Source organism: Triticum urartu, chromosome 3 (assembly GCF_003073215.2).
Source record: "Triticum urartu cultivar G1812 chromosome 3, Tu2.1, whole genome shotgun sequence".
In the NCBI taxonomy this organism is placed as follows: domain Eukaryota; kingdom Viridiplantae; phylum Streptophyta; class Magnoliopsida; order Poales; family Poaceae; genus Triticum; species Triticum urartu.
The window spans coordinates 619482758-619554846 of record NC_053024.1 but is presented as its reverse complement, the minus strand read 5'-3'; positions in this window follow the sequence as shown (position 1 = coordinate 619554846).

Sequence of the window (72089 nt, the reverse complement as noted above, 5' to 3'; positions counted from 1 at the left end):
CCGGTGTACCAACTATACCATGCTCCATTAAAAGAAACTATGTTAAAACTGCTTTATGTGATCTTGGAGCCGGTGTTAGTGTTATGCCTCTCTCTTTATATCGTAGAATTGATTTGAATAAGTTGACACCTACTGAAATATCTTTGCAAATGGCTGATAAATCAATTGCTATACCTGTCGGTATTTGTGAGGATGTGCCTGTTGTAGTTGCAAACGTTACTATTTTAACGGACTTTGTTATTCTTGATATTCCCGAGGACGATAGTATGTCTATTATTCTTGGAAGACCCTTTTTGAATACTGCAGGGGCTGTTATTGATTGCACTAAAGGCAATGTCACTTTTCATGTTAATGGTAATGAGCATATGGTACACTTTCCGAGGAAACAACCTCAAGTTCATAGTATGAACTCTATTGGAAAAATCTCATCGATTATATTTGGAGGTTTTGAATTTCCTCTTCCTACTGTCAAGAAGAAATATGATATTCTTATTATTGGGGATGTGCATATCCCTGTTGAGGTAACATAGTGTTATTCGAAATTTCTCCGGTTCCCTGTTATTCGGAATGAGTTCGTTAACAAGACTTGATCAACCTTGTTAGTGGATTCCTTTTGATGAGCATGAGATGGGTGAAACTAGAAGGCACAACCTTCTGTACCCTCCTTTTACTTTCTGTTATTTATATTAAATAAAATAAAAATAGTATTTTTCTGTCTGTTATCTAAATATCCATGCAATATAAAAATACCTCGAAAATAAAAGTTCTCCAAATGCCCTGAAATTTAAATATGATTTTTTCTGGAATATTTGGCACTAAGAACATAGCAGGGGGGTCATCCACCTGGCCACGAGGGTGGAGGGCGCGCCCCTGCCTCGTGGGCCCACGGTGGCCCTCCTCCACTTATCCTTTCACCCACACACTCCTTCTTCCTCCCCTAAACACGAATATTCAGCTCAAACCCGAGTCCAAGCTCATGTTGCTGCCATTTTTGATCTCCTTGCTCAAAGCACCTCTCACAAAACTACTTGGGGAGATTGTTCCTTGGTATGTGACTCCTCCATTGGTCCAATCAGTTTTTGTTCTAGTGCTTTATTCATTGCAAATTTTTGCTGCTTAGGTGACCCTGTTCTTGAGCTTGCATGTAAAATTTATATGGTCAAAAGTAGTTTTGATGCATGATATAGGCTCTAGGCACTTGTAGGAGCAGTTGCTATCAATATTACTGAGTTTGGTTTACTTTTATTTTGAAGTTACTAAAAATTGCAGAAATTTTTCAGAGGAAGAAATATGCTTAGGAAAATGTTCCAAGGTGGTTCTTCAAGGAAGCAAGGACCCAGGCTTGCAATGCGTGATGCTGATGAAGAGCCACCAAGAGACGCTCCAGTGCGTCCTTGTGAGTGGCCTTCTGAAAACTTTATGGATCGAGCGGGAATTAAGGAAGAATTTAACGCATATTTGCGTAACGCTGATCTTGTGAGCTTCGAGGAAGAAAAGTGTAGCCAATATCACTATCTCACTAGTTCCTTTGTGAGGAGGTTTGAAATTTCATCTTCACGTAATTCTCCAACTGTCCAGTTTGATCTTTATGAAAATTCTTACACTATGGACTTAGAGGATTTTACCACTGCTTGCAAACTTCCACAATGGGGTAGTATCAGGGATCCTTGCAAATTTGAATTTAGAGATTTTCTTGCTAGTATAACTGTGGGAGAATCTAGAGATATAACACAAGCTACCATAGGGAGCATTCACTTTCCTGCTATACATTATTTTGCTCTCTTCATAGGTAGATGCATTAATGGTAAAGATGAGGCATGTCACATGTGTGTCCCTGACCTCAGTATTCTTAGGAGTGCTGTGTTAGGAGACAAATCTTATAATTTGGGAGCCATTGTTGCACGTAGGTTGCATCTTAATAGATTTAATGGAGATTTCTTTGGTGGAATTTATGCAACCCGCATAACTAATTTTCTTGGTATAGCCATACGTGAAGATGATATTGAACTACCGCCTGCTTACCTAGAATTTAATGCTATGGTTCACCACCAGTTTGTCGAGAGGAATGAATCACCTCTCTAGTATCGTTTAATCTTTGACAGACGTCGTGCTGTCCATATTACTCTTCCTGCTCCTGCCTTCTTTGATTATCAGGCAACAGGAAGATATGTTATTACCAGAGAGGAGGCAGATGAGTATGAGAGGAGGGCGAAGGCCGCTCGTCGCCACGCTGCAGCTCAGGAGGCGATAGCCGCTGCATCTCAGTACGACCCCAACTTTTACTATGGATATCCGCCAGGCCAGCCGTGGCCATAGACCAACTTAGGCCAAAAGCCTAAGCTTGGGGGAGTACGTATTTCTCACCGACATTACATTTATGTTCACACACTCATTGCCAGATGTCGGTGCTCATACTTTTTCATTATATCATCCATGCTAGTTTATTTCCCTTTTTATGCCTTCTTCTTGTGTGTTTGATAAACCTTAAGAAAAACCAAAAAATTAGTTGTAGCTTTTAATTAGTTTACTTTCCATGCTTGTAGTAGTAATTAAAAAGAGAACCCAAAAAGATTTCCTGTTCTTCTTTTACTTGTTGGGAGCTCTCCTGTGTAAATAGTTTTATTTCTTTTCTTTTCTTTGGGGGTCGATAGGAGAAGACCATAATTAAATTATTGAAGTGGCTCTTATATGCATTATTGTGGATTTGACAAAAGAGCCCATATTGCCTTGTCTTCTCCTGTTTATTGAATGCTTCCAGATTCCAGCTTAGTCTAATGCACGCGCACTATTATTATTATCCACAACATTCGGTCGTGCAAGTGAAAGGCAATAATGATGATATATGATGAACTTATTGAGATGAGAAAAGCTGGTATGAACTCGACCTCTCTTGTTTTTGTAAATATGATTAGTTCATCATTCCTGATTCAGCCTATTATGAATAAACATGTTTACAATGACAACTAGAGATCATAGTTCTTGTGCCATGCTTGATTAGCTAGGAGCTTATAATGGTTTACCTTGCGTGCCAACATGCTATTAAAATGGTTGTGATGTGGTATGATAGGGTGGTATCCTCCTCTGAATGATTTAAGTGACTTGACTTGGCGCATGTTCACGCACGTAGTTGAAACAAAATCAACATAGCCTTCACGATATTTATGTTCATGGTGGATTATATCCTACTCATGCTTGCATTCGGTGTTGATTAATTTTAATGCATGTTCATGACTGTCGGTGTCAAAACCGGCGGATCTCGGGTAGGGTGTCCCGAACTGTGCGTCTAGATGGATGGTAATAGGAGATGGGGGACACGATGTTTACCCAGGTTCGGGCCCTCTTGATGGAGGTAATACCCTACGTCCTACTTGATTGTTCTTGATGATATGAGTAGTACAAGAGTTGATCTACCACAAGATCATAGAGGCTAAACCCTAGAAGCTAGCCTATGGTATGATTGTTGTTCTTGGTCCTACGGACTAAACCCTCCGGTTTATATAGACACTGGAGGGGGCTAGGGTTACACAGAGTCGGTTACAAGGAAGGAGATCTACATATCCGTATTGCCAAGCTTGTCTTCCATGCCAAGGAGAGTCCCATCCGAACACGGGACGATGTCTCCAATCTTGTATCTTCATAGTCCAACAGTCCGGCCAAAGGATATAGTCCGGCTGTCCGGATACCCCCTAATCCAGGACTCCCTCAGTAGCCCCCGAACCAGGCTTCAATGACGATGAGTCCGGCGCGCAGATTGTCTTCGGCATTGCAAGGCGGGTTCTTCTTCAAACTCCGAGTACCTGTTAAATAGTGTCCGGCTTCTCATAAATGTCGCGCTTCTTGGCTTCTGCGTCCAATAATGGCCATCTTCCACGTGTCAAGCGAATGTGAGGAGCCAGGATGTTTTTACATTTTCCACCCCATCTATGTGAATGAACTGTCTATTAAAGAGATGAGGACTGAGGGAGTCCTGGATTAGGGGGTGTTCGGATAGCCGAACTATACCTTCAGCCGGACTCCTGGACTATGAAGATACAAGATTGAAGACTCCGTCCCGTGTGTTCGGAAGGGACTTTCCTTGGCTTGGAAGGCAAGCTTGGTGATACGGATGTTCAGATCTCCTACCATTGTAACCGACTCTATGTAACCCTAACCCTCTCCGGTGTCTATATAAACCGGAGGGTTTTAGTCCGTAGGACAACATACACATCAACAATCATACCATAGGCTAGCTTCTAGGGTTTAGCCTCTCTGATCTCGTGGTAGATCTACTCTTGCACTACCCATATCATCAATATTAATCAAGAAGGATGTAGGGTTTTACCTCCATCGAGAGGGCCCGAACCTGGGTAAAACTTCGTGTCCCTCGCCTCCTGTTACCATCCGGCCTAGACGCACAGTTCGGGACCCCCTACCCGAGATCCGCCGGTTTTGACACCGACATTGGTGCTTTCATTGAGAGTTCCTCTGTGCCGTCGCCGTCAGGCCCGATGGCTCCTACGATCATCAATGGCGATGTAGTCCAGGGTGAGACCTTCCTCCCCGGACAGATCTTCGTCTTTGGCGGCTTCGCACTGCGGGCCAATTCACTTGGCCATCTAGAGCAGATCGAAAGCTACGCCCCTGGCCGTCAGGTCAGATTCGGAAATTTAAACTACACGGCTGACATCCGCGGGGACTTGATCTTCGACGGACTCGAACCACCGCCGAGCGCGCCGCACTGTCACGACGAGCATGATCTAGCTCTGCCGCCGAACAGTGCCCTGGAGGCCGCACCCGCATCGGCTCCGACCCTTAGTTCGGAGCCAACCGCGCCGATCGAGGATGGGCGGTTGGACGCCACCTCGGGGGTTGTGATCCCAATGGCGGTTGAGCCGAACACCAGCCCCGTACTCTGCGAGACTCGTGACTCCATGGAGCTGGATTCTTCTCCGGACTCCGAACCCTCCGCGCCCCTGCCGATCGAATCCGATTGGGCGCCGATCATGGAGTTCATGGCCGCGGACGTCTTTCAGCACTCGCCTTTCGGCGATATCCTGAAGTCACTGAAGTCTCTCTCTTTATCAGGAGAGCCCTGGACGAACTACGGTCAGCAAGGTTGGGGTACGGACGATGAAGAAATTCAAAACCCACCCACCACCCACTTTGTAGTCACTGTCGACGACTTAACCGACATGCTCGACTTCGACTCCGAAGACATCGACGGTATGGACGCCGATGAAGGAGATGATGAAGAACCAGCGCCTACCAGGCCCTGGAAAGCCACCTCGTCATATGACATATACATGGTGGACACCCCAAAAGAGGGAGAGGGCGATGGAACAGCGGAGGATGACCCCTCCAAGAAACAACCCAAGCGCCGGCGTCAGCGGTGCCGCTCAAAATCCCGCCAACACAAAAACGGTGATTCCAGCACGGGAGATAATAATACTCCGGAGAGTGTCGAAGAAAACCCCCTCCAGCAAGGCTTAGCACAGGAGGATCGAGAAACCAGCCCTCATGAGAGAGCGGCAGACAGAGAGGTCGAGGACGATAATTATATGCCTCCCTCCGAAGACGAGGCAAGCCTCGACGACGACGAATTCGTCGTGCCAGAGGATCCCGTTGAGCAAAAGCGTTTCCAACACAGGCTTATGGCCACGGCAAGAAGCCTCAAGAAAAAACAGCAACAGCTCCGAGCTGATCAAGATTTGCTGGTTGACAGATGGACCGAAGTCCTTGCGGCCGAAGAGCATAAACTCGAACGCCCCTCCAAGAGTTACCCAAAGCATAGGTTGCTACCCCAATCAGAGGAGGAAGCACTTGATGCGGCCGAACGACCACCTCATGGCCGCGACAGAGAGGCCTCCCGGCCCTCCACTCAAGCCGCACCCCGTACCAAGGCACAGGAATATGCGCCGGACTTGCGAGACATGTTGGAGGACAAGGCAAGGCAAACACGATCGATCTACGGATCGCGTGGGCACCCCACGGCTCGAGACGGTAACCGTCACGCCGGCCACAAATTCGGCAGGGCCGAACATAGTAGACAAAACTCATTGGAGCTACATCATGATATCGCCCAGTACAGAGGCACTGCACACCCACTGTGATTTACAGACGAAATAATGGATCATCAAATCCCCGAGGGTTTCAAACCCGTAAACATCGAATCATATGATGGCACAATAGACCCTGCGATATGGATCGAGGATTATCTCCTTCATATCCATATGGCCCGCGGCGACGATTTTCACGCCATCAAATACCTCCCACTCAAGCTTAAAGGACCAGCTCGGCATTGGCTCAACATCTTTCCAACAGGATCAATCAGTTGTTGGGAGGACCTGGAAGCCGCATTCCTCGACAATTTCCAGGGCACTTATGTGCGACCCCCAGACGCCGATGACCTAAGTGACGTAATTCAGCAACCAGAGGAATCGGCAGGCAATTCTGGACACGGTTCCTAACAAACAAAAATCAAATAGTTGACTGTCTGGACGCTGGCCCGTCACCTTGGACAGGAAAAGTCGAAATCTATGGCAGCACTCACGATACTCATGACCCGCTTTTGCACGGGAGAAGACAGCTAGCTTGCTCGTAGCAACAATATGACCAAGAACACTGGTAGTTCGGACACCAGGGACATTAGTGGCAGGTCACGCCGCAACAAGCAGAAGCACCGCATTAACGGCAACAATGCTGAGAATACGGCAGTTAATGCCGGATTCAGAGGCTCTAAATCCGGTCAGCGGAAAAAGCCATTCAAAAGGAATCCTAGGGGCCCATCCAGCTTGGACCGAATACTCGACCGCTTGTGCCAAATACATGGCAACCCCGAAAAGCCGGCCAATCACACCAACCGGGATTGTTGGGTGTTCAAGCAGGCAGGCAAGTTAAGCGCCGACAATGAAGACAAGGGGCTGCATAGCGACGACGACGAGGAGCCCCGGCCACCGAACAACAATGGACAGAAGGGTTTCCCCCCACAAGTGCGGACGGTGAACATGATATACGTCACCCACATCCCAAAAAGGGAGCGGAAGCGTGCGTTAAGGGACGTATACGCGGTAGAGCCAGTCGCCCCAAAGTTCAACCCATGGTCCTCCTGCCCGATCACCTTCGATCGAAGAGACCATCCCACTAGCATCCGTCATGGCGGATTTGCTGCATTGGTTCTAGACCCAATTATTGACGGATTTCATCTCACTAGAGTCCTCATGGACGGCGGCAACAGCCTGAACCTGCTTTACCAGGATACAGTGCGAAAAATGGGCATCGATCCCTCGAGGATTAAGCCCACCAAAACGACCTTTAAAGGCGTAATACCAGGTGTAGAGGCCAACTGTACAGGCTCAGTCACACTTGAAGTGGTCTTCGGATCCCCGGATAATTTCCGAAGCGAGGAATTGGTCTTCGACATAGTCCCATTCCGCAGTGGCTATCATGCACTGCTCGGACAGACTGCATTCACCAAATTCAATGCGGTACCGCACTACGCATACCTTAAGCTCAAGATGCCAGGCCCTCGTGGAGTAATTACGGTCAATGGAAACACCGAACGCTCCCTTCGAACGGAGGAGCACACAGCGGCCCTTGCAGCGGAAGTACAAAGCAGCCTCTCCAGGCAGTTCTCCAGTCCGGCCATTAAACGTCCGAACACCGTCAAGCGCGCCCGGAGTAACCTACAACAAGACCGCCTGGCACGTTCCGAGCAGGCGTAGCAACGCGGCCCCAACCCCAACCCTAGCAAAACGGCAACGCCAGTACTTCGCGTACATAATTACGCTCTAGAAATACTATGGGCATAGGGGGGGGGGCACCATCATGGCACGCCCAAAACACGGCTTAAACCGCACCAGGGGCTGCCGATTTTTTACTTTTCTCTTACTTCTAGGACTCTACTCTTCTGAAGGCCTGTTCGGCAGTTCAATTGCTGCACAAACGATGCAAGAACCAGGGAAGCAGACAAGCCATGCCGCATTACGGAAATCCCAGGTGGTCTCTATCACGAGCAGTATACCTGTTTCGCATACTATTCCACAGCTTGCCCCTGGAGCAGACATGTTAAATAGTCCAACTTTTCGTTTATCGCATTACTTGTATCGTTCTGCTTTGATCGCAGCTATTTCTAATAAACAATGCATAGCTTTTGTCTATTTTTGCACTATCTTTTTATAAATAAATGTTCCTTAACGACATGTTGCACCCGTACAACTTGGTACGGCCAAAATACGCCAGGGGCTTTTAGCACCCCTCAATATGGTGTGAGAAGTCCGAACACTTTCACAAGTGCGGCACCCCGAACTTATAACATTATATGCATCGGCTCCGAATCATGTCTTGGGTCAATAGTTGGGTTTGCCCGGCTCCTATGTTTTGGTGCCTTACGTTCCGCTATATCGGCTAAGGTAGCACTAGGAGAACCACTGCGATTGTGCCCCAGTTGAGCTAGGCCGAGCACCTCAGTGGAGAAAGCTAAAACTGACTGTCATGATGAAGCGAGAGTTGGTCGCTGTTCGAGAGGTTTTTTCGAGTCCCTAAAGACTTATGCCGCTTAGGGCGACGAGTCGGCTCTGTCCGGCCAAGGCGTGGATAGCGCCCCGAACTCGGTCTTCCGAATACTAGGGGCTTCGCCGAAATTTAAAATTATAGAATTCTATGGCTAAGTGAGAGTGTTCATGCATTATAGTCCGATTGCCTCGTTCGTCGGGCTGAGCGCCTCCCTCGAAGGACCCAAACATGGGGACAAGAGCGCCCAGATTTATCCCTGAACACCCCAGCACTAGTGGCAAGGGGGCAGAAGCCGACGACTCGCCATCTCTCAGTATTGATAAACAGCCACACATAAGGTAATATTTTAAATTCAAGCAGCATTGCTCAGCGCATATGAACAAGTTTTCAGCGCACAGGACAAAAACGAGCGAGTTTTACTCAAAAATTACATCCCTTGTACATTCATCCGCCACAAGGCGGGCACCCTTCAGAACATCCTTATAGTAATTTTCGGGCTTGCGATGCTCTTTCCCCACTGGTGGCCCGTCCTTCACAAGCTTCTCCGCATCCAGCCTGCCCCAGTGCACCTTAGCACGGGCAAAGGCCCTACGGGCACCTTCAATACATACGGAGCGCTTGATGACTTCGAGCCTTGGACAGGCCTCCACCAGCCGCCGCACCAGCCCGAAATAGCTCCCAGGCAGAGCCTCTCCAGGCCACAATCGAACTAGGAGGCCATTCATGGCCTGTTCGGCCGCCTTGTGGAGCTCGACCAGTTGCTTCAGCTAGTCGCTCAGGGGCACGGGGTGTCCGGCCTCAGCATACTGACACCAGAACACCTTCTCCGTCGAGCTGCCCTCCTCGGCTCGATAGAATGCGGCGGCATCGGATACACTCCGGGGAATATCTGCAAATGCCCCTGGAGAGCTCCGGATTCGGGTAAGTATCAAGTAACTCATGTTTATGTGTTTACTTTGCATAAAGAATGCCTTACCCGCCGCTATTTTCTTCACCTCATCCAACTCCTGGAGGGTCTTCTGGGATTCGGCCTTGGCAGACTTGGCATTTTCAATAGCCGTCACGAGCTCGGACACTCGCGTCTTCGAGTCAAGCTCCAAACTCTCATGTTTCTTCATGAGAACCTGGAGCTCTTGCCGCACCTTGCCAACCTCGGCCTCATACCTCTCCCGCTCAGTGCGCTCCGCGGCCGCACTCTTCTCGGCCTCGAGCAGCGCTTGCTTAAGGGTCGCCACCTCAGATGTGGCCCCTACAATAGCCATGTTCATCCTGTCATTTCTTGCAATTGCACCTTTTTTATATACATATTCAACCAAGGCATTTCTTACCTTCCTTCTCCTCAAGCTGCTTCTTGGCACGCCCGAGCTCTTGCTCGGACTTCTCGAGGCTCTGCTTCAGCGTGTCCACTTCCGCAGTGAGTACGGCGGGCGCCAGCAGAGAAGCCTGCACACGCATATTGACTCCTTTTGTTAGACTCCTGCGAATTTTTTGATCCTCTTTTCGGCTTTTCTTCCCGAGCGCCCAACAGAGCATCAGGGGCTACTGTCTATGCGGTAATATTATTTACACATTATTTACTTACCTCAAAGCCTGTCAAAAGGCTAGTACAAGCTTCAGTCAGTCCGCTCTTGGCGGACTGAACCTTTTGGACCACCGCACTCATAATAGCGCGGTGCTCCTCGTCGATGGAGGCGCCTTGGAGCGCCTCCAACATATTGTCCGGCGCCTCTGGGTGGACGGGGGTCGCCGGCACGGTGGACTTGCTCCTCTTGGAAGGAGGTCCCCCGCCGGACTCCGGAACCATTGAAGGTTCCGGAGCGGTGTCCGGCCTAGAGCCGGACTTGGAGCCCTGGGGGGTTTCATCCCCTTTACTCTTGGAGTCCGGGAGGTCGCCTTGCGGCGCCTCCGGGACCACCTCCTCCCTGCTTGGAACCTGTTGGGACAACACCTCGGTGTCGTCCATAGGGCGGGGGGAGGAATCTGTCGGAAGCGAGTTCACATCCAACGGGTCCAGTGAGCCGCTCGACGACGCGTCGAGCCGATCTTTGGGTGGGCTGCATAAGCATATTCGACATAAGGGAAAGCTGTGCAATAAACGAATACTATGAATTACTCTGGTATCCGGATACTTATGATTTTGCCAGGGGCTTGGCCCTGGGCTGCCACTCCTCTTCGCCGTCGTCGGCGTCGTTGGAGTAGTTCGGAGGAAGGGTTTTCCCCTTCTTGGACTCTCCGGCCTCCTCAGAGAGGGCGGCCTTCCTTTTCTTCTCTCCTCCCGCTGGAGGGGGAGAGGTCTCTTCTTCTTCCTCCTTGTCTTCACGAGAGGAAGGCGCTTTGGGACCGTTGGATGACGAATCCGACACCTCCTGGCGCTGGGCACTCTTTCGAGTCCCCGTGGCCCTTTTCGTGGCCTTCTTCTCCGGCACCACATAGGGCGCCGGAACCAGCAGCTTCGCCAAGCGAGCATCCACTGGGCCTTCGGGCAAAGGAGCCAGACAGTTGATCTGTCCGGACATCACCTCCCAATCCTATCAAAGATAAGGGAACTTAGATCCCGCATAGAGTCAAACTATGAAAAACTGATACCCTGTAAAAGGACAAAGACAGCTTACCGCATGAGCGTGATGCTGAGTACTGAATCCGCGATCCTCGGCGGCGGATGCGGGAGCCTCGGCGCCCTTGAAAAGCATCCTCCATGCATCTTCGTACGTCGTGTCGAAGAGCCTGTTTAGAGTTCGATGCTGCGCCGGGTCGAACTCCCATAGGTTGAAGGCCCGTCGTTGACACGGGAGGATCAGGCGGATGAGCATAACCTGGACTACATTGACAAGCTTGAGCTTCTTGTCCACCAGGGTTTGGATGCATGTTTGGAGTCTGGTCAGCTCTCCTTTTTTACCCCAAGACAGGCCTGTCTCCTTCCAGGAGGTGAGCCGTGTAGGGGGGCCGGATCGAAACTCAGGGGGTGCGACCCATTCGGCGTCGCGCGGCTCGGTGACGTAAAACCACCAAGATTGCCACCCCTTCAGGGTCTCCACAAAGGAGCCCTCGAGCCACCGGACATTGGCCATCTTGCCAACCATGGCACCGCTGCACTCCGCCTGGCTGCCACGCACCACCTTTGGCTTGACGTTGAAAGTCTTAAGCCATAGGCCAAAATGGGGGCGGATGCGGAGGAACGCCTCGCACACGATGATAAACGCCAAGATGTTGAGGACGAAGTTCGGGGCCAGATCGTGGAAATCCAGGCCATAGTAGAACATGAGCCCCCGGACAAATGGATGTAGAGGGAAGCCCATTCCGCGGAGGAAATGGGGGAGGAATACCACCCTCTCATGGGGCCTAGGAGTGGGGATGAGCTGCCCCTTTTGGGAAGCCGGTGCGTGATGTCGCTAGCCAGATATCCGGCCTTCCTCAGCTTTTTGATGTGTCCCTCCGTGACGGAGGAGACCATCCACTTGCCTCCCGCTCCAGACATGACTGGAGAAGGTTGAGGTGGTAGTGCGGACTTGGGCGCTGGAGCTCGAGTGCGCAAGAATGGATAGGCAAAGGAGGAAGAAGGCGTGGGTGAAAAGGTGGATCATTATCCCCTTATATGGGTGGACGCAACTACATGTCCCCACCAGCCTGGTAAAACTCGCTTATCTCCAAGCACCATAATCAAAGGAGCGGTTGGGTTACCCACGCCCGTATTGATGAGAATCTCGGAATAAGGGGACACGATCTCTGCTTTGACAAGACGTGCCAAGGAAACCGCCTCGCATGACGCGCCGAGGTGGGATAATGAAACGACTCGGATAAAGCTTGGCCGTGGTGTGTCACGCTACGGAATACGTCAGCAGATTAGATTTGTGTAAATATTATTCTCTCAAAGGCAATATGTAGAAACTTATTTTGCAGAGCCGGACACTATCTTTGTGTTCAAAATCTTCTATAAAGTACTTGGAGGAGGAACCTGCCTTGCAATGTCGAAGACAATCTTTGCGCCGGACTCGTCGTCATTGAAGCCTGGTTCAGGGGCTACTGAGGGAGTCCTGGATTAGGAGGTGTTCAGATAGCCGAACTATACCTTCAGCCGGACTCCTGGACTATGAAGATACATGATTGAAGACTCCGTCCCGTGTCCGGAAGGGACTTTCCTTGGCGTGGAAGGCAAGCTTGGCGATACGGATGTTCAGATCTCCTACCATTGTAACCGACTCTATTTAACCCTAACCCTCTCCGGTGTCTATATAAACCGGAGGGTTTTAGTCCGTAGGACAACATACACATCAACAATCATACCATAGGCTAGCTTCTAGGGTTTAGCCTCTCTGATCTCGTGGTAGATCTACTCTTGTACTACCCATATCATCAATATTAATCAAGCAGGACGTAGGGTTTTACCTCCATCGAGAGGGCCCGAACCTGGGTAAAACTTCGTGTCCCTCGCCTCCTGTTACCATCCGGCCTAGACGCACAGTTCGGGACCCCCTACACGAGATCCACCGGTTTTGACACCGACAAGGACCCTCAGATCCAAACCACACCATCCTCCCTCAGCGAGCATTCATCGGAGCGCGCCCGAAAAAATCCATCCCAACATGGCCGGCCAGCGCAACTCCTCCTCTCGCTCCCGCAGCCCTAAGCCCGAAGATTGGGAGAAGTGTTCCGTCTCGTACAGCCAATTAGTGAAGCTACAGACCCAAGGATTCCTCCCTCCAGCATATATGGTCCCGGTTCAAGCCGGGCTCGCCACCTATAATGGCGGGGAGCAAGCGGAGAGCTTTCCCAACCCCTCTAAGGGAGAGCAGGTATGCCTTGTCCCTTATTTGTTAAGGGGACTCGAATTTCCAATCCATCCATTTCTCCAAGGGCTCCTGGTGTTCTACGACCTCTAGTTGCACAACCTCACCCCTGCCTCCATACTGCACATCGCTGGTTTCGTAGCCCTTTGCGAGCTGTTTCTGGGTTGCGAATCTCATTTCGCGCTGTGGAAGAAGTTGTTCTACCTTGTTCCCCATACACAGAGGGGATCAATATATCAAGTGGGCGGAGCCGAAGTATGGCGCATCGCCGGGACCGGATACCTATCCGGTACCCCGAAGAAGACGTCCGAGGACTGGCCTTCGCAGTGGTTTTATGTGGAGGATGTTCCTCTCCCGGATCCTATCCGGATTGGTCTTCCTGAGTTCAAAAACGCCCCTTTGAAGAAACGCCTAAGCTGGCGCCCACGGAGCCCACAGGAGGAAGATGATAGAGACGTATTTTATCTGATGAGCCTGATAAAGTTCCTGGCCAAATCAGGACTGACCATAACCGAGGTTATGGCAATATGCATTATGCGGGGGGTGCAGCCACTTCAATATTGAGGCCACCCCATGTGGCACTTCAACGGGGAAGATGATGCCACTCGCTGCGAGCGCAAGGGACCGGACTCAGTTGCTGCTCTAGCAAAAATTCTATCCGATCTGTATAAGGGGGAAGAAGAGGAGTTCCTCCGCATCAAGCCACGGGATGGATTCTCCATGAACAACCCTCGAAGCTGGGTGAGCTTCCGCTCTTTTTACTTCCATCCTACCCTTGTTTTCGTGATAAATATTTACCTTGCCGTTTCATCGCAGGAACTGTGTAAGGTGGTAGGGGTGATCAATAGCCCACCTCCACAACCGGAGGATCCTGAACGGGTCGTCGACCCCGGCCTCAAAGAGGATCTGGACATATTCGTGGAGCTGATTGATAAGATTTTCTATCAGCTAAGCTGTGATGACGCCATGGTGGCCACTATAGCCGACTACCCTGGGCTACTCCCAGCCTCGCAGGTAAATGAGACCGGAGTCCCAACCTTTGAAAAGGATTTCCTTTTATGCACTTCACCTACCATATACAAACGGTGTTTTATAGGGAAGGCCCTTGGGACGCCACACCGAGCCCGCGACGACTCGCCAACAAGGGGTTTCAAAGCCGAACAGGCTAAAAAGGAAGGCGGTCTGGACGGGGACGCCGACGCAGAGGTATGATGCAACACCTCACTCCGTGGTTGTCGTCTTTAAAAACATAATAACACCTGTGTTTCCTAGAAGGAAGAACGCTCGTCGGACAATATCCGGAGAGGCTGCCGATCACGCCTCTACCAGTCGGGCTCCAGGGTCGGACACAGAGGCGGAAGCTAACACGAGGCACACTCCGGATGCTCCTTCTACAGAGCATGCAGATAAGATATCCGCTACGAATTCCGAAGTGGAGAGCGCCATGAATCACAGGCGTCGCCGAGCCGTACTCCATGATGCTTGTTTCTCCCAAGAGGCGTTTGATGCATTCAACTCAGGAGATGCGTATATCCGTGCTGCTCAAAATGGTCTAGCCAGAGCCACGGACCAGTATGTAAAGGATGTACGGGTAAGAAAATTTGATGAGTGTATATATCAGTAGCCCCTGAGACTTGAAACAGTTGGCACAACTCATTTAAGGATCATTTATTGTGCAGGTTCTTACAGATAAGAATACTCGACTGTCACAGGAGCTGGAGGAATGCAAGACCCAACTTCGGTCCGCCGTTGCCGCATTGAAGGAACCTGAAAAGTCCCCAGCTGGTAACATTTGTTTCCAAGAATGATAGGTACCATATAGTGTGCGGCATGGCTGCGGATCTAACAATAGATATCGCAGATGACTCTGGAGAGAATCCGGAGGACCAGCATGTCGTACGACAGCTAAAGGCTGGCAAACACGTGCTGACTAAGGTCATGCGGGAGAAAAACAATCTCCAAGACGCCAATACCAAGCTGAGCATGGAACTGAAAGATGTTCGAGCCCAGCTTGCGGACTCCTTGAAGGAGAATAAGCGGTTTCGACGCGGCATTTTCAGTAAGTGCTTGAACGAACCCTTAAAAGAGTGCGGCAAATAAGCCGACTAACAGAGTTATGTCTGCAGGTATGCTGATGGGTCGTCCCGCGGAGCAGATGCCCAGGTCTGCGGGTGATCTTCTACCCGAGCTCTCACAATTGCACGAACAAGTTCGGCAGGTGATGCAAAGTATTGCCCGGGCCTTGTGGCCATCGGTCTCCCTGCCAGCAGGCATTGGAGAGCTTGCGGAGAAGCTCAAGGGAGCACGGCGGCGCTTCCGATTATGGAAGATATCGGCCTGCCGTCAAGGTGCCAAGGAAGCCTGGGCCATGGTGAAGACGTGGTATACCAAGGCTGACCCAAACCACATGGCAGAGGTCGGACTTGTGGGGCCTGATGGAAAAGAGATCCCCGTTAGATTAGTGTATGGGCAAGTAGAATTAGCCGCAAAGTATTCCCAACAGGATTGTAGGCTAGACAGCCTGTTGGATGGTATAGAAGAGGAATTTAGTCAGTCTAGATGACTATGTAATTAAAGTGACATGTATAATGCCTTCTAGCCGGATTGCAAATCATTTGTCATGGCAGACCTTTTTGCTTCAACCTCGGGACCCGATAGTCCGGAGTGTATCCGAATACCAGCTTAGTTATATAAGAACCGGGGTATGCGTGGAAACCAGGCGTAGGGGTCATTAGTGCTTGAACAGACAAGTACCCAACTAGTTATGTTATATTACATGGGTAGTAAGAAACATCTTCCAGGGGAATAGTTCCGTTAAGGGTTCCTTTCCCTGGGTACGCATGCCCTAAAGTGCATGTCCGGACTACGAGAGGAGACGCAGGCAAAAACATCTGGGGGCACATATAGAAAATAAATAAAAATGATCTTTTGTTCACTGACCGAATATTCCCTTAAGAACGCTAGCTTTTGGCTTCACCCAGTCTGAGGTACACATCCGGCTGACCCGGCAGTAACAATCGCAGAGGTGCTCCCCTTATGCCCTAGCCGAATTAACGGGAACGTAGGGCATAAATACAAGAGCCAGGCAACCCAGCTTGGCCAAAACTTAAGTCATATCGATGCATATAATGGCGAAGAAAAGGTACATGCGGAAGAATAACACATGTGCGGGGCATGAAGCCCAGATAAATAATTAAGCTTCTGTGTAAGAAGCCCCCAGGTATAATGAGCGCGGTTAGCGCGTCAATAGTGTGCAAGCAAGGCACAAGTTGGCCCTTGAAGGACTTGAGAAAGAATAAAAGAAAGAAAGAGAGAAAAGACAGATAATGTATATGCAAAAAATGGACAGAGGAAGGAGACGAACATAGAGTCCAGCACTAGGCGTAGAATCTTCGGAGCCTGGCTGCGTTCCATGGGTTCGGCTCAAGTCGATTATTCAATGCATCCCGCAAATGGTATGCTCCACCGGTCAGAACTTGGTCAATAATGAAGGGACCTTCCCATTTGGGCTCGAGCTTGGTCTATTTCTTCTCCGACACGCGTAGAACTAGCTCGCCAACGTTATAAGTTTTGGCCCGTACTTCTCTGCTTTGGTATCTTCGAGCCTGTTGCTGATAGAATGCGGAACAGGCTTTTGCCACGTCGTGCTCCTCCTCCAGGGTGTCCAGAATGTCCTGCCGATCGAGCTCGGCTTCTCTTTCTTCGTACATGCGCACTCGAGGTGAGTCATGAATTATGTCGCAGGGCAGAACCGCCTTAGCGCCGTGCACCATAAAGAAGGGTGTGTATCCTTTACCCAGTGCGTGTTAGACTCCTTTAAGGACCGCACTAATCTGGGTTTGATGCCGCTCATGATAAGACCATTTGCTCACTCAACTTGCCCGTTAGTTTGTGGGTGATAGACAGAAGCATAATCGAGCTTGATGCCCATGTTGCTGCACCAGAGTTTTACCTCGTCGGCCGTGAAGTTCGTGCCGTTGTCAGTGATGATGCTGTGGGGGACGCCATAACGGTGTACAACCCCGGATATGAAGTCTATCACCGGTCCGGATTCGGCCGTTTTAAAAGGTTTGGCTTCTATCCATTTGGTGAATTTATCCACCATGACCAGTAAGTATTTTTTCTTATGGGTCCCCCCTTTAAGGGGTCCAACCATGTCAAGCCCCCAGACCGCGAAGGGCCAGGTAATGGGGATTGTTTGGAGGGCGGTGGGTGGCATGTGGCTTTGGTTTGCAAAAAGCTGGCAACCGACGCAGCGTTGGACCAAGTCCTGTGCATCTACCCGGGCCGTCGGCCAATAAAAACCTGTACGGAAGGCCTTGCTTACAAGGGCCCGGGCTGCGGCGTGGTGGCCGCCAAGTCTGGCATGAATTTCTGCCAAAAGCTTCCGCCCTTCCTCTTCGGAGATGCACCTTTGAAGGACTCCGGTAGTGCTTTTTTTATACATCTCTCCCTCGTGGACCATGTAGGCTTTAGATCGCCGCACTATGCAGCGTGCCTCATTTTGGTCCTCAGGAAGTTCCGGCCTAGTTAGGTAGGCCAGGAATGGTTCTGTCCACGGGGTGATGATGGCCATTATTACGTGGGCTGAAGGTGTTATTTCGGTGGCAGAGCCTCCGGTTATGTCAGAGTGTTCGGTATCGGGCATTTTGGCCAGGTCCGGACTATTGTTACCGGTGTCCCCTTCCCATACCACGGATGGCTTAAACAACCTCTCCAAAAAGATGTTGGGGGACCGCATCGTGTTTTGCGCCGATGCGGGCGAGGATACCCGCCGCCTGATTGTTTTCCCGAGCCACATGGTGAAATTCAAGCCCCTCGAACCGAGCTGACATCTTTAGGACGGCGTTGCGATAGGCCACCATTTTCGGATCCTTGGCATCGAAGTCTCCATTTATTTGGGATATTGCGAGGTTTGAATCCCCACGCACCTCCAGGCGTTGAATGCCCATGGAAACTGCCATCCGAAGACCATGTAACAGGGCTTCGTATTCGGCTGCATTGTTGGAGTCTGTATACAGTATCTGGAGTACGTATTGAACTGTATCTCTGGTTGGGGACGTCAGGACGAGCCAGCCCCCAGACCATCCAGCATTTTGGAGCCGTCGAAGTGCATGATCCAATTGGAGTATGCGCCGTACTCTTCAGGGAGTTCGGCTTCCGTCCATTTGGCGACAAAGTCGGCCAATACTTGCGATTTAATGGCTCGCCGGGGTTTGTATGTTATGTCGAATGGGAGGAGCTCAATGGCCCATTTGGCGATCCGGCCCGTGGCGTCACGGTTGTTTAAAATATCATTAAGTGGCACTCCCGAGGCTACTTTAATTGAACACTCTTGAAACTAGTGTGGCAGCTTCCAGGATGCCATGAATACCGCATAGGCTATCTTTTGATAATGTGGGTACCTTGATTTGCATGGAGTGAGGACAGTGGAGACTTAATATACCGGCTTTTGAAGGGGGAATTTATGTCCGTCCGTTTCTCGTTCGACGACGAGCACTGCGCTTACAACCTGATGAGTTGCCGCAATGTACAACAGCATTGGTTCGCTGATGTTTGGCGCGGCCAGGATTGGGTTGGATGCCAGTATGGCTTTTATTTCTTCCAATCCGACTGTGGCAGCGCCCGTCCACTCGAAGTGTTCGGTGCCCTGAAGGAGGCGATAAAGGGGTAATGCCTTTTCTCCTAAGCGGGAGATAAAGAGGCTTAGAGCCGCCACACATCCGGTTAATTTCCGGATTTGTTTGAGGTACGTTGGGATAGCCAACTGTGACAGAGCTCGGATTTTGGCCGGATTTGCTTCAATTCCTCTACTGGAGACAATGAAGCCCAGGAGCTTCCCGGCTGGTACACCGAAAACGCATTTTTCCGGATTGAGCTTGATGTCGTATGTTCGGAGGTTGTCGAATGTGAGCCTCAGGTCGTCTATTAGAGAGTCGACATGTTTGGTTTTGACGACCACATCATCTACGTATGCCTCTACTGTTTTGCCGATCTGTTTCTCCAGACATGCCTGAATCATGCGCTGATATGTTGCCCCGGCGTTTTTGAGCCCAAAAGGCATTGTGTTGAAACATAAGGGGCCGTATGGTGTGATAAATGCCGTTGCGGCTTGGTCGGACTCCGCCATCTTGATTTGGTGGTAGCCGGAGTATGCGTCGAGGAAACACAATGAATCGTGTCCTGCGGTAGCATCGATAATTTGATCGATGCGGGGGAGGGGGAAGGGATCCTTTGGGAAAGCCTTGTTGAGGTCCTTGAAATCGACACATAGGCGCTAGGATTTTTCCTTCTTTGGTACCATCACCAGGTTTGCTAGCCAGTCCGGGTGTTTTATTTCTCTAATGAATCCGGCCTCCGATAACTTGGCTAGTTCCTCTCCCATAGATTGTCTCTTAGGTTCAGAGAAACGCCGAAGAGTCTGCTTGACCAGCTTGAATCCCTTTAGAATATTAAGGATGTGCTCGGCCAGCCCGCGTGGGATTCCTGGCATATCCGAGGGATGCCAGGCGAATATGTCCCAATTCTCGCGCAGGAACTCTCGTAGTGCGGCGTCCACTGCGGGGTTTAACTGTGCCCCGATGGAGGTTGTTTTTGTAGGGTCAGTTGGGTGGACTTGGAATTTGACTATTTCATCCGCTGGTTTAAAAGAGGTGGACTTGGATCTCTTGTCAAGTATCATGTCGTCCCTGTCCACTATGGAGCGCAGCGCAGTTAATTCCTCTGCCGCAAGGGCTTCAGATAATGCCTCGAGGGCCAATGCGGCTGTTTTGTTTTCGGTGCGGAGTGCTGTGTCCAGATCACTAGCGAGAGTGATGATTCCGTTGGGCCCGGGCATTTTGAGCTTCATGTACCCGTAATGGGGTATGGCTTGGAAGATCGTGAACGCCTCCCGCCCTAAAAGGGCGTGGTATCCGCTACTGAACGGGGCCACTTGGAATGTAATTTCTTCGGACCTATAGTTCTCCGGCATGCCGAATACCACATCTAGTGTGATTTTCCCAGCACAGCGTGCTTCCCGACCGGGGATGATTCCTCTGGAGGTGTGCTGCTTCGCTCAATGCGGTTCCAGTCTATTTCCATTTTTTGAAGAGTTTCCTCATAGATGAGGTTTAATCCACTGCCGCCGTCCATGAGTACTTTGGTGAGTAGAAAGCCGTCCACAATTGGACTGAGGACCAGTGTAGCTGGTGCTCGGGCTGTTCTGAATTTAGGTACGTCACTGGCATTGAAGGTAATAGCCGTGTCACTCCATGGATTTATTGCTGCCACGTGGCAGATTTCGGCAAGGCTGCGGAGTGTTCGCTTGCGCCTATTATTTGATGCGAAGGTTTCAAAGACTGTTAATACCATATTGTTATCCCCGGGATGGTGCTATGTGGCATCTGGGATGAGAAGATCCTCACCACTTTTGGCCACCTGCCGGAGTACCCAACATGCTCTAAGGATGTGTGTTGGTATGGTATCCGCTATACTATGAATTTTGCAGGGTCCGTTGAGCCATCCCTCCAATACGGTTCCACGCCCTGTAGAGGATTTTTGCTTCTTTGTAATTAACTCGGGTGTCTTATGATAGTGCACCCTTTTACTTCGGACTGGGTGTATATTTGGAGCCGGATTATCCCAAAATTTCGTTTCGGTTTTCCAGGCGCTTTCCATCACACAGTACTTTCATACTATGGACGCCAAGTCAGTGAAGCGTGATATGTCACGACGACTTATGGCGTTAAGGATTCCCTCGTCCGTGCAATTATTGCGGAAAAATGAGACTGTGTCTTCCTCACGACAGTCCTTAACCTTGTTCATCACAAGGAGGAATCTAGCCCAATAATGATGTATTGTTTCCTGGGGCGCTTGCCTGATGTGGGAAAGATCGTTTATGTTTGGGTGGGTGGGTGGATTTAAGTCCGAACCCTTACCCGATCTGAGACCCAGGGGGCGAGGAGTTTCCAATCTTGGAAGTTCGGGTTCTGGGATGTTGCCTGATAAGTCTGGCCCGCCGCCTGACTCTAGGTTCAGGGCTTGGGTGATGTCGTCACGTAAACGGGTATTCGGCTCGGAGAGCTTAGGAATCCGGACATAGTTAGTCCTCAAGATAGAGGAAGAATCGCTGCATTGTTCCTCCACCACCGCAATATGATGGGTGACCGGTGGAGAGTTAATCTCCCTTTGATCGGGTTTAAGCCCAATCCGATCATAGTCCGTAGCTACTCCCAAGGCGGCGATGCAATCCAAGAGCTCATTTAGGGATGAGAGCTCCATTGGATCCATCTGCTTGGCAAATTCCGAGCTGACGTGGAGGCTGTTTTCGATGACCCGAGAAGTCATCGTCGGTGTAGCAGCCGAACGGGCGGTCATGATGAAAATGCCTAGCCAGAGAGTTTGGCCGACAGCCAGGGCTCCCCCGGCGGTAATGTTCTTTTTAACAACAAGACGAGGCATCCTTCCTTACGGTGATGGCACAGTGGAACTCTCAATGAAAGCACCAACGTCGGTGTCAAAACCGGCGGATCTCGGGTAGGGTGTCCCGAACTGTGCGTCTAGGCGGATGGTAACAGGAGATGGGGGACACGATGTTTACCCAGGTTCGGGCCCTCTTGATGGAGGTAATACCCTATGTCCTGATTGATTATTCTTGATGATATGAGTAGTACAAGAGTTGATCTACCACGAGATCAGATAGGCTAAAACCTAGAAGCTAGCCTATGGTATGATTGTTGTTCTTGGTCCTACGGACTAAACCCTCCGGTTTATATAGACACCGGAGGCGGCTAGGGTTACACAGAGTCGGTTACAAGGAAGGAGATCTACATATCCGTATTGCCAAGCTTGCCTTCCACGCCAAGGAGAGTCCCATCCGGACACGGGGAGAAGTCTCCAATCTTGTATCTTCATAGTCCAACAGTCTGGCCAAAGGATATAGTTCGGCTGTCCGGATACCCCCTAATCCAGGACTCCCTCAATGACTGTTGTCACTCTCTAGCTGGTCGCTTCCCAGTCTTTTGCTAGCCTTCACCTGTACTAAGCGGGAATACTTCTTGTGCATCCAACTCCATAAATCCCAAAGTTATTCCATATGAGTCCACCATACCTACCTATATACGGTATCTACCTGCCGTTCCAAGTAAATTTGTATGTGCCAAACTCTAAACCTTCAAATAAATATCCTGTTTTGTATGCTCGAATAGCTCATGTATCAACTAGGGCTGTCCGTATCTTCCATGTTAGGCGGGTTATTCTCAAGAGGAGTGGACTCCGCTCCTCACTCACGAGAAAGTGGCTGGTCACCGGGATGCCTAGTCCCATGCTTTATGCAAATCAAATCAAAATAATTGCAAACAAAACTCCCCCTGGGACTCTTGTTAGTTGGAGGCACTCGTTGTTTCGAGCAAGCCATGGATTGATGCTTGTTGGTGGAAGGGGGAGTATAAACTTTACCATTCTGTTTGGGAACCGCCTATAATGTGTGTAGCATGGAAGATATCGCCATCTCTTGGTTGTTATGCTGACAATGAAAGTATACCGCTCAAAATATTATTCACCTCTAATTCAAAACCGAGCTCTAGCACCTCTACAAACCCCTGCTTCCCTCTGCGAAGGGCCTATCTATTTACTTTCATGTTGAGTCATCATCCTCTTATTAAAAAGCACCAGTTGGAGAGCACCGCTGTCATTTGCATTCATTACTGTTAGTTTACATTGAGTATGACTTGACTGGATCTCTTTTACCATGAATTAAAATGTCTAGTCAGTCCTTGATCTTTAAAGGTGCTCTGCATTTATGTTTTGCGGTCTCAGAAAGGGCTAGCGAGATACCATCTTGTTATATCATATTATGATTGTTTCGAGAAAGTGTTGCCATTCGAGATTTATTATTATTGCTCGCTAGTTGATTATGCCAATGATATGAGTAAACTTGAGACCTAAGCGTTATTGTGAATGTGGTTAGTAATAATCTTTGCTGAAAACTTGAATGCTGGCTTTACATATTTACAACAACAAGAGCAAACAGAGTTTTAAAAGTTTTTCTTTATCAATTTCAGTTTATCAACTGAATTGCTTGAGGACAAGCAAGGGTTTAAGCTTGGGGGAGTTGATACGTCTACGTCGTATCTACTTTTCCAAACACTTTTGCCCTTGTTTTGGACTCTAACTTGCATGATTTGAATGGAACTAACCCGGACTGACGCTGTTTTCAGCAGAATTACCATGGTGTTATTTATGTGCAGAAACAAAAGTTCTCGGAATGACCTGAAACTTCACGGAACAACTTTTCGTAAATAATAAAAAATCCTTGCAAAAGATGAAGGCTAGGGGCCCACCACCTGTCCACGAGGGTGGGGGCGCGCCTGCCCCCTACCTCATGGGCCCCCTGGAGCTCCTCTGACCTCAACTCCAACTCTATATATTTGGTTTTAGAGAGAAGAATTCATCGCGTTTTACGATACGGAGCCGCCGCAGAGCCCTAAAACCTCTCGGGAGGGCTGATCTGGAGTCCGTTCGGGGCTCCGGAGAGGGGAATCCGTCACCATCATCATCATCAACCATCCTCCATCACCAATTTCATGATGCTCACCACCGTGCGTGAGTAATTCCATCGTAGGCTTGCTGGACAGTGATGGGTTGGATGGGATCTATCATGTAATCAAGTTAGTTTTGTTAGGGTTTGATCCCTAGTATCCACTATGTTCTGAGATTGATGTTGCTATGACTTTGCTATGCTTAATGCTTGTCACTAGGGCCCGAGTGCCATGATTTTAGATCTGAACCTATTATGTTTCCATCAATATATGAGAGTTCTTGATCCTATCTTGCAAGTCTATAGTCACCTATTATCTGTTATGATCCGTTAACCCCGAAGTGACAATAATCGGGATACTTACCGGTGATGACCGTAGTTTGAGGAGTTCATGTATTCACTATGTGTTAATGCTTTGTTCCGGTACTCTATTAAAAGGAGGACTTAATATCCCTTAGTTTCGGTTAGGACCCCGCTGCCACGGGAGGGTAGGACAAAAGATGTCATGCAAGTTCTTTTCCATAAGCACGTATGACTATATTCGGAATACATGCCTACATTACATTGATGAACTGGAGCTAGTTCTGTGTCACCCTAGGTTATGATTGTTACATGATGAACCACATCCGGCATAATTCTCCATCACTGATCCATTGCCTACGAGCTTTCCATATATTGTTCTTCGCTTATTTACTTTTCCGTTGCTATTGCTATCATCACTACAAAATACCAAAAACACTACTTTTGCTACCGTTACCACCACTATCATATTACTTTTCTACTAAACACATTGCTGCAGATGCTAAGTTTCCAGGTGTGGTTTAATTAACAACTCAGCTGCTAATACTTGAGAATATTCTTTGGCTCCCCTTGTGTCGAATCAATAAATTTGGGTTGAATACTCTATCCTCGAAAACTGTTGCGACCCCCTATACTTGTGGGTTATCACTGCCCACGGCTTGAAGTCGTGAAGTGGTCGGTCTGCATTGAAGGTGCACGGATGGCTTTGCCCGCGCCAAGAAGCACTGGGCGAAGATGGATGCCAAGAAGTTGATGACCGAGGGGCCGCGTGAGGGCAAGGAGCACCGCCGACCCGAGCTGTATTTTGATAGTGTCCTGGAGGGATCCCTCCTTGTGGCGGAGCAATGTGCGAAGGATGTTATATTCCCATGAAAACATTCATGTTGTCCTATCCTGTAATATGAAACAAGGTCGTTATGTAATATAGTGCTTGTGACTCTTAAAATTTTACCTCCTATGTGGCCGTTTATGAAATCTGAGGGTTAGCCGGTCGTCGGCTTCTGCCCCCACTTAGATAGTATGGGGGTGTTCGGGATAAATCTAAACACTCTTTACTCCACATTCTGGTCCTTAAAGGAGGTGTTTAGCGCAACGAACAAGGCAATCAGACTATACGGCTTTTATCGCCCTCACTTAGCCATGGGAGTTTAACAATGAGAATTTTGGCGAAGCCCCTGGTATTCGGAAGGCCGAACTAGGGGCGCTATACACACCTGATCGGATAAAAACTGATTCCTCGCGTAAAGTGGAAAAAAATTCTCTAAGGATTTGAAACCTCTCGAACAGCTGACCAGCTCTCGCTGCACCATGACAGTCAGTTTTCGGCTTTATCTACTGAGGTGCTCGTCCGGAAGAACCGAGATACAATCGTAGTAGTTCTCCCTTTGCTACCCTAGCCGATATAGCGGAACGTAGGTAGTAAGCACAGGAACCGAGCAACCCAACTGTGGAACAAAGACATGATTCGGAGCCGATGCATATAATGCTATAAGTTCAGGGTGCCGAACTGTACTATAAAAAGTGTTCGGACTTTGTTGCCGTATTGCGGGGCGTGGTGAAGCCCCTGGTGAAGTAATACGTACTAGAGTGTACGGGTGCGATGAGTAATAAATACAGAGGTAAGGAAAAAAATCAAGGAAGAAGCTAACACTGCCAAATATTTTTCATTGTAATTTGATTAATACGTCGAGGTGTACTTGTGCAAGCAATGCGATAAGCAAGTAAGGCTATTTAACACGCCATGACCAAGAGCGAGCTATGTGCGGGTATGTAAAACAGGTATAGCAATCGTTAGCAGAGACCACCTGGGGATTCCCTTGTACGTCAAAGCTCCTTGCCTCCTTGGTGTGTCCGTCCCGTGATCGGTCTGATGATCAGATTACTAGAAAAATCCTCGAGAAGAGAAAAACCCGAAATGAAAAGGAAAAAGTGAAGGTGTGCGGATCCAGGGTCGGTTGAGCCGCACCGTGGATCATGGGCCAGCTAACGGGTGGGATGAGTAATAAATACAGAGGTAAGGAAAAAAATCAAGGAAGAAGCTAACACTGCCAAATATTTTTCATTGTAATTTGATTAATACGTCGAGGTGTACTTGTGCAAGCAATGCGATAAGCAAGTAAGGCTATTTAACACGCCATGACCAAGAGCGAGCTATGTGCGGGTATATAAAACAGGTATAGCAATCGTTAGCAGAGACCACCTGGGGATTCCCTTGTACGTCAAAGCTCCTTGCCTCCTTGGTGTGTCCGTCCCGTGATCGGTCTGATGATCAGATTACTAGAAAAAGCCTCGAGAAGAGAAAAACCCGAAATGAAAAGGAAAAAGTGAAGGTGTGCGGATCCAGGGTCGGTTGAGCCGCACCGTGGATCATGGGCCAGCTATGCCTCCATCGATGCCCATGGAATTTTGAGTGCGTAGTTATGTACGCGCAGTACGAATGCCACCATTTGATTGGGACTAGGACAGAGGCCAAATTGCTAGTTAAGCTCTTGACGAGCCGGGCTGTCTTGCTGCAGGATAGTCCGAACTCTCTTAATGGTGTCCGGGGGCTCGGCCGCCGAACTAAGGTTCTGCTCGAAAAGGCCGTGTTGTACTTCTGCTGCTAAGGCCAGGGTATGCTCCTCGGTCTGGAGGGAGCGTTCCGTATTTCCATTGACTGTTATAACGCCACGTGGTCCGGGCATCTTGAGCTTGAGATAAGCGTAGTGAGGTACCGCATTGAATCGAGCAAATGTGGTTCGTCCAAGCAGTGTGTGATAGCCGCTGCGAAAGGGCATGATGTCGAAGATTAACTCCTCGCTTCAGAAGTTTTCCGGAGATCCAAAGACAACCTCTAGTGTGATTGAGCTCATACAGTGGGCCTCTACGCCTAATATGACTCCTTTAAAGGTAGTCCTTGTGGGCTTGACCCATGATGGGTTAATGCCCATTTTGCGCACTGTATCCTGATAGAGCAGATTGAGGCAGTTGCCACCGTCCATGAGGACTAACGTCAGGTGGAATCCATCAATGATTGGGTCTAGGACTAGTGCGTCTGATCCACCATGCCGGATACTGGTCGGATGATCCCGACGATCAAAAGTGATCGGGCGCGATGACCATGGATTAAATTTTGGGGTGACTGGCTCTATCGCATAGGCGTCCCCGAGTGCGCGCTTGCGCTCCCTCTTGGGGATGTGTGTAGCATATATCATGTTCACCGTTTTGACCGGAGGGGGAAACTTCTTATGTCCCCCTGTGTTTGACTGCAGGGGCTCCTCGTCATCGTCATCACTCTGCGATCCCTTTTCCTTGTTTTCGGCATTTAACTTGCCGGCTTGCTTAAAAACCCAGCAATCTCTCTTGGCATGGTTGGCTGGTTTGTCTGGGGTGCCATGGTTTTGGCATGGACGGTCGAGTATGCGGTCTATGCTGGATGGTCCCTGATTGTTTCTTTTATACGGCCTTTTCCGCTGACCGGACTTGGAGCCGCTGAATCCAGCATTGACAGCAGTGTCATTGGTGTTGTCGTCATTGCTTCGACATTTCACTACAAAAAATACACTTCCGTGATGATACGTGTTTGTCACAGTAGGTCGCATTTTCTGTCATGCATGTACATCCATGACGATTTTATGACAGAATCAAGATAGTCATACCTGTGCTGTCATAGAAGTGTTCCATGACAATACCAAAATTATCATCACGGAAGTGTCCACTTCCATGACGATAAATCCCGTGTCACAGAAGTGCTTTCGTCAAGGGTGACCGACACGTGGCATCCACCGTAATGGAACGCTGTTAAGCTATCGGGTCGGGTTTTGGATCCGATAACCCGTTAACAGCCCCGACCAATGGGGATTTTCCACGTGTAAAATCATCATTGGCTGGAGGAAACACATGTCGGCTCATCGTTGGGACAGATGTCATCCACTCATTGGACAGAAGGCGCCTATGATACGTCGACACATGGCACGGCCCAACAGAGGCCCATTCCTGTGAAAATGCCGGCCCGTTTGACTTGGTCAAAAGGTGGCGGGCTGGCCCATGTAAAGCCTGTTAACGGCCTATTCGCATATAACCCATTTACAGCCCGCTAACCCAAGGTCCATTACGCCCTATCTGAATTAGGCCCAGTAGCGTCATCTGGGCCACCCAATATGATTCCAGCCCGTTTTCACTTCTGGCCCATGTATGGCCCATGATGTCTTTCGGCCCATATGAGGCCCTATGTAACTCTTGGCCTATTAACGGCCCGTGGTGAAACTGGCCCGTAATGAACAGTGTATCACTTTACACCCATTAACGGCCCGTGGTGAAACTGGCCCGTAATGAACAGTGTATCACTTTATACCCATTAATGTCCCGTTATTCCGTTGGACCGTTTCCAGCCATGTTATCTTTCGGCCTTCTCAGAGCCCATTTATTCTTGGGCTCATTTCCAGCATTCGTTTACTTACGGCCCGTTACTGTCATTTTCTACTTGTGGGCCAAATTCAGCCCGTGGTTACAGTCGGCCCGTTTGTGGTCCGTTAATACGTTGGGCCGTTTTCATAGCGTCATCAAATACGGCCTATTAACGATGGCCCGTTATGGTCGGCCCATGAACGAACGATTCCAACTCTAGCCCGTTTACGGCCATAATGCGGTCTGTTTGGCCCATGTTTGGCCAATCGATCATACGGCCCGTATAAGGCCCATTGATGATACGACCCACAGAAGGCCCATTGTTTCTACGGCCCATAGAAGGCCCATTGTTTCTACTTCCCGTAGAAGGCCCACTGTTTCTACGGCCAGTAGGAGGCCCAGTGTCACTACAGTAAATATTAGCCCATGGTTATTGTGGCCTAGTTTTAAAAAATAGGTTATTGCAGCCACTAGCTAACCGCGGAAAAAGAACTGGAATGACTACAAGCAAACAAATAAACAAGACAACAAGGAAATAAATAAGCTAGCAACTAACGCTAGGCTATCACGACTATTACACATATTACATCCACTGGGCATCAAAGTTCACCACCAGTGCAAATATAGGGAACAAAGCAGCATGTCATATACACGGGTTGTCAAAGTTGGCGACTAGCGCAAATAAACGCCACAGCAAAACAAATCCAGAACTGAAACCACTTCAGAAGATCTCAAGAAACAATATCCTGGGTACCCATAATGCTGGCAAGATGCTTAGCAAGCTTATTAACTGTCTCTTGTTTGGCGCTTAAATCCTCTAGCGCTTGCTGTTGCACCAGAAAATATGCATCTGAATTCTGCAAGGACTTCCTCAGTCCTTCATCTTCCTGTCACAGCACATCTGATCGATGTATTTCAACTGGAAGTTGAGACTCAAGAAGACGAACCGATTCAGGAAGCGAGTTCGAAGAGCTTGTGCCAGCAGTAGTGGCCAGTAACTCGAACACTACATCAAGACAGGACTTTTGGGTTCCCTCACTGTCGTCAAGATAGTTTTTATCAGCTTTCTTGGAGACCAACAGGGATGTCTCACTATCTTGAACCTTATCTGCATTACTTCCTTGGATAACGCGATACTGTTCTCCAATATTTTGTCCGCATTCTAAAAGAGAAACAAGCAGACACTTCACATGTTTACCATGTTGTATATGAAACTCATTTTGGTAAATGAGTTCAATAGTAAAGTGGACAGGATAACAACATGAAACAAACATATATCTATGTACCATGGTCACTTTATGGTCTATATCATTCTAGTTTTTGTTGCCAAATCAAGATAGAGACACAATTCAAATAATATTTGTTCAAGACAAAGCAGAATAGACATAATAGAAGTGTGGGTAACTATAGAGCAATAACAACACTTGTAATGCGCATGACATGAGAACATAACTATTTATTCAATTGAAACTGAAATCAACATACAGCAGGTTACAACAGCAAACCAGTTAAAGAAACAGGTTTAAAACATACCTATTGCGCCATTGGGGTTTCAATTCCATCCTTCAAATTTGAAAATAGTTGGTATGAGTAAATACAGTAATGCAAGAGCAAAGGAGTATGAACCATAGCTACAGAACCTGACATGAGAACAAATCTTCTTCTCCTTTAAGCATTGAGTTGGGATTCGGAGTGGTGGTCCTCGTGCTTTGGGCTCTGCAGTTCCCTTACTAACTGCTCGTGTTTCGGTGCTCTATGGTGGAGACGGTGTTGTGTCAACTGGAACTGGGTTACTATCTGCCGGGGTTGGGGTTAGAAGGGGTGTAGCTGGTTCTCTGTCCAACTGGGTAGGGGTACAATCTGCGGGAGTCTGGGTTATGTGTGGTGGATCTGGTCCTTGGGCAAGTACAACCGTGGTTCTATCTGCATCAACTGGTAGCACTATCTTTTCTGAAGACCATGTTGTTACTCCCTTAGATACTGCCATCATGCTCTCCAATTCAAATGACTGATAAACAAGAAAAGTAATTGAAAGTATAGACATTGTATGATAGACAAGTGAAATGGATAGTGGGGAATAAAAGAGGGCATGAAATAATTCGTATTTATGTTGTCTAACCAAACAGGATAGCATGACACAATTTCACATATATGATGGCTAACTAAACAGGATAGCATGACACAATTTCACATTATGATGGCTAACTAAAAAAGATGGAAAGACATAGTTCAAAATATGAGACTATGTAAACAGGATGACATGACATAACTATATAATGTGTTTATTAAATAGGTTGGCATGCCATAATTCACATACATTCACGGATAGAATGCCATAATTCAAAATATGATGACTCTAAACACTAAACAGGATGAGATGATATAACTATATGATGTCTTTATTAAATGGGTTGCCATGCCATAATTCAGATAGATGATGTGTATGTACTATGTAAACATGATGGCATGATATAATTCAAATATATGATTTATATAGTAAGCAAGTAAGCAGATGGCAATCCATATATGATGTAAAAACTAAGCAATGCAAGACAACATGCATGACATGGGTAATATAACCCTGCCAAGTTTGAGCATAGACCTCAGGGGGGAAATAGGATTGGTCATCAGTCTCTGAATCCTCCTCTGAGGAGCTCTCTGTAACCAGCAAGATGTCTGCTTCAGCAGGTAGCATTGTCTGCTCTGAATACCTTGTTTTCACTCCAGATACTTCCATCACCACTTCAAATGGCTGATGCACAGGAAGAGTAGTTGAATATACAAACATTGTCGACAAATGGAACACGTAATACAAAAAAAATGATAGCATGATATAATTCACATACATGATGATTGGCTAAACAACATGGCATTGCATAATTCACATATATAATGCCTTTGCAACAAGATATCATTGTATAATTCACATATATAATGTCTTGCAACAAGATGTCAATGCATAATTCACATATATGGTAATTTGACACTGAATAGGTGGCATTCACACAAAGCATGTCTAAACTAATCAAATGACATAGCAATGCGAGACACCATACGCACGATATGAGAAACATAACCCTGCCAAGTTAGAGCATACACCTCGGGGGGGGGGGGGAATAGGACTGGTCATCTGTCTCTGAATCCTCCTCTGAGGAGCTATCCGTAACCAGCGAGATATGCGCTTCGTCAGATAGCATAGTCTGCTCTGAAGACCTTGTTTTCACTCCAGAATTTGCCATCACCGTGTCAAATGGCTGATGCACACAAAGAGCAGTTGAATGTACTAACATTGTTGACAAATGTAACATGTAACAATAAAAAGGATGGCCAGATATAATTTACATATAAGATGACTGGCTAAGCAGGATGGCATTGCAAAATTCACATATATGATGCCTGGCTAAACAAGATGGTGTTGCATAATTCACATAAACGATGAATAAACTAAACAGATGGCATTCGCACAAAGGATGTCTAAACTAAGCAGATGACATATTTGATGTATAAAGTAAGCAATGCAAGACACCATATGCATGATATAACCAACATCAGCATGCCAAGTTAGAGATAAGACCTCAGGGGGTAAATAGGAGTTGTCTTCTCCTTCTGAATCCCCCTTAGAACAGATATCTTCCTCTCGATTACAATCCGAAATGCGTGGAGGGGGGCTTCCTTTGCGCCTACCATGGAGCGACGTCTGCATGAAATTTTATTGCCACGCAAGGCTCGTCTCTTTTGCTCTACATGTTCAGTTCCATTGTTTACAATAACTGTCATGCATAGGAATAAAACATAGTGAGATTATGTAAGGAGTGCATGCAGAAATCCAGAGTGATGGTAGCAACCTGTGGATAGACCCAAAACCAATAATAGCAGGCAGATAATGTCTTCAGTTAAAAAATACAGATAATGGCTTCTTTACTATTTGTTTCCCACCCAACATGAAACTCATAGTAGACACCAGAGATTAACCAGATAGTAGATAGATACTATTGATAGCGGCCCCGATATGTACCCCACAACCATTTAAAAACTCAAGTTTGACCATTAGTTTGGAGCTGACTCAGAGTCTAATCGGTGAACAGGACAATAAAGTAGCATGTAATATTAAGTGATGCATAACGTAAGCAGACACGAAAGAGTGCGACCTCTCTTGCGAACCCGTGTAGTCCTCGAGGGCATCTGCTCGGTTGATGATGGTAATGCAGTTTTCATGGCTGACAGCGGAGGGGAAGAAGATCTGAGTCGGTGAAAGACAGCTTGGAGGCCGGATCCCTGCTGTGCTGGACCCTTCTGTCGTTGGAGCAACTGAGCTGGGGTGGACGACGGTGCAGCAGGAGCGGGACAAACCACGTAAGGTTTTCTTTGACAACTATCTGTAAGAGAAGTAATTCTGTAAGGGCTTGTTTGAATTGGAGGATTCCAACAATGCAGTGATAGGAAATAGACAGGAATATGATAGGAATGCACATGCAAAATAGAGAATTTAAAAACACAGGATTTCTGCCAATCTGGGTGTTTGATTCACAACAATTGGAAGATTACAGGATGCAAAGAAGCATGGTGAGATTAAGTCAAACCACAAGAAAATGTACGGTTATAATGCTATTATGCTACTATCTCTTAGTCTTGTGCTTCATGAATAGTAATTTGAAAAGGAGGACAAGTGAAAATTAAAATTCCTACGTTTTTTCTTTCAAGGAGACACTAAAGGAACAAATCCGTGTGCTCAGTGGACAATATATATAACATGTAGAGTAAAAAAGAGATGCAACAAGTGTACAACCTCTTTGGCGAAGCCATGTCGATCTCAGTGTGATTGGATTGGCCGGTGAGGACGCTCCGACTGACTTTGCTGTCGGAGGAGGGGAAGAAGATCTTAGGCGTCTGGAGATGGAGCCCGAGGTACTGCTCCGCTGTGATGGAGGGTTTCGTCGTTGGAGCAGCTCCGGTGAGTTGTACGACGCCGAGGCTGAAGCAGGACAAGAGAGACAACGAACAACGTTAACCTGAGTGGAATTCTAATAGCATCTCCAATACATGACGTAAAATACATAACCACAAAGTGCTAGATGTAAAATACATCAGCCGCTCATCTCTGAACTTAACTATCAAAACTGAACTTAACTGTCGAAACTGAACTTAACTGTCGAAACTGAATTTTGTTGTCGAAACTGAATTTTGCTGTCGAAACTGAACGCACTAGCAAGGTGAGGCTACACGTCGGTCGGCTGACTTTTTGATCTCTGGTCAGTCGATTTTGCAGCCGTTGGATACGAAATCAAGGGCCTGTGGTTCATCTTCAACCTCCACCCCCCTAAGCCGCCAGCCACCACCGGCCAAACAGCAGCCCCCCGCCGCCCACGGCCGGCGGTGTGCCGCTTCGCCCGCTCCGAAAACACTCCCCACCACCGGTCCGCTGCCGCCCCGGCCATCCCTCTAGCCCCCCCCATGCCGAGCTTTTTCTCCGGCGATCCCCACGCCACCGCCCCGCCACCGCCGGCGACCACCGCCCCATCCTGAACCCTAAGATAGATAGTGGGGTACCTCTCCGACGAGCCCCCCTCCCTGTTGCGGCTGGTTCTTCCTTCACCCCGGCGAGCCCCCCACCCCCTGAAAATCGACTGACCCAAAAGTCGATTCATTCGAATGAAGTGTAGCTAAATCGGAGCAGCATCGCAAGCAAGAGCAAGAGCGAGAGCAGCATCGCGAGCAAGAGCAATATCAAGAGCAGACCAGGTAGGGGACCGAGAGCAAGAGCAGAGCAGCAGCGCGAGCGAGAGCTAAAGCAGCAGCAGCTCCTACTGATGTGGACGTCGCCGCCGAGGGAGCGACGCCGAGGAGGAAGTGGCCGGCGACGCCACCGTGGATGGAGCCGCGCCGTGTCGGCTCGGGACTGAGCGTCGGTAGCACCGTGAGATCGAATCAAGAAGAAAATGCAGCGATTAGTGTACAACCTCTTTGGTGGCGCCGATTAGGTCGCAGCTTCATCCAAGGAAACGGTGATGATGATGCTCTTCCGGTGGTGCAGGTGAAGACGGTGGTGTGGGAATGGAGGTGGCGTGAAAGACAAGGGAATGTCGGGGCAGCTCCTTGGAGGTGGAGGACGGGGTGGCTGAACCGGCGGGACGATGAGATCGACGACGGATCCTCATCCGGTATGGTGGATGAGGGACGTCGAGGTGTTGCTGTGGACGACGTCGTCGGGGAAGAGGCTCCGGCTGGGTGGCGGACGGAGCAGGGCGTCGGGTTTCATTGCGGCTTTTCGCAGCCTTGGTGTACGAATGGGTGGGCGGATGGGATGGCAGTGGGGAACCATGGCTTAGAGACGCGCTTGTCCGAAATGTGGGGTAAGTTACGAAAGTACCCCCACCGATTTGAGGCGGTTCTTTTGGTTCAGGGGTACCACGGGCATTTCGCGTGTCAGGATTTCACAGGAGGTGGGAGTTTTCGCGCGCGTTGTAATTTCGGAATAGCAAGGCGCGGGTTGAGATGGAGGGAGTTGTTGGAGCACAACGAGACAAAGATATATCTTAAATATTTCGGGCTAACAAGGCGTGGGTTGAAATTTCCGGACAAGCCTAACCTGTACCAAATCAATGCGCACTACAAATTTCATTCAAAACTTTGAATTCATGTTATGTTCAATTAAAATATTTCGCTACGTGTATAATGCATGTAACCTACTACTCAAATAAACGTTTTAGTGCATTCCGAACGTATATACTACCGCTTCAATATGAACTAAATTTGAATTCGTTTCTCTATTTGAATAAGATCTAAAGTAATGATTGTTGTGAAGTCAAAGCATTTGAATTCGTTTCTCTGTTTTAATAATATCTACAATCATCATTATTGTCAAGTTAAACCATCGTTTGTGTATTATCTTCACAGCACACCACATGATTAGTCTCGAGTTACATATGAACTATGTGTATTATATGAACTCGAACTAGATTTTTTGAATCCACTTTATTTTGATTTCAAATCACATTATATTTCTAGCTCTAGCTAGATCTTCATAATCTAAACCATGTCTCATATGTATAATGTGTTTATCACATTATGTATGGTGCCCCGCCCCCTACGCCTACAAGTATTTAGATGTGAGTTGCAAACACCACACATTACCACAAATTCAAATAAAATGTGATAATGTTCGATATATAGTATTGTTTAGATTGTTCGATATTTAGTTGTAAGCTGCAAATGCCACACATTATCACAAATTCAAATAAAATGTGAGATTGTTTGATGTATAGTATGGTTTAGATTGTTTGGCATTTAGCTGTGAGTTGCAAATGCCATGCATTATCACATTATGGTATAACATGTGCACAACACGTGTATCACCGCTATATTCTTGCATGCAATGTTTAAAACACTATGATCTCCTATTCAAATATATGAATCCGCTTTCATATCAAATTATGATCTTTGTTAGTCTCTTACACCCACACAATCCTCTAACCTTTGTAGCTACTGTTGGGGAACGTTGCAGAAAACAAAAAAAAATTCCTACGGTTTCACCAAGATCCATCTAGGAGTTCATCTAGCAACGAATGATTGGATTGCATCTACATACCTTTGTAGATCACGCGCGGAAGCGTTCAAAGAACGGGGATGAGGAAGGCGTACTCGACGTGATCCAAATCACCGGAGATCCTAGAGCCGAACAGACGGCACCTCCGCGTTGAACACACGTACGGTTAGCGTGACGTCTCCTTCTTCTTGATCCAGCAAGAGGGAAGGAGAAGTTGAGGAAGATGGCTCCAGCAGCAGCACGACGGCGTGGTGGTGGTGGAGCTGCAGTACTCCGGCAGGGCTACGCCAAGCACTATGGAGGAGGAGGATGTGTTGGAGAGGGAGAGGGAGGCACCAAAGATGTGTTATGAGAGGCCCTCCTTCCCCACTATATATAGGGAGTCCAAGGGGGGGGACGCCGGCCCTAGGAGATCCAATCTCCTAGGGGGGGTGCGGCCAAGGGGAGGAATCCCTCCTCCCCAAGGCACCTAGGAGGTGCCTTCCCCCTTTGGGACTCTTCCCTTCTTGAACCCTAGGCGCATGGGCCTCTTGGGGCTGGTGCCCTTGGCCCATATAGGCCAAGGCGCACCCCCTACAGCCCATGTGGCCCCCGGGGCAGGTGGCCCCACCCGGTGGACCCCCGGGACCCTTCCGGTGGTCCCGGTACAATACCGGTGACCCCTAAACTTGTCCCGATGCCCGAAATAGCACTTCCTATATATAATTCTTTACCTCCGGACCATTCCGGAACTCCTCGTGACGTTCGGGATCTCATCCGGGACTCCGAACAACATTCGGGTTACTGCATATACATATCCCTACAACCCTAGCGTCACCGAACCTTAAGTGTGTAGACCCTACGGGTTCGGGAGACATGTAGACATGACTGAGATGCTCTCCGGTCAATAACCGACAGCGGGATCTGGATATCCATGTTGGCTCCCACATGCTCCTCGATGATCTCATCGGATGAACCACGATGTCGAGGATTCAAGCAACCCCGTAAACAATTCCCTTTGTCAATCGGTATGTTACTTGCCCGAGATCTGATCGTCGGTATCCCAATACCTCGTTCAATCTCGTTACCGGCAAGTCACTTTACTCATACCGTAATGCATGATCCCGTGACCAGACACTTGGTCACTTTCAGCTCATTATGATGATGCATTACCGAGTGGGCCCAGTGATACCTCTCCGTCATACGGAGTGACAAATCCCAGTCTTGATCCGTGTCAACCCAACAGACACTTTCGGAGATACCCGTAGTATACCTTTATAGTCACCCAGTTACATTGTGACGTTTGGCACACCCAAAGCACTCCTACGGTATCCGGGAGTTACACGATCTCATGGTCTAAGGAAAAGATACTTGACATTGGAAAACTCTAGCAAACGAACTATACGATCTTATGCCATGTTTAGGATTGGGTCTTGTCCATCACATCATTCTCCTAATGATGTGATCTCGTTATCAATGACATCCAATGTCCATAGTCAGGAAACCATGACTATTTGTTGATCAACGAGCTAGCCAACTAGAGGCTTACTAGGGACGTGTTGGTGTGTATTATTCACACATGTATTACGATTTCCGGATAACACAATTATAGCATGAATAAAGACAATTATCATGAACAAGGAAATATAATAATAATGCTTTTATTATTGCCTCTAGGGCATATTTCCAACAGTCTCCCACTTGCACTAGAGTCAATAATCTAGTTACATTGTGATGAATCGAACACCATGGAATTCTGGTGTTGATCATGTTTTGCTCTAGGGAGAGGTTTAGTCAACGGATGCTACATCAGGTCGTGTTGTACTTTACAAATCTCTATGTCTCCATCTTGAACATTTTCACGAATGGAGTTGAAGCGACGCTTGATGTGCCTGGTCTTAGTGTGAAACCTGGGCTCCTTGGCAAGTGCAATAGCTCCAGTGTTGTCACAGAAGAGTTTGATTGGCCCCAACGCATTGGGTATGACTCCTAGGTCGGTGATGAACTCCTTCACCCAAATTGCTTCATGTGCTGCCTCCGAGGCTGCCATGTACTCCGCTTCACATGTAGATCCCGCCACGATGCTTTGCTTGCAACTGCACCAGCTTACTGCCCCACCATTCAAAATATACACGTATCCGGTTTGTGACTTTGAGTCATCCAGATCTGTGTCGAAGCTAGCGTCGACGTAACCCTTTACGACGAGCTCTTCGTCACCTCCATAGACGAGAAACATTTCCTTAGTCCTTTTCAGGTACTTCGGGATATTCTTGACCGCTGTCGAGTGTTCCTTGCCGGGATTACTTCGGTACCTATCTACCAAACTTACGGCAAGGTTTACATCAGGTCTGGTACACAGCATGGCATACATAATAGAACCTATGGCTGAGGCATAGGGGATGACGCTCATCTCTTCTATATCTTCTGCCGTGGTCGGACATTGAGCTGAGCTCAATTTCATACCTTGTAACACAGGCAAGAACCCCTTCTTAGTGATCCATATTGAACTTCTTCAATATCTTATCAAGGTATGTGCTTTGTGAAAGACCTATGAGGCGTCTCGATCTATCTCTATAGATCTTGATGCCTAATATATAAGCAGCTTCTCCAAGGTCCTTCATTGAAAAACTCTTATTCAAGTAGGCCTTGATGCTGTCCAAGAGTTCTATATCATTTCCCATCAAAAGTATGTCATCTACATATAATATGAGAAATGCTACAGAGCTCCCACTCACTTTCTTGTAAACGCAGGCTTCTCCATAAGTCTGCGTAAACCCAAACGCTTTGATCATCTCATCAAAGCGAAATGTTCCAACTCCGAGATGCTTGCACCAGCCCATAAATCGAGCGTTGGAGCTTGCACACCTTGTCAGCATTCTTAGGATCGACAAAACCTTCCGGCTGCATCATATACAATTCTTCCTTAAGGAAACCATTAAGGAATGCCGTTTTGACGTCCATTTGCCATATCTCATAATCGTAGAATGCGGCAATTGCTAACATGATTCGGACGGACTTTAGCTTCGCTACGGGAGAAAGTCTCATCGTAGTCAACCCCTTGAACTTGTCGATAACCCTTAGCGACAAGCCGAGCTTTATAGATGGTCACATTACCATCCGCGTCTGTCTTCTTCTTAAAGATCCATTTATTTTCTATGGCTCGCCGATCATCGGGCAAGTCAGTCAAAGTCCATACTTCGTTTTCATACATGGATCCTATCTCAGGATTTCATGGCTTCTAGCCATTTGTCGGAATCCGGGCCCGCCATTCGCTTCTTCATAGTTCGAAGGTTCACCGTTGTCTAACAACATGATTTCCAAGACAGGGTTGCCGTACCACTCTGGTGCGGAACGTGTCCTTGTGGACCTTCGAATTTCAGTAGGAGCTTGATCAGAAGTATCTTGATCATTATCATTAACTTCCTCTCTAGTCGGTGCAGGCACCTCAGGAACATTTTCTTGAGTTGCGCCATTTTCCGGTTCAAGAGGTAATACTTCATCAAGCTCTACTTTCCTCCCACTTACTTCTTTCGAGAGAAACTCTTTCTCCAGAAAGAGTCCGTTCTTGGCAACAAAGATCTTGCCTTCGGATCTTAGGTAGAAGGTATACCCAATAGTTTCTTTAGGGTATCCTATGAAGACGCATTTTTCCGACTTGGGTTCGAGCTTTTCAGGTTGAAGTTTCTTGACATAAGCATCGCATCCCCAAACTTTTAGAAACGACAGCTTAGGTTTCTTCCCAAACCATAATTCATACGGTGTCGTCTCAACGGATTTCGACGGAGCCCTATTTAAAGTGAATGCGGCAGTCTCTAAAGCATAGCCCCAAAATGATAGCGGTAGATCGGTAAGAGACATCATAGATCGCACCATATCTAATAGAGTGCGATTACGATGTTCGGACACACCATTACGCTGAGGTGTTCCAGGCGGCGTGAGTTGTGAAACTATTCCATTTCTTAAGTGTGTGCCAAATTCGTGACTCAAGTATTCTCTCCACGATCTGATCGTAGGTAGGAACTTGATTTTCCTGTCACGTTGATTCTCAACCTCACTCTGAAATTCCTTGAACTTTTCAAAGGTCTCAGACTTGTGTTTCATTAAGTAGACATACCCATATCTACTCAAGTCATCAGTGAGGGTGAGAACATAACGATAGCCACCGCGAGCCTCAACGCTCATTGGACCGCACACATCAGTATGTATGATTTCCAATAAGTTGGTTGCTCGCTCCATTGTTCCTGAGAACGGAGTCTTGGTCATTTTACCCATGAGGCATGGTTCGCATGTGTCAAATGATTCGTAATCAAGAGACTCTAAAAGTCCATCTGCATGGAGCTTCTTCATGCGTTTGACACCTATGTGACCAAGGCGGCAGTGCCACAAGTATGTGGGACTATCATTATCAATCTTACATCTTTTGGTATTCACACTATGAATATGTGTAGCATTACGCTCGAGATTCATTAAGAATAAACCATTCACCATCGGAGCATGACCATAAAACATATCTCTCATATAAATAGAACAACCATTATTCTTGGATTTAAATGAGTAGCCATCTCGTATCAAACGAGATCCTGATACAATGTTCATGCTCAAACTTGGCACTAAATAACAATTATTGAGGTTCAAAACTAATCCCGTAGGTAAATGTAGAGGTAGCGTGCCGACGGCGATCACATCGACCTTGGAACCATTCCCGACGCGCATCGTCACCTCGTCCTTCGCCAGTCTCCGCTTATTCCGCAGCTCCTGCTTTGAGTTACAAATGTGAGCAACTGCACCGGTATCAAATACCCAGGAGCTACTACGAGTACTGGTAAGGTACACATCAGTTACATGTATATCACATATACCTTTTGTTTTGCCGGCCTTCTTGTCTGCTAAGTATTTGGGGCAGTTCCGCTTCCAGTGACCACTTTCCTTGCAATAAAAGCACTCAGTCTCGGGCTTGGGTCCATTCTTTGGCTTCTTCCCGGCAGCTTGCTTGCCGGGTGCGGCAACTCCCTTGCCTTCCTTCTTGAAGGTTTTCTTACCCTTGCCTTTCTTGAACTTAGTGGTTTTATTCACCATCAACACTTGATGTTCCTTTTTGACTTCTACCTCTGCTGATTTCAGCATTGCAAATACTTCAGGAATGGTCTTTTCCATCCCCTGCATATTGAAGTTCATCACAAAGCTCTTGTAGCTCGGTGGAAGTGACTGAAGGATTCTGTCAATGACCGCGTCATCCGGGAGATTAACTCCCAGCTGAGTCAAGCAGTTATGCAACCCAGACATGGTGAGTATGTGCTCACTAACAGAACTGTTTTCCTCCATCTTACAGCTGAAGAACTTGTCGGAGACTTGATATCTCTCGACCCGGGCATGAGCTTGGAAAACCATTTTCAGCTCTTCGAACATCTCATATGCTCCGTGTCTCTCAAAACGCTTTTGGAGCCCCGGCTCTAGGCTGTAAAGCATGCCGCACTGAACGAGGGAGTAGTCATCAGTATGTGCCTGCCAAGCGTTCATAATGTCTTGTTCTGCAGGGAGAATAGGTGCGTCACCTAGCGGTGCTTGTAGGCCATAATCTTTCTTTGCGGCTATGAGGATGATCCTCAGGTTCCGGACCCAGTCCGTGTAGTTGCTGCCATCGTCTTTCAGCTTGGTTTTCTCTAGGAACGCGTTGATGCTGAGGACTACGTTGGCCATTTGATCTACAAGACATATTGTAAAAATTTTAGACTAAGTTCATGATAATTAAGTTCATCTAATCAAATTATTCAATGAACTCCCACTTAGATAGACATCCCTCCTGTAATCTAAGTATAACATGATCCGAGTTAACTAGGCCGTGTCCGATCATCACGTGAGACGGACTAGTCAACGTCGGTGAACATCTTCATGTTGATCGTATCTTCTATATGACTCATGCTCGACCTTTCGGTCTTCTGTGTTCCGAGGCCATGTCTGTACATGCTAGGCTCGTCAAGTGAACGTAAGTGTTTTGCATGTGTAAATCTGTCTTACACCCGTTGTATGTGAACGTTAGAATCTATCACACCCGATCATCACGTGGTGCTTCGAAACAACGAACTGTCGCAACGGCGCACAGTTAGGGGGAACACTTTCTTGAAATTATTATGAGGGATCGTCTTATTTACTACCGTCATTCTAAGCAAACAAGATGAAAAACATGATAAACATCACATGCAATCAAATAATAATAGTGACATGATATGGCCAATATCACATAGCTCCTTTGATCTCCATCTTGGGCCTCCATGATCATCTTGTCACCGGCATGACACCATGATCTCCATCATTGTGTCTCCATGAAGTTGCTCGCCAACTATTACTTCTACTACTATGGCTAACGCGTTTAGCAATAAAGTAAAGTAATTTACATGGCGTTTCTTAATGACACGCAGGTCATACAAAAAATAAAGACAACTCCTATGGCTCCTGCCGGTTGTCATACTCATCGACATGCAAGTCGTGATTCCTATTACAATAGCATGAACATCTCATACATTACATATAGATCATTCATCATTCATCACAACTTTGGCCATATCATATCACAAAGCACTTGCTGCAAAAACAAGTTAGACGTCCTCTAATTGTTGTTGCAAGTTTTACGTGGCTGAAGTAGGGTTCTAGCAAGAACATTTTCTTACCTACGTGAAAGCCACAACATGATTTGTCAACTTCTATTTACCCTTCATAAGGACGCTTTTCATCGAATCCGCTCCAACTAAAGTGGGAGAGACAGACACCCGCCAGCCACCTTATGCAACTTGTGCATGTTAGTCGGTGGAACCGGTCTCACGTAAGCGTACGTGTAAGGTTGGTCCGGGCCGCTTCATCCCACAATACCGTTGAAGCAAGATAAGACTAGTAGCGGCAAGAAAGTTGACAACATCAATGCCCACAACAAATTGTGTTCTACTCGTGCAAGAGAACTACGCAAAAACCTAGCTCATGATGCCACTGTTGGGGAACGTTGCAGAAAACAAAAAAAAATTCCTGCGGTTTCACCAAGATCCATCTAGGAGTTCATCTAGCAACGAGTGATTGGATTGCATCTACATACCTTTGTAGATCACGCGCGGAAGCGTTCAAAGAACGGGGATGAGGAAGGCGTACTCGACGTGATCCAAATCACCGGAGATCCTAGCGCCGAACGGACGGCACCTTCACGTTCAACACACGTATGGTTAGCGTGACGTCTCCTTCTTCTTGATCCAGCAAGAGGGAAGGAGAAGTTGAGGAAGACGGCTCCAGCAGCAGCACGACGGCGTGGTGGTGGTGGAGCTGCAGTACTCCGGCAGGGCTACGCCAAGCACTATGGAGGAGGAGGATGTGTTGGAGAGGGAGAGGGAGGCACCAAAGATGTGTTATGAGAGGCCCTCCTTCCCCACTATATATAGGGAGTCCAAGGGGGGGGGGCGGCCCTAGGAGATCCAATCTCCTAGGGGGGGTGCGGCCAAGGGGAGGAATCCCTCCTCCCCAAGGCACCTAGGAGGTGCCTTCCCCCTTTGGGACTCTTCCCTTCTTGAACCCTAGGCGCATGGGCCTCTTGGGACTGGTTCCCTTGGCCCATATAGGGCAAGGCGCACCCCCTACAGCCCATGTGCCCCCCCGGGGCAGGTGGCCCCACCCGGTGGACCCCCGGGACCCTTCCGGTGGTCCCGGTACAATACCGGTGACCCCGAAACTTGTCCCGATGCCCGAAATAGCACTTCCTATATATAATTCTTTACCTTCGGACCATTCCGAAACTCCTCGTGACGTCCGGGATCTCATCCGGGACTCCGAACAACATTCGGGTTACTGCATATACATATCCCTACAACCCTAGCGTCACCGAACCTTAAGTGTGTAGACCCTACGGGTTTGGGAGACATGTAGACATGACCGAGATGCTCTCCGATCAATAACCAACAGCGGGATCTGGATACCCATGTTGGCTCCCACATGCTCCTCGATGATCTCATCGGATGAACCACGATGTCGAGGATTCAAGCAACCCCGTATACAATTCCCTTTGTCAATCGGTAAGTTACTTGCCCGAGATCTGATCGTCGGTATCCCAATACCTCGTTCAATCTCGTTACCGGCAAGTCACTTTACTCGTACCGTAATGCATGATCCCATGACCAGACACTTGGTCACTTTGAGCTCATTATGATGATGCATTACCGAGTGGGCCCAGTGATACCTCTCCGTCATACGGAGTGACAAATCCCAGTCTTGATCCGTGTCAACCCAACAGACACTTTCGGAGATACCCGTAGTATACCTTTATAGTCACCCAGTTACGTTGTGACGTTTGGCACACCCAAAGCACTCCTACGGTATCCGGGAGTTACACGATCTCATGGTCTAAGGAAAAGATACTTGACATTGGAAAACTCTAGCAAACGAACTATACGATCTTATGCCATGTTTAGGATTGGGTCTTGTCCATCACATCATTCTCCTAATGATGTGATCTCGTTATCAATGACATCCAATGTCCATAGTCAGGAAACCATGACTATCTGTTGATCAACGAGCTAGTCAACTAGAGGCTTACTAGGGACGTGTTGGTGTCTATTATTCACACATGTATTACGATTTCCGGATAACACAATTATAGCATGAATAAAGCCAATTATCATGAACAAGGAAATATAATAATAATGCTTTTATTATTGCCTCTAGGGCATATTTCCAATAGCTACCACTAACTTTCTCTCGTGCATGCACATGCCCTCCTCGCCCTCCCCCTCCCTCGGCATTCTATACACCGGGCACATCCATTTTTTCTTTAGGTCATTCTCCCAGAGTCTCCACAACTCCTTTCCGGCGCACACCGATCGATAAACCTCTCCAGTGATGTCTGCGTACAACATACACACACACACCTTCAATCTCCTCCTTTATGTGTCCTTGCCTCGTGTCTCCCATATGGTCAGACACACGTGTAAACTCTCGCCCCTCTTCTCATCGATCTCACAACCGCACACTCCTCCCCCTATCTAGCTAGTAGTTGGGCCTCTCGCACCACCTCCTAGGTCCATTCTCTCTGTCTATCCGTCTCGCTGGGCCTTATTTGCCTCTAACAAATGGACGTACACCGACCGATCTCTCGCTATACATATAGCTAGCTAGGTCCTTATAACTCGTTTTTACCCACACGTCAATCGATCTACCTCATTAGTTGTGTCTCTCCCTTCCTCCGACAAACAACAATTGATCTACCGATCTAGTTAGGTTTGCTTACCAAACACATGGTTCCCCTTCATCATCCATGGATGCGTCTCGACAGACCTATCACGCACAGGCACACACAGAAACACATCCCCACTCTTATTGATAACATTGCAGTTCCACCCTTAGTTTGTCTAGTAGGCCTCTCCCACCATCTTCGAGAAGCAACTCCATCACCCATCCAGCACTCTACCCCTCTCCCTTCCTCTCCTTCCCTCTCTCCTCTCTCTCTCTCTCTCTCTCTCTCTCTCTTTGTCCCATCATATTTCCCGTCCTTCAGTTATGTATGGATGTCGACCGATCTCCCTCAAGACATAGCTGGGTCTCTCCTTCTCAACACATATACGAGTCATTCTACCTCTATAGTTAGGCATCTACCTACCCCTCCCCCACCCCCTCCCCCCACACACACCGATACATCGAGCGCTCTAGTCATGTCTCCCTGCCACACACTAACTTGACATGTGCCCTCTAACGTTCCGGTAGGCCAGTCGCCCTATATCTTTGACTTGCACACACACACAATTTCGATGGCTCTCTTCATCGATCTCGCACCCACCCACTTGATCCTCTCTTCGACTCTATTGATAGCTATGACCCCTCCCTCTCTTCTCATGGATTGCCCGACCCTCTACGTATGATATGGATAGGCCTCCATTTCACACACATTGCATGCAAAATTTTGTTTGAGATGTCATCGACACATATTCCCACAAATAATTCGTGAAATCAACCCCCACCCCACCCCCACCCCAAAACAAAAAAACACTCACAAACGCGGTTTGTATCTCTCACACACACCCACGTAGGTGGGGGATGTGCACGAAGAGAAGAGGTGCATGCACGGCGCACGTACTCCCATCTCTTTCCCAACCACACCTGCGCGAGTACACGGTGGAGCTCATTTCTGTATGAAAGAGGCAGCCCACATGGTAATTTGGCACGTGTACTAGTTGTCCACTTGGTGGAGGGAGGATCGTCTACCACGAGTGAACAAACAAATTGCGACTTGACGTGTTATGTTAAAAAAGAGGCAAACCATGTGGGGCCTACCTTAGAGGCAAGGCTCTATACACTGGAGTATTTTTGATGTGTCCCGTCAACTCGCAGAACGAGGAGAAGCTTGCTTAGTACGCCGTCTCTCTCGTTTCTAAATATACGCTAGTGAGAGGTCGCGTCCGCTCTGCCCGGGCATGAATGCGGCACCGATTCTTTGGAGCGGCACTGATCGTTTCGGGCGGGAAGCGCGCGCGGGCGATGGATGGGCTTTGGGTGGGCCAGGCTGGTCAGGAGCGGGCGTGGCAGCTGTCCGCATGTCGCTACCGGACACGCCCAGAAATGAGAGGATGCACTGACTCTCGCGGCTAAAATCGTACACTACACAACATCTCTCTGTAGGAGTAGGTCGATCTGTCGCTCTCTCTAACACACACATGCTGTTAAACACACACACACACACACACGCACACGCACACACCTTGGTCCCGTTGCACCTTCTAACGTGACTTATTACACCTAGACGGAGGGAGTAGTAAGTATACGAGATACGGTGGCACACTGACTTAAGTCGAACACAAGTGCCCAAAATTTGTGTGCATGTTATAATAAGGATTCACTTAAAATAGTACATGAGCGAACAGAGGGATCAATTGGACAATGTTCCCGAGCAGTAACGAGATGTGTGAGGTAAGAAACACCGCTAGCGCTTTTAATTTTTCTTATTAATTTGTTTGTTTCACCCTCTGACAGGTGGGACCCAACGTACTACGTGGAGAGAGGTAAGGTGACTAAGGCTGCATTATTTCTGCGCCACTGTGGATAGTCTTACCACCAAAGCCACATGACACGATTATGATTGAAATCCCAATGACTCTCACACACACAAAAAAACACGTCATGCTTGTCACACGAATGCAGGAATGTATAAAAGGTTATTTCCCTCTCGTTGAACATAACGGGAGGGTTGTGTAGCTAGTTAGCCTGTTCGCTCATCAAACTTGAGGTCTCGGGTTCGATAACTACACTTGAGCATAATTTGTGCCAGGAGGATTCTTTGACTGGTCAAAATGTTTTCTAGGGTTTGCACGCTTCACACTCTCTCTCTCCAGTATATATATACACGCTGGAGCCTCAGCGCTTGTAGTTGCTCTCTTCACACTCTCTCGCCCTCTCCCGCTGGAGCCTCAACGCTTGTAGTTGCTCTCTTCACACTCTCTCGCCCTCTCCAGATCTAAACAAGACTTCATTGGCCTCTCTCTCCCCTCACTGCTGCTCAAAGAGCCGGCAGGATCCGTCCGCCGGGAAGGGAAGGAGGCTTAACGCTGTCGCCGTCGGCGAGGGACTACCGGCGCAGCTGTTCACTTTCCACCCAGCGGCGGCGTGGTAGGGCCTCCGACCCCTTCTTCTTCGCGGCCGTCCCATCGCCCACCGAATCACGCCCCAAGAACCTTAAGGTATAATTTACTTACTCCACATGCATTTCTCTAGCTGCATGTATACCATGAATCTAGGACGTGGTTCAAAGAGGAAAGGAGTGGGGGAAAGTTGTGGGAAAAGTTGTATATAGCATGAATCTAGGACATGGTTCAAAGAGGAAATGAAGGCGGAAAGTTCTATAGCATGAATCTAGGACATGGTTCAAAGAGGAAAGGAATGGGGGAAAGTAGTGGGGAAAGTTGTATCGCATAAATCTAGGACGTGGTTCAAAGAGGAAAGGAAGGGGCGAAAGTACTAGTTCAAAAAGGAAAGGAAGGGACAAGGCTGTAGAGTTTGAGCAGGACTAGATTTGCTGCGCTCACATAGGGAAAGGTGTCTAAAGATAACAAAACTGGGACCAACACAAATATGCTCCTTGGTTGTTTGTTCTTTGTTGCAACAGATTGTGCATGACCACCGTACATCGGTAGATGCACATGGTGCTGGTGCGTCCACTATCCCGTGCAACTCATTAGCTGTTGTTAATCTAAGGCCCAGTTTGGTTAAAAACTCCCTAGTCCCTACATGCTTGGTTCCAGGGACTAAACATGGACTAGAGGTTATTAAATGACATGCTAAAAGACCATGTTACCCCTAGTAATGAACTAATAGAGACAAGGTGTGATGTGTGGCATGGGAAACTGTTGGAAAAAGTCCCAAAAAGACTCCCTCGGTGTTGGGGATATTACTACTGGACATAAACCGGCCAGGAGTGGCCGGGTTAGCTCTACGAAGGCTAGGAGCCCATGAAGACATGATGATGGAGGCGCTTTACGAAGGCCCATGGCCCAAAGGCGATTTAAGGCCTGTAGACGTAAACCGACTTTATCATGTAACTTGTATTGTAAGTAGAAGGAATAGAGACCGAGACGGACACGTTTATGATCCGGCCTCGGGACTCTGTAAACCGGCGGGCGTTGACCTGTGTATATAAAGGGAGGACCTAGCAGCGGTTTAGGGACGACAGACAACAACTCGAGAGCCAGGCAAAGCGGATTTGCTCCCTGGTCATCGAAACCCTAGCAATACCAATCACAACTAGACGTAGGCTTTTACCTTCATCGAAGGGGCCGAACTAGTATAAAAACCCTCGTGTCCCCTTGTCCAGTTTAACCCCTTTAAGCTAACCCGTAGCGATGGCTCCATGACTAAGTCCTTTCACGAGGACATCTGCCGTGACAAACCCACGACAGTTGGCACCCACCGTGGGGCTATCACACGATGGTTTCAAGTTCTTGAAGGGCAGCTTTGATGGACTCAAGGGATACGCTGTGGGCCGGATGACGAAGAGTCATCGCGGCGAGCTCTACATCGACGATGCAGGATGGGGCCCCGAGGCCGGTTCAATCGAATACGGTACCGGGTCCCCTTTGTAGGATTCACGTCTTCATCGGCAAGATCGGCGAACCGGGCCCTGAGCCGGACACCTGCACCGACATCGTCGAGGTGGCTCAGCGTTCAAGCCCTTCCCCAGTTCAGCCCGTGGCAAGGCATGTTTTCGTAGGTGTCATCCATGGGGCAGAATATGAGGACGGACCGGCATCTGATGGAGAAACCGTTGTCTGCTCCAACGACGAGTCTTCTTGAGAAACCGAATCGCTATATCAGTTGCAGGACGGCCGGATTAGTGGAGGCTCCGAGGGCAACAATATTCCGGACTCCCTTGATCTGCCAAATCGGGTCGCTATCTTCATGGCCGGTACACAATTAGCACCCCACTCATCAACCCCCGCAGCAATGCTCTCTGATTCAGCAATAGCCACGCCGATGGGAGCAGGGGACTCTGCACCACCTCTGGCTCAAGTTCTGTCTGACTTGTTTGACGCTTTGGCAACATTGATGGCCGTGGAGGTAGACGCAGCAGCCCGGGATCAGCACAATGCGGAGATCGCAAAGGTGAAAGATCAGATAACTCAGGCTAAAGCGGACCTAGCAGCGGAGAACACTAGGATGGCTACAGAACGGGACGAGTTGGAAGCTCAGGCCTACCGGCTTAGGCTGGATCGGAATGCCTCAGAGGAAGTCATGAGAAGAAGATACCAGTCGCATCTCCCGCCAAGTTATGAGCCAAGAAATCTCTTCAACACGCCAGGAGCAGGAACTAGTAACCAGCCAGTATTAAACCGGACAGAGGCGCCGGGGACAGGAGCGCCGGTTCAGCCGCACATGATGGACCCGCCTCGTCAGAATAACATTGTGCCATAGTATGTTCCAACGCCCCCAGGGCATTACTCCAACCCGCTGGACAACATTGTGGCCGCCGCTTCATGATTGGCAGCCCTCCCAACCGACGGCGAAACACCAGTTGCGATTGAGGCACGACGGGCCAGAGAGCTCCTTCAAACAGCTTTAAACCAGCAGCAGGCTTATTCGCATAGTCGTGAGAGGATTCATTCCACCCCCGTCCGAGCCGGAGCTACAGCAGGCACGTCGAGGATGAACCGGCCGTATCAAGCAGCGCACGTCACCGTAACTCGCCGCAAGGGCACAACCCGACAGGAGGAGGTGCTAATGCGCAGGATGTGGTGGACCATGGTCGGGCACGTCGAGAGGACGAGTTAGCAGCTCTACATGGAGCCCGTCAACCTACTCCGGTTCACCCTGCCACTTCAGTGGAGCTAGGTGTGGTATTCAGTTCCTTATGGGTGCCGTGTCTCACCCCCGCTTTGCGTAATGTGCGACTGCCCAAGGATTTCAAAGGCCCTCGTAAGGTACCTAACAACACCGCTGATCTGCAACCAGAGGCATGGGTTGAAAGCTATGAGATGGCAATGGAGATGTTAGATGTTGATGAAGTAGTATGTGCTAAATACTTCACCATGATGTTGGAAGGGACAGCTCGTACTTGGTTGAAGAGCTTACCAGCTAACTCTATCGGATCATGGGCCGAATTGAAGCACCGGTTTATCCAGAACTTTAAGGATACTTGTAAGCAGCCTATGTCAATTGTGGACCTGGCCGCTTGTGTCCAAGAGGATGGGGAGTCTACAACCCATTGGGTGAAACGGGTCTCAGCTATTCTGCATTCATCGGATCGCATCAATGCAGATACCGCAGTGCTAACGTTGGAGGGTAACTGTCGTCTTCTGCCGCTCAAATATAAATTAGGAAGGCTCAAACGTCATTGCAATGATATGTCAACACTTATGTCCGCTTTGGTTAAATATGCCGATTCAGATAATACCAAAGACCCCGACTCAGAGGAGGATAAACCGGGGAAGGGGAAAAAGAACGGCAACACCAAAGGGTAGCAGCATAATCTGGCAGGCCATAATGTTAAGCGCAAGGCTGACAACAGTTTGGACTTTGTGGCTAACACCAATGCTCAGGAGAACGGTCAGCGCCGTAAGGGCAAGCAGCCCCAGAGGAGAAGCATGTTAAATCAACCTTGTCCAAAGCATGGATCAAAGGAGAAGCCGGCGTCGCATCTTTGGAAGGACTGTTATATCATGCGAGAGTTCAAGAACTCCAATATGTTTCAGTACGATAATGGCCTGCCCGGCGGTTCAGGAGGTGGTTTTCACGGGCCGGGTTACGGAGGCGGCAACTCTAGTTCAGGATTTCAGGGCAATCAAACCGGACACAACAATCAAGGGAACCAGGGCAACCAGGGAGGTTACAACCATCAGGGGAAATAGCAGTAGCAACAGTCGGGTTATCAGAGCAATCCGAAGCAGTTAAATAGTGGGCAGTATCATGTCTTCACCACTAGCTTGTGCAAGCGTGATCAGAAGCTTCACAAGAGGGATGCGAACTCTGTTGAACCGGTGGTGCCTCAGTATTTGCGCTGGTCTGAGCAACCCATTTTATGGAGTCGAGAGGATCACCCGCCTCGGGTTGAGAATCCGGGTCACTTGGCCTTAGTGGTGGCTCCTCAAGTTGGGGGGTATAAGTTCACCAAGGTGCTCATGGATGGGGGAAGTAGTATCAACATTCTATATTATGATACCTTCCGTCGTATGGGGTTGACAGATAAGAATCTTAAACCGTCAAACACCGTTTTCCATGGTGTGGTGCCCGGTAAGTCTGCATATCCAGTGGGCAAGATAGCCTTAGAGGTGGCTTTTGGAGATGATCATGATTCAAGGTCAGAAACATTGACTTTTGAAGTGGTAAAAATCAAAAGTCCGTATCACGCTCTGTTTGGGAGACCGGCTTACGCTAAGTTCATGGCGAGGCCGTGTTATGTTTATTAGCAGCTTAAAATGCCAGGTCATAAGGGGACCATCACAGTACATGGGAGCAGGAAGATCGCATTGGAATGTGAAGAAGGTGATGCGGCTTATGCTGAGTCGGTTTGTGCCATAGAAGAGCAAAAGTTTTACAAAGACAAGGTTGATCCGGCAGATATGACTTCTTTGAAAAAGCCAACTAAGGAACATGATCCGACGTTGAAGTTTAAGTCGGCCACAGATACTAAGATGGTTGATTTTGTTCCCGCTGATTCATCCAAGCAGTTCAGCATCAGTGCTAACCTGGATCCCAAATAGGAAAGCATGCTCATCGAGTTCATCCATGAGAACCGGGACATCTTTGCATGGAAGCCTTTTGACATGCCAGGTGTACCAAGGGAACACGCTGAGCACACACTTAACATTGATCCTAAGTTTAAACCGGTCCGGCAGTTTCTCCGCCGCTTCAATGAAGAAAGGCGCAAGGCTATTGGTGAAGAGGTAGCTTGGTTGTTGGCCATAGGGTTTATCGTGGAGGTCTTTCACCCAGAGTGGTTGGCTAATCCGTGCTGGTTCTCAAGAAAAATGGCACTTGGCGTATGTGTGTAGATTACACAGACTTGAACAAGGCTTGCCCAGCAGATCCCTTTGCCCTCCCTTGTATTGTTCATATTATTGATGCTACGGCAGGTTGTGACCATTTGTGTTTTTTGGACGCTTATTCTGGTTATCATCAGATCAAAATGGCAGTTAAGGACTAGGAGAAGACAGCTTTTATAACTCCTTTTGGAGCCTTCTACTATGTCTCGATGCCCTTTGGGCTCAAGAGTGCCCAGGCAAGTTATCAACATTGTGTTCAGAATTGTCTTCATAAGCAGATTGGGCGCAATGTTCATGCATATGTGGACGATATTGTGATAAAGTCCAGGAAGGAGGAAACATTGATAGATGACCTGAGAGAAACCTTTTACAACCTTCGGGTTTACAAAATGATGCTCAATCCGGACAAATGTGTTTTCGGTGTCCCGGCAGGCAAACTCTTGGGTTTTCTGGTGCCAAACCGGAGCATTGAGGCCAATCCGGAAAAAAATTCAGCAATTACATCTTTGGCTAAACCTGCGTGTATCAATGACGTTCAACATTTGGCCGGACGGATTGCGGCTCTAAGCCGGTTTATCGGTCATCTCGGGGAGAAGGCTATCCCTTTATACCAGATGCTAAATAAAACATATGATTTTGTCTGGAGCGAGGCAGCTGATAAGGCGTTTGAGGATCTGAAGAAGCAGTTAGCTGAACCGCCTGTGCTTGCAGCTCCGATCGATAAAGAGCCTTTACTACTGTATGTGTGTGCTAATGCCCGAGCTGTTAGCGTGGCTATTGTTGTGGAGCGCAAGGAGGCTGGAAAGGAATATCCGGTTCAACGGCCGGTTTATTATATCAGTGAGGTGCTTATTGAATCAAAGCAGAGATATCCACATTGGCAGAAGCTACTGTATGGAGTATTTATGGCAAGCCGGAAGCTCAAACATTATTTTCAGGGTCATCCTATCACAGTGGTCAGTTCATCCCCTCTGGGTGATATCATTCAAAACAGAGAAGCAACTGGCCGGATTGCCAAGTGGGCTATTGAGCTTGGATCTCACGGGCTCAAATACATACCTCGCACAGCGATTAAATCCCAAGAACTCATGGACTTCATCAATGATTGGACAGAGTTGCAGGCACCAGAGGAAAAGCCAGATAACACGTACTGGACTATTCACTTTGATGGATCCAGATAGTTGGAGGGCTCGGGGGCTGGAGTCATACTAACTTCCCCACGAGGTGACAAGTTTTGTTATGTCCTCTGTTTAATGTTCCCCTGTACTAACAATGCAGCTGAGTATGAGGCCTTACTCCATAGTCTTCGGATGGCTAAGGAGATGAACTTAATCCGGGTTAAGTGCTTTGGGGACTCGGATCTGGTGGCTCAACAGGTGTCTGGCACTTGGGATTCTAAAGACCCACTCATGGCTGCATATTGACGAGAGGTGGACACGGTAGCTGGTCACTTTAAGGGTTATCAAGTTGACCATATAGACCGGCGAAAGAATGAAGCGGCGGACGCTTTAAGCCGCCTTGGTCTCAGCGTAAACTGGTCCCACCAAATGTCTTCCTTGATGTACTGCATAATCCGTCGATCAAGATACCAACAGAGGAGGAGTTGGCTATTCCTGACCCGGAGGCTCAATTGGTGGCAACTTTGCATATCATACCAGATTGGACAATCCCGTACCTGGCTTACATGAACCGGGGCGAGTTACCAGAGGATGAAACCTTGGCCCGACAGGTAATCCAGCGTTCCAAGTCAATGACCATAATCAACGGGGAGTTACATCGTTACAACGTCACAGGGGCAATTCAGCGTTGTGTCTCTCCTCAGGAGAGTTGTGAGATTTTGCAAGAAATCCATGAAGGGGATTGTGGTCACCATGCCGGGTCAAAGTCTTTGGTGGCTAAAGCCTTTAATCACGGTTTTTATTGGTTAACAGCTCACGCTGATGCTGAAGATTTAGTTAAACGATGTGACGGTTGTCAAAAATTCGCACGCCATGCTCATATTCTGGCTCAGGAATTGAGGATGATTCCAATAACTTGGCCGTTTGCAACTTGCGGGCTTGATATGGTTGGACCCTTTAAGCGATCCAAGGACAAAAGACTCACTTATTAGTAGTTGACAAGTTTACCAAATGGGTGGAAGCAGAGCCAGTCAGTAAGTGTGATGCGGCCACGGCGGTTCAATTCATCAAAAAGGTGATATTCCAGTTTGGTTTTCCATACAGTATTATAACTGATAATGGTACTAATCTGTCAAAGGGAGAGATGGAGGAAATCCGGCTTGATATCGCATCGGCGGCTCACCCCCAATCTAATGGTCAAGCGGAGAGGGCAAATCAAGAAATTTTGAGAGGCATTAAACCCTGGCTCATGGTTCCTTTGAAGTGGACACCAGGTTGTTGGGTTGAGGAGTTGCCTTCTGTGTTATGGAGCATCAACACCACACCTAATAGATCTATAGGTAACACGCCTTTCTTCATGGTTTATGGAGCGGAGGCAGTTCTTCCTAGTGACATCCGTCACGTATCGCCCCGTGTGGCAGCTTTTGTGGAAGCCGATAATGAGACAACACGCCAAGACTCACTGGACCTGTTAGATGAGGAGCGTGATCTCGCAGAAGCACGTTCGACGATTTATCAACAAGATCTCCGGCATTATCACAGCCGCCGGGTTAAGACTAGAACCTTTCAAGAGGGTGATCTGGTGCTCCGACTCATCCAGGATTAGACTGATATGCAAAAGTTATCCCCACCTTGGGAAGGACCCTTTGTGGTCAGCAAAATTTGCATAATGGGTCATACTACCTCATTGATGTTTGAGAGCACAAAGACTCACGTAAATTGAAGGAGGAGACCAAGCAGCCGTGGAATATAGCTCTTCTTCGGCCTTACTATACTTGAGCCACATGCTCTTCTTATGTACATATTTATGATAATGTATATATAATAAACCGGAGCCTCGAATAAAGCGGGGTCTCTGTTCTTTTTACATCATGTGTGAGCCTACAAGATCTTCTATTGTCAAAACGGAGTTTTGTTAAACCGGCCTATATGGCCGTACAGAGATAAAGAAAATCACTAGGGGGCTTGGTCGTATCCGAACCATAGCTACACCTCTTGATCGGTTTAAAACCACAAAGGGATATCACTAGGGGGCTTGGTTGTCTTCACACCATAGCTACACCTCTAAGCCAAAAGGAAATTATATGGAGCCAAAGAGAGTCTGTTGTGTTAGGCACAGCTCAAACATAGGTAACCATCGAGCATAGCTCACATACTACCTGGGGGATCTTTGCTTCTCAAAGAACAATGAGTTTGAACCCTTGTAATAGGCTATCAAGCCAGGCTTGGAAGCCAGGTGTATTCACCTAAAACCCCCAGTTATCCTACCTCTTTAAGTAAGCCACTCCGTCCAGGTAAACCTGGTATGACCCATCGAACGTTTGACAAGTCAATCCCATGGACCCTGAACTTGTCAAAGTTAAATCGGTGATTGGTTAAAGATTGAGGTCCATCTTAAAAGGCTTTGCAAAATGTTTTAACTCAGCGGCCTGGCAGCCCATGAAAAGCCTCGATTTAGGGCCTGGCAGCCCATGAAAAGCCTTGCATGTTTCTTTTGTTTTTGCTAGTTTTATGATAAGGGATTTATAAATATTCTTCTGACAAACCGGTGTTCATTACAACCCGGCTTAACTTTCAGCGCTTAGTTGTCAGTACATGATCAGATTCTAAACCGGTAGCAAACTTCTCCGGTCTGGTTTTGACTAGATGTCACAAGCCTTATACGAACAACTCAACGGCTTTTTAGCCCAATGTGATTTCTACATGAAACGGCAACAGGGCCAGGAGTTATCAATACTCCGGATTGGTGTTTTCACCTCTACCATACAAGCAGTTGGTCAACCAACGAGGTATGTCACGGATATTATTTATTTTATCTGATTAATACAAACTTTGATTATTCATCCAAGTCTTGTATATTTTTTGGGCATCATGACCCATCCAGTGGTAAACCACTAGGACACTTTCAAGTTCTTGTATCCAGGAACACAAATCATCATGGACTATGCATAAATAGATCCCAAAAGTGAAACAAGTTTTCCCAATATCAAGCAACATAAACATGCTCGATGGCATGTCAGATAAGGGTGTTTTTGCTATCCTATTACAAGAAGCTTCAAAACGGCTCCACTGGAATAATTGTTTCAAGCAATGGCACACAGTAGCTGGTAGCCCGGCTGCCGGTTTAGGATGCTTCATCGGGACGAATTGATGATTGAGGGTCATTTGATGCAATCACCTCTTCTTCATCCCTCCCCAGATGCTGGAAATCAACCGTTGACCAATCGATTCCGGTTAAAGCTTGAAACACGGCTTCTTCATGGATAAGGCTGGAGGGGTTAATTTCATGAGCGTAAGTATGCTTATGGATTGGAGGCACAAGTTCTTCAACTTCATGGATTTCAGCAGGCTGTCTCTTGCCTTCAGTGTCGTAAACCGGCTAGAAATGAGATAAGTCTGTATCCTCTGCCAGTTTGCTGGATATTAGCCGCATCTCTTTGGTCAGCCTTCGGAGATCATCATTGTTGAAGTTTGAACCGTCCTCCTTCACTCCTGGATAACCTTTAATGATGTCATCCGCTTCAAGATCAGGAATCCATGCCTTGGCCCGGATTAGTGCGGTTAGCGCTCCCGCTCTTGTGGCTGCCTTCTTCAGTTCGGTAATCCGGGCTGGTAGCATGGCCAGCTTCTCAAGGGTTTCTTTTATCAGTGATGGCGCCAGCTTGTTGTAAGCTGCAGTATAAATAGCACATTGGGATCCAGAATACAGCTGTTCAATTAAGGTGTAAGCCGCTTTAAGCTTCATCCGCATATCCGTGCCCATATGAGCAATACGAGTGCCTGTCATGGTTTAATATCAGCAAACTGGTAAATGTTAAGATCTCATGACTCGGATAAACAGCATCAGGAGATACTTACCGAACACGGCGGAAGTCATAGCATTGATCTGTCGCTTCAAACCAGTCAGTTCATCTACAACTGGCTTCAGAGCTGCTTCTGCGTCTTCGGCTTTCTTGGTTAAACCGGCTTTCCAGCTTCCCAGTCATCACGCTCCTTGTTAAAAGTCTCTTTTAATTTCTCCACAGCTGCCAGGGCTTTGGTCAGCTCCTCTTTTGCTTTCGAAGCCTCTGCTTGTTGGGACTTCACATTTTCCTGCAGATCAACGGTTCGAGCATCCCTATTATTTAGCTCGGCCTGCAAAGGTGAAGATATGTCAACAACAGGATATGTATTTTCTAAGTACTAAGCATATAACACGTTATGCACTTCGTACTTGGGGGCTAATGCCTATTTTCTCTATTATCAACAAGTCTCAAGTACAATGCAAGCATTATCCTTAACACTTGGGGGCTAATATACATCTGTTCAAAACTGATGCATGGATTCAAGACCCGGGTTACCTCGCAAAGCTAAACCGACCCTTGGGGGCTACACCGATGAAAGCAACATAACTACATTTATGGAGTATCAGTTTTTTCTTGCGGACTTGACGTGTTGACAATCAACATGTAAGGATTAAGGTATTACAAAGTCCCGGTTTAAGATTGGCATCCTAAAACGGCCCTTGGGGGTTACTTGGGCTGATGTTGAGATTTTGGAATCGAGAAAATAAAGGAGATGAAAATACCTCATTGCGTTCCTTCATCAGATTCACCAAACCGGCTTCATAGTCACGGTTTGAGTGCAGACGGTTTAAAAATCCGGAGCAAAGTTCTTCAGCACTGAGATGAGCATAACCTGATAAATCAGTGCTCCATTTACCCTTTTCCCTGGCAGCAGGTTCTTCTTTGGCACTATGTTGGGCCAAGATTACAGGATGGCCAGGAGAGCTGCGGCCCATGCCAGTAATGATAACATCATCTCCTTGGCCTCCAGTAGTTTTTGCGGGTGATGATGGAGTGTCAGTAGCTCTCACCGGACTAGCCCGGATTGGAGCTGCCGGTTCAGTGTCAAGCACAGCAGTGTCAGCTTCCGGTTGTTCATCAATATTCTGGTCTTGAAGGGGTGGCTCATCAAAGGTAGCTTCAGGATGGGGACCCTCCGGTTCATGAGTTTGGTTCGGTTCACCTGTTTGCTCTTGTTCAAGAACCACCTGGTCTTCCGACGGATTGTTAACCTGAGCTTTCTTGCTGGGTCTGGCTTTGGCTCTGCAAATAAAATTAAAAAAAGGTTTAGCGTCTTATTCAAGATTTGCAACACATTTGAAGAAAGGGTTTGAATACTTACCCAGCTACAGTTTTTAGAGGAGGGACTTGTGTCGCGGTTGACTCGCCAGAGGATGAGGGGGGTGTCACCTGGTAATTTGAATCGGACGGATTAAGAGGTTGTTGAAAAAATACTTTGCCTTGGGATATGAATTTTCAGAAGTGGGGGAGACCTCAGATCGGCGCTTCCGAACCGGAGTGTCAGGTAAACCGGCTGAAGTGACCTGTTGGCCGTTGTGCCAGGTTGTCCGGCGAGCTTCGTGCTGCTGTGTCTTCAAAATAAATGTTGGATCCAAGTAAGCAAGAGGATGAGAAAAGCTTACTTTCCAGACCGCTTGACGCGTTTTTTGTGTTGGCATAGAGTCTGAACCGGAGGAAAGGGTAATTACCTCTACGTCATCAGCCTGGCTGCCGTCCACGTCCTCCTGGTAAAGATCATTGTTAATGAGGTGCATGAAAAGGGAGCCAAGTGAGTCAAGTTCTACCTCAACTTCCGGTTCCTCTGCATCTTCATCAAGTTCCATGTTGATACGTTTAGTTGTTTTCCGCTTTGAGGTTCGCTTGACGGCTTTTGTTTTGGGACGGGATGGCTTTGCCGCTTTATATGCGGATTTCCGTTTCCAGAATGGATCATCACCCTGTTTATAAACAAACGGAAGAAAGTTTACGGGTTGAACAATTTAAAAACAAGATGTCGAAGATAAAAAGGAAGGATGGTACTTACAGCAGGCGGTTTATTTTGTGTATAGAAGGGATTCAAGCCGGTTTGGCGACAGACAGATTCCGGTTCATTCAAAATTTTCTTAACACCTTCAGTGACCTCTTCATCAGTTAACTGAATGTTGATGTGGCGTTGGGGGTCTTCTAATTCACCGGTGTACTCACACATTAAACCGGAGCGGCGTCTTAGTGGCAAGATGCTCCAAGATATCCAGCAACGCACAAAGTCAACGCCCGATAAACCGTTGGCCATAAAGGCACGGAGCTTGGCGAGTTGAGGGGCATGTGCGGCCCGTTCTGCAGAACTTAAACGTTGCAGTAATGGATGAGTGTTGGAAAGCCGGTGGTCACGATAGCCTGGCAGAGGGTTCTCATCTTCAGGAGAGGTATCCTTGCAGTAGAACCAAGTATGGTTCCAGTCATTAGGGTGACTGTGCAGCTTGGCATGAGGGAACTCAACTTCTTTCCGCTTTTGAATAGAGACGCCACTGAGTTCAGTGTTGGGACCGTTTACAAATTCTGTATGCCGATTCAGATGAAAAAAATCCCGGAACAGCTCAGTAGTTGGTTCTTCTTGTAAGTACACTTCACAGAAGACTTGGAAGTTGCATAGATTGGACATCGAGTTGGGTCCAATATCTTGAGGATCAAGTTGAAAACTGGCAAGAACATCTCGAAAAAACTTCGGCCTATGTGGTCGACAAAGACCACTACCTCACCCTGCCTCGGGGAAGGAGGATTCTCTGTTCCTGGAACTCGCCATTGAATCTCAGTTTTCTTGGTTAAGGTGCCGATATTGACCATTCCGTTCAACTGTTCTTCGGTAACCCAGGAAGGATCCCAGTTGCAAGTGTAAAACTGTTTGGCCATTGCGAACGAAAATCTGAAAAGGAAAAAACGTTGGTTTACAAATCATTCATGGAGGTACGTACGGTGCAACGGAATAAAGATATACAGCTATGAAAAATGGCGTAAACCGGAGGCTGATACAGTATTAAATGACAGGGTCATATCAGAACAAAGGTAACACAAGTTGTTAAAACGGATTATAACATCAGATGTGAAGGGGTTTGCCGGTTTACCAGGGGACTAACGGTATGTGATAGGTTGTTTTTACAAAGGTAAACCGCCTATGTGGTAAAAAGTACAGATCTAAAGCCAGAACGGCTAAGTAAGGTAAAACAGGTTTCACAAGACTACATTAAATTTTTTGGATCTACCGAAAGTCAGGAAAAGGAAAAATATTGAGATTCAAAAGCTTGGTTCCGAAGCAGTTGACGAAAAGTCCAGATCAAGTTAGAGTGTGTCTAAAGACTGGATCAAATGGTTGAAATACGAAGTTTCGTAGCTACTATGTAGAACATATCAAGATAAAGTTCTGTTATCTATGAGTTGGCGAAGAACAGGAGAAGAACAAGAAGAACCTGCATGAACCCTAATGGATCTACAGAAGAAGGGGGAGAGCTTACAAGCAGCAGATCAGGGAGCGGAGATGCGCCGCGTCTTGCTGAGGCGATCAGGTTGATGCAGCGGCTGTCGGTGATGCAAAGGCGAAGCTCAACGATGGCAGCGACGCTCGGAGGCAGGGGCATCGCGAGGAGGAAGAAGAGGCGAAGGGACGGAGGGGAAAAGGGAAATGACCCTTGGCCTTACTTATAAGGTAAAGGGAGAGGTGACAGGCGTGAGAATCGAGGAGCCGGAATATTGAATACCTAACAGGAGCAGTCGCCTCGATTGCCGGAGGTTCATTTACTGAAGGTGAGATGTATCATTTTTTAATAACAAGGTGACATCATGGCAGTTTATTATGATCTTGGAGTATGACGTCACGGCGGTTTACAAGATCAAGGTAAAGATGCAAAGGAGGAATTTTTCTAAGTATTGAAGATTGACATGAACAAGTTCAAATCAATCTAGGGCCTAATGTTGGGGATATTACTACTGGACATAAACCGGCAAGGAGTGGCCGGGTTAGCTCTACGAAGGCTAGGAGTCCATGAAGACGTGAGGATGGAGGTGCTTTACGAAGGCCCAAGGCCCAAAGGCGAGTTAAGGCATGTAGACGTAAACCGACTTTATCATGTAACTTGTGTTGTAAGTAGAAGGAATGGAGACCGAGCCGGACACGTTTATGATCCGGCCTCGGGACTCTGTAAACTGGCGGGCGTCGACCTGTGTATATAAAGGGACGACCCGGCAGTGGTTTAGGGACGACAGACAACAACTCGAGAGCCAGGCAAAGCGGATTTCCTCCCTGGTCATCAAAACCCTTGCAATAACAATCAGAACTAGATGTAGGCTTTTACCTTCATCGAAGGGGCCGAACTAGTATAAAAACCCTCGTGTCCCCTTGTCCGGTTTAACCCCTTTAAGCTAACCCGTAGCGATGGCTCCACGACTAAGTTCTTTCACGAGGACATCTGCCGTGACAAACCCACGACACTCGGGGTCTTCTTTCTTTAGTCCCAAATGCCCACTTTTAGTCCCTAAAAGTCCCTCCTGTTTGGTTTAGATGGGACTGACACAGAGCTTTTTTAGTCCCTACACCAAAATGTCCCTGTAAACAAACACCCTCTAGTAATGCCGCTGGAAAATTGATGCAATGCCATAGTTAAAAGCAAATTACATGTTTAACGAATTTTATTGTTAATATAATCTCTATGTTAATATTAATCAATGCCACCATTTGAGAAATGCTACTGTTTTGCTTTCTTTCCCATTTAGATAAGGTAGATGCTTCTTTTTGTTGGCTTCTGTGTCATCCACCGTTATTGACCACTAATTGTTTCCTTTGCACCTCTGTGTAAACAGGGTTATTTACTTCACCTTGTTGCCATTGTGACCTTTTGTTGCACTGCACAAAACACTTTTGTTTTAAAAGTGTTTTGTGCAGTTCAACCAAAATGTCACACCGACAACGTTGCTTGATTGCTTGATCTTAGTGGAACTGCACAAGAGGAGATCTTACTTCCTATCCGTTAAGGCAAATTTGGTTCAGATCTTCTTCTTGTGAGTTGTTTGAATTCTGCATCAAGAGTGGTTACTACTAGCCTTCTTTCACATGATTCTGCAGTGTGCTTTCATATGTTGTGCTACTTGTACGATAATGTTGCTTGATTTTAGTGAACTGCCCAAATGGAGACAAGACTTCCAATCTGTATGTGCACCGTAATATCCCATTGAGGTAAGATAAGGATATTTCACAACTGCTGGCCTGTATTTTGCCACTTTCATCAGAAAATTAAGTTTAGTACTATACCCGTGCTCCCTAATTGACATGCCAAATCTTACATTGAAGGCAAAGCTTGTCTGTTATTGAACCAAGTGATGAAGGGGAAGAAAAAGCAGAAGAAAAACAAAAATCAACTCCCGGTGCTGTAATGAAGCACTGGAAATGTGATGACACAAGTAATGATATAGTTTTGCATCTTAATTTATTGCTATGGCTGGAACAAGCAATTGTTTTGCCACTGATTTGATGCCACTCTTAATGTAATACATAATTATCTCTACTTGTGCAAACAGGGATCTTCTTTGAAGATACCATATATTTTAGTGGAACTGCACAAGAAGATGTTGGAAACATTAAACTAATCGAGGATTATATAGTAAGCATGGCCACCACCATAGATAGCAACAGATGGTTCCGGAGAAGTGCTTCATCTGTATGCTCTACACAATAAGCCTCCTGACAAAGGTTGGTACTCGCCCACTGATTTCATCCATATGATTGAGCTTTGTCATCTCTATTGGTGTTGTGCAACTGTTTAGATACTGTCATGAAAAAGTGGTATTGTCCTTGAGAAGTACTTCATCTCTGTTGTTTTAAATATTTCCTTTCCTTTTTTTGAGCAAACAGGGATGCTAGCATTTAGTAGTCCTCTTGTCTTTGCACAACAGGATCATCTTCCTCTGAAGAAGAATATGGAGTACGTGAAGTGACTAGTTCTGATTATGCCAGGATGAAGAAGCCCTGTCTATCTCACCAGAAGGAGCAGTTGAAGGATGGTTACATTACTCCCCACAAGACCAAACTAACTTCTTCTCAGAAGGACTGACAAATCTCCATTTTTTTGCTGTGATGCACGAGTACAATGTTGTTCTAGGATTCTTTCTGGTGAGTTCCATTTTTCTAAAAGTGTGCTCTACATGGACCATGTATGTGCCTGTTGAAACTGTCAATTCATAGTATAGTTTGCTTTATACTAACCACTTTTTTGTATTTTTGCAAACAGGGGTGCTCAGCTTGATTTCAATGGGAACTGCACAAAATGTTCATGAATACATTGAATCATTCATTTCCACCACAAGAAAGGAGGTGCCGATAAGTTCAAGGCGTTGCAACATATAAGGGCGAAATGATACAAGCTACGCGCGAATTTGGTTCATTTTGGTGGAATTGCACAAAAAGAACAGCTGGTTATTTAGCACGAGGTGCCATGTCAATGTCCGAACTGATGGCAAACTCTGCCCATTCCACAATCATAGGCATTTGATATTTTGTAATGGGACAACCTTGTCAAATTTTGCTCATTGATTTTAGCAAGACATGCGTTTGATATTTTCAAATGGGACGCCCTTTGCTGTCAGCAGCGTCGATCAATTTTTTCTCTATTCTTTAGTTGTGAAGTAAATATTGCCTCTGACATGTGAGTCGCTGAGATGCATAATCATCGATTGTTTTGAATGTTCTCTATGAATTGCCAGGCCTGTGTGTTTGATTGCAATGTACAGAAACGCTAAAAAGCTGCTCAAACTCTTTGTACTCCTTCTATTCCTTTTTACTTTGCACATTGTGAAAGTGCATACTTTTTTGTATAAGATTGGTCAAAGTAGAGACACTTTGACTGCAGACAAAACTTGTATGCAGACTAGAAAGGACCGGAGGGAGTACATGTGAAACTGGTGCAAACAAGGTGATCACCTTGGGAATAATGCTAGTACGTATTGTTTTGCATGTTCATCCAATGCCAGTGATACAGGAATTCAAACTAATCGAAATAAATTCATTCATAGACGGTCGGATTTCATATAAACATGCCGGATTTCATTACAATTCATACATTCTTCAACTAAAAGGGGGTGCGCTGGAGGTATAATTATTAACCGAAGCTACCCACATGTGTCCCGCTGAGCCGAACAGAAGCTTCAGTGACTTAACTGCAGGTGCAGTTGCGTAACTGACATGTGGCCTGTTGGGCCCATGTGTCAGTCAGCCAACTGCACCAGCAGTTAAGTAGAAGCAGCGTTCTTCTCCAGCGCAGCTCTCCGACTCCACGTCGCCGCCAAGAAGCTAACCGGCCGTCAATGGTCAACCCGCCTAGCTTGACTTCAACCGGAGGGTAGCAGCGGTGGCCTTACTTGGACCCGAGTGGCAGCGACCTACCATGTTCTACTCTTCCTTGTTTTCTGTGTGGCGCGGCCTCGTTGGCAGCGGGGCGGGGCCTCGGCGGAGCCGACGATGTCCTCTGTCTCATTGCCGGCAGGGTGGGGCCTGGGCTGAGCCGGCGATGTCCTCTACCTCGTTGTTGGCGGGGCGGGGCCTCGGCAGAGCCGGCGGTGTCCTCTGCCTCGTTGTTGGCGCCGCGGGGCCTCGGCGGAGCAGGGCCTCATCGACGCCAGCGGAGCGGGGACTCGTTGAATCCGGCATTGTCCTCTGCCTTGTCCTCGGTCTCGCCAAACAGCGACTCGCCCGCTTCATCGCCCTCTTTGCTAGCCTCTTTGTAGGCGGCCGCAGCCTCCGCCACCTGCATGCGGTACCGCCAGCGCTCAAGGCGGCCCTTGCGGGCGGAGCGGTATGAGTCGAGCAGTGCGTCCTGCTCCGCCCACTCCGCGGCGATCTGCTCCTCCGCCTGCAGGTGCTCCTGGAGGAGATGGTGGTTGTAGGCGGCGTCGGCCTGCGCCTCCCGGAACTACTCCTCACGCATCTGCCTCACCCTGTCCATATATTGGGCACGGGCCTCGCCAATGGTCATGGTGCAATGCACCGGCGAGGATGGCGCGGAGGAGGGGGTTGGCGCCGGATCGTCGACTACCATGTTCTCCATTGGGACGTCTTTGTTGTCGGTGTCAAAACTGGCGGATCTCGGGTAGGGGGTCCCGAACTGTGCGTCTAGGCCGGATGGTAACAGGAGGCAAGGGACACGAAGTTTTACCCAGGTTCGGGCCCTCTTGATGGAGGTAAAACCCTACATCCTGCTTGATTAATATTGATGATATGGGTAGTACAAGAGTAGATCTACCACGAGATCAGAGAGGCTAAACCCTAGAAGCTAGCCTATGGTATGATTGTATGTTGTGATTGTTGTCCTACGGACTAAAACCCTTCGGTTTATATAGACACCGGAGAGGGTTAGGGTTACACAAGGTCGGTTACAAAGGAGGAGATATCCATATACGTATTTCCTAGCTTGCCTTCCATGCCAAGTAGAGTCCCATCCGGACACGAGACGAAGTCTTCAATCTTGTATCTTCATAGTCTAACAGTCCGACCAATGGAGATAGTCCGGCTGTCCGGAGACCCCCTAATCCAGGACTCCCTTAGTAGCCCCTGAACTAGGCTTCAATGACGATGAGTCCGGTGCGTAGTATTGTCTTCGGCATTGCAAGGAGGGTTCCTCTCCAAATTTCGTGTACTTGTCGAAATAGTGTCCGGTTTCTTTTGAATGTTTGTACTCCTTGGCTTCTACACCCAATAATGGCCACTTTCCACGTGTCGAGCGAATGTGAAGAGCCAGGGTGTTTTCACATTTACCCCCTAGCTCTGTGAACGAGCCGCCTATTTAAGAAGACGAGGATTCAGATCCAAATCACACGATCCTCCCTTGGCGAGCCTTCATCGGAGCGCACCCGACAGAGATCAATTCCATCATGGCCGGTCGATGCAGCTCCTCCTCTCGCACCCCTAGCTCCAAGCCTGGAGATTGGGAGAGATGTTCCATCCCGCCCAGCAAATTAGTGATGCTTTAGTCCAAGGGATTTCTTCCCCCAGCATACCTGGTCCCGGTTCGAGCCGGGCTGGCCACCTATAATGGCGGAGAGCAAGCGGAGAGCTTTCCCAATCCCTCCAAGGGAGAGCAGGTTTGCCTTGTCCCTTATTTGGTAAGAGGGCTCGGATTTCCAATTCATCCGTTTCTCCGAGGGCAACTGGAGTTCTACGGCCTCCAGTTGCACAATCTTACGCCTGCCTCCCTGCTGCATATCGCGGGATTCGTAGCCCTTTGCGAGTTGTTTTTGGGCTGTGAAGCTCATTTCGCTCTGTGGAAGAAGTTGTTCTGCCTTGTGCCCCGTTCTCAGAAGGGATCAATATATCAAGTGGGCAGAGCCGAAGTGTGGCGTATTGCCGGGACCGGATACCTGTCCGGGACCCCGAAGAAGACGTCCGAAGACTGGCCTTTAGAATTGTTTTATATAGAAGACGTCCCCCTCCCGGATCCTATTCGGATCGGCCTTCCTGAGTTCGACAACGCCCCTTTGAAGAAGCGTCGGAGCTGGCGTCCACGGAGCTCCCTGGAGGAAGATGACAGGGACATTCTTTACCTGATGAGTCGGATAAGTTTTTTAGCTCGATCCGGATTGACCATGATCGAGGTCATGGCCACATGCATCATGCGGGGGGTGCAGCCACTTCAGTATAAAGGCCACCCCATGTGGGATTTCAACGGGGAGGATGACGCCACCCGCCACGGCCGCAAAGGGCTGGGATCAGCTACCAATCTAATAAAGATCTTATCCACTTTGTACAAGGGAGAAGAGGAGGAATTCCTTCATGTCAACCCACAGGGCAGATTTTCTATGTACAATCCTCTGAGCTGGGTAAGCGGAGACTTTTTATCGCCCATCCATTTCGTATTCCTGTAGTTAAGTATTTATTCTAGCGATTTCATCGCAGGAGCTGCACCGGGCAGTAAAGGAGATAAACAGCCCTCCTCCTCAACCCGAGGACCCTGGACGGTCCCTTGACCCGGCCTCCCAGGAGGATCCGGACATATCCGTGGAGCTGATCGATGGGGTATTTTACCAATGGAGTAATGACAACGCCTTGGTGGCCATTACGGCCGACTACCCTGGGCTAGTTCCAGCCTCACAGGTGACTGAGACCGAAGTCCCAGCACTTGAAAAGGGATCCGTCCTTGCGCTTTTTGATTGACGTATAACAGCCATGTTTTGCAGGGGAGGTCCTCGGGGCAGAAGGCCGAGCCCGTGGCAACTAGCCAACAAGGGGCCGCGAGGCTAGGTGGGCTGAAAAGACCTGCAGTCCGGATTGAGACATCGGCGTAGCGGTACGGCGCGCCGTCTTTATTGCAAGACATTATTTTCAGAGGCATATTAACGCCCATGCCTTCTTTTCAGGAAAAAGGGAGCTCGCCGGACTATACCCGGAGAGGCTACCAATCGCACCTCCACAAGCCAGGCTCCAAGGCCGGATTCAGAGGCGGGAACGAATACAAGGCGTGCGCCGAGTGCTCCTCTGATAGAGGATGCGGATAAACTGTCCGCCACCAATTCCGAGGTGGAAAGTGCCATGAACCACAGGCGTCGCCGGACTGTTCTTCGTGACGCTTGTTTCTCCCAAGAGGCATTAGATGCCTTCAGCTCGGGAGACGCGCACCTCCGTGCCGCTCAAAATGGTCTAGCCAGAGCCACGGAGCAGTATGTAAAAGACATACGGGTGAGAAAATTTGATGATTATATATATCAGTAGCCCCTGAGACTTGAAACAGTTAAGATAACTGATTTAAGGATCATTTGTTATGCAAGTTCTTACAAAAAAGAATACTCAACTGTCCCAGGAGCTGGAAGAGTGCAACGCCCAACTTCAGGCCGCACTGGCCGCGGCAGGGGAGCCCAAAGAGACCCCCTCTGGTAACATATCCTTTGAATGATAAGTATCATGTGTAGAATGCAGCGTATATGCCGATCTGACGATAAAATTGCAGATGACGCCGGAGTAACTCCAGATAAGCAACAGCTCATACGCCAGCTGAAGGCCGGTGAGAGTGTGCTGACGAGGGTGAGGCAGGAGAAGAATGATCTCCAAGATGCCAACACCAAGCTGGGCGTGGAACTAAAAGATGTTCGTGCCCAACTATTGGACTCTGTTAAGGAGAACTGGTGGCTTCGACGCGGCATATATAGTAAGTGCTTTGAACGAACTTTTGAAAAAAGAGTTCGGCGAGGAAGCTGGCTGACAGAGTTGTGTCTGTAGGTATGCTATGCCTAGTTCAACGGGTGATCTTCTTCCCGAGCTCTCGCAGTTGCACGAACAAGTTCAGCAGGTGATGCAAGGCATCGCCCAGGCCTTGTGGCCGTCCGTCTCCATACCCGAAGGCCTTGGAGAGCTTGTAGAAAAGCTGAAGGGAGCACGGTGGCGCTTCCGATTATGGAAGATATCGGCCTGCCGTCAGGGTGCCAGGGAAGCCTGGGCAATGGTGAAGATACGGTACACGAAGGCTGACCCGAACCACATGGCCAAAGTCGGACCTGTGGGGCCTGATGGCAAGGAGATCCCTGTGAGTTTAGTGTACAGCCAAGTAGAATTGGCCGCAAAGTATTCCCAATAGGACTGTAGACTAGGCAGCCTATTGGATGGCATTGAAGAGGAATTCAACTAGTCAAATTGACTATGTAATTTTAAAGTGACATGTATGATGCCTTCTAGCCGGATTGTAGATCATTTGTCGTGGCGGACCTTTTCGCTTCAACCTCAGGACCCGACAGTCCGGAGTGTATCCGAATACCCTCTCGGTTATGTAAGCACCGGGGCATGCGTGGAGACCAAGCGTAGGGGTCATTAGTGCTTTATCAGACAAGTGCCTAACTAGTTATGTTATATTACATGGGTAGTAAGAAACATCTTCCAGAGAGAGTAGTTCCGTTAAGGGTTCCTTTCCCTGGGTAGGCATGCCCTAAAGTGCACGTCCGGACTGCGACAAAAAGCGCAGAAAAAAACATCTGGGGGCAGATATGGATAATAAATAAAAGTCATCTTTTGTTCACCGACCAAATATTCTCTTAAGAACGCTAGCTTTCGGCTTCACCCAGTCTGAGGTACACGTCCGGCTGACCCAGCGGTAACAATCGCAGAGGTGCTCCCCTTATGCCCTAGCCGAATTAACGGGAACGTAGGGCATAAATAGAAGAGCCAGGCAACCCAGCTTGGCCAAAACTTAAGTTATATTGATGCATATAATGGTGAAAAAAGGTACACGCGGAAGTATAATACATGTGTTGGGTGTGAGGCCCAGGTAAATAATTTAAGCTTCTGTGAAAGAAGCCCCCAGGTATGAAGAGTGCGGCTAGCGCATCTGTGATGTATGAATGAGGCACAAGGTGACCCTTGAAGGCCTAGAGAAAAGAAAGTAAGGGAAACAAGACAGATGATGCATATGCAAAAAATGGACAAAGGGAAGGGACTAACATAAAGTCCGGTGCTAGGCGTAGAATCTTCGGAGCCTGGCTGCGTTCCATGGGTTCGGCTCGAGTCGACTAGTCGATGCATCCCGCAGTCGGTACGATCCACCGGTCAGAACTTGGTCGATGATGAAGGGACCTTCCCATTTGGGCTCTAGCTTGTTCTTTTTCTTATCCGGCAGCCGTAGAACTAGTTCGCCAACGTTGTAAGTTTTGGCCCGGACTTCTCTGCTTTGGTATCTGCGAGCCGGTTGCTGGTAAAATGCGGAACGGGCTTTGGCTACGTTGCGCTCTTCCTCCAAGGTGTCCAGACTGTCCTGCCGATCGAGCTCGGCTTCTCTTTCTTCGTACATGCGCACTCGGGGTGAGTCATGAACTATGTCACAGGGCAGGACTGCCTCTGCGTCGTACACCATAAAAAATGGTGTATATCCGGTACTACGATTCGGCGCGGTCCGCAGCCCCCAGAGTACGGAGTCGAGCTCCTCTACCCAGTGCGTGTCAGACTCCATTAAGGAGCCCACTAATCTGGGTTTAATGCCCCTCATTATAAGACCATTTGCTCATTCGACTTGACCGTTGGTTTGTGGGTGATAGACTGAAGCATAATCGAGCTTGATAACCATTTTGCTGCACCAGAGTTTTACCTCGTCGGCCGTGAAGTTCGTGTCGTTATCAGTGATGATGCTGTGGGGGACGCCGTAACGGTGTACAACCCCGGATATGTAATCTATCACCGGTGTGGATTCGGTTGTTTTAACCGGTTTGGCCTCTATCCATTTGGTGAATTTATCCACCATGACCAATAAGTATTTTTTCTTGTGGGTTCCCCCTTTAAGGGGTCCAACCATGTCAATCCCCCAGACTGCGAAGGGCCATGTAATGGGGATTGTTCGGAGGGCGGTGGGTGGCATGTGGCTTTGATTTGCAAAGAGCTGGCAACCGGCGCAACGTTGGACCAAGTCATGTGCATCTGCCTGGGCCGTTGGCCAATAGAATCCTGTACGGAAGGCCTTGCTTACAAGAGCCCGGGCTGCGGCGTGATGACCGCTGAGTCCGGCATGAATTTCTGCCAAAAGGTTCCGCCCTTCCTCTTCGGAGATGCACTGTTGAAGGACTCCGGTAGCGCTTTTTTTGTACAATTCTCCCTCGTGGACCCTGTAGGCCTTGGATCGCCGCACTATGCAGTGTGCCTCATTTTGGTCCTCCGGAAGTTCCTGCCTAGTTAAGTAGGCCAGGAATGGTTCTGTCCACGGGGAAACAATGGCCATTATTTCGTGGGCTGATTGTGTTATTTCGGTGGCGGAGCCTCCGATTATGTCAGAGAGTTCGGTTTCGGGTATTTTGGTCGGGTCCGGACTGTTGTTACCGGTGTCCCCTTCCCATGCTACGGATGGCTTGAAGAGCCATTCCAGAAATATGTTGGGAGGTACCGCGTCGCGTTTTGCACCGATGCGGGCGAGGATATCCGCCGCCTGATTGTTTTCCCGAGCCACATGGTGAAATTCGAGCCCCTCGAACCGAGATGACATTTTTAGGACGGCATTGCGATAAGCTGCCATTTTCGGATCCTTGGCGTCGAAGTCTCCATTTATTTGGGATATCGCGAGGTTCGAATCCCCGCGCACCTCTAGGCGTTGAATGCCCATGGATACTGCCATCCGGAGACCATGTAGAAGGGCCTCATATTCGGCTGCGTTGTTGGAGTCCGTATACATTATCTGTAGTACGTATTGAATGGTGTCTCCTGTTGGGGACGTCAAAACGACGCCAGCCCCCAGACCAGCCAACATTTTGGAGCCGTCGAAGTGCATGATCCAGTTTGAATATGTGCCGTATTCTTTAGGGAGTTCGGCTTCCGTCCATTCAGCGACGAAGTCAGCCAAAACTTGCGACTTAATAGCTCGCCGTGGCTTGTAGGTTATGTCGAACGGGAGGAGCTCAATGGCCCATTTGGCAATCCGGCCCGTCGCGTCGTGGTTGTTTATAATATCGTTAAGCGGTACCTCCGAGGCTACCGTTATCGAACACTCTTGAAAGTAGTGTCGCAGCTTCCGGGATGCCATAAATACCACGTACGCTATCTTTTGATAATGCGGGTACCAGGATTTGCATGGAGTAAGGACAGTGGACACATAGTAAACCGGCTTTTGAAGGGGGAATTTGTGTCCGTCCTCCTCTCGCTCGACGATGAGTACTGCGC